The sequence below is a fragment of the Acanthochromis polyacanthus genome, chromosome 6 (genome assembly GCF_021347895.1).
Source record: "Acanthochromis polyacanthus isolate Apoly-LR-REF ecotype Palm Island chromosome 6, KAUST_Apoly_ChrSc, whole genome shotgun sequence".
In the NCBI taxonomy this organism is placed as follows: Eukaryota; Metazoa; Chordata; class Actinopteri; family Pomacentridae; genus Acanthochromis; species Acanthochromis polyacanthus.
Window position 1 is genome coordinate 3096368 of NC_067118.1, and position 72089 is coordinate 3168456.

The window sequence follows — 72089 nt, forward strand, 5'->3', positions numbered from 1 at the left end:
TCAAATTAAATAACTTTGGTCTACAGTATATTGGCTACTTCTGTTCTTTGTCCTTAATTTAGTAGCATGATTTATTTTTAAATATGTTGTTGTGTACAGACTTATTTACTTTTTTGTCAATTGTTCTTACTCCATATAGGTTTCCCAAAGACTTTCGGCTGAGGAGGAAGTGGGAATGAGCTCTGAGGAGGGCGGGGTTTGCTGCAAGTGATGAGTCGGTGCTCTGCAGCAGGAAGACAATGACAGTAAGGATAGAGACACATGGACATCCAGGGAGAGAGAAGCAAAAGAACAAAGCAGCATTAAAAGAGCAACAAAGCAGCAGGAAGACAATGACAGTAAGGATAGAGACACTTTCCCCCACTCCTTCATTCACACACTCTTGTTTTCTCTCTTTGACTCCAACACATTTTCTCTCTCATACACATACATTCATTCACACACTCTCACTCTCTGTGTCGCTGTCTCTTGATGTCTGTCTCTCTCTACACATTGCTGTGATTGATATTATTATTGTATTATTACAATATTGTGTTTTTATTATTTTATTATTATTATTATTTATTGTTCAGTTACAGTTACAGTTATAGATAAAATGGGACTTATTGACTCACTCACACAAATGCTCTGTCACGCTGCTTAACTATTTAAAAAAATAAATATTTCGCATTTTGGCATACAACAGGATGGAATCTGAATCGTATTTCTCACATTTTAAAAGGTCCTTGTTAAAAGTAAGGATTTGAAAGGCCCCCCTAGCTAAATTCACCTTGGGCCCCCAAATTGCTAAATCCGCCACTGGAAATAATAATAATGTTAGAAAGGCTTATGATGAGGAGGAAAAATGTACATCCACAACAAGACATTAAACCTTCAGAAAATGATACGAAAAGACACAAAAACTTCAACAAAGGGATATAAATTCTTTACAAAAAGAAAACAACATCAAGAAAATACACAAATCCTCCAGGAACAGGCACAAAACCTCCACAAGAAGACACAAAACTTCAACAAAAAGACACAGAATTTTAACAAAAAAGACATAAAATCTCAACAAAAAGACATGAAACTTCCACAGAAATACACAAAATTTGTTTTTCAAGTTTAGCTGAATTAGTTTAGTTTAGTTACTCTAAACTTGTCTTTCTGACTCAGACTTGTTTCTTCATCAGTCCACAGGTTCTTGATGGGTTTAAGTCAGGACTTTGGGGAGACCAGTCTAGAACCTTCATTCCAGCCTGATGGAACCATTTCTTTACTATGTCTGATGTGTGTTTGGGCTCATTGTCTTGTTGAAACATCCAACTGTGTCCAAGATCAACCTTCTGCTGATGGTTTTAGGTTCTCCTGAAGAATGTGGAGGTGATCCTCCTTCTTCATTATTCCATTTACTTTGTGTAAAGCTCCAGTTCCACTGAGCATGATGCTGCCACCTCCATGCTTGATGGTAGGTTTGGTGTTCTTGGGGTTTAATAAAGACCCGCCCAAGACAGTCAGAAATCAGTCCTTAAAAGTCTTTGTAGACACTCCGTCTTCTAGGTCATGGTAATCGTAGGAGCTTCAGTAGAACTAAACTGGTTTTCTCTTGCAGGTTCTTGAAGATGTTTCACCTTCATCCAGGAGGCTTCTTCAGTTCATCTTCTTCAACTGAAGAAGCCTCTTGGATGAATCAGTTTACATCTGATTGAAGAACGAACTGAAAGAAAAATTCTGATCATGATTCTCTGTTCGTCTTTTCAACAGCTCAACACATCGAGCTCATCGCAGCTAAAATCAACGTGTTTCCCTACGCTGAAGGAACAAATGTTTCCATCATATGTTCCTTTGGTTCCTCTGGAGGTCGGAAATTCTTCTGTAGGAGAGAATGTAAAGGTGAAGACATCCTGGTTAAAACTGACGAGGACACATCTCAGAACGGCAGATACAGCGTCCAGTACGAACACAAATCAGCCCAGAGGGGGTTTCTGATCAAGGACGGTACCGATGTGGTTTGGGTGGATCCCTGGTTCCTGAAACATGCGTGGACTTTGACATCAAGGTTACTGATGGTGAGTTTCTCCTGATTTATTTTGTGTAAAATCCACAGTTAGTGACACATTTGAGGCCACCTTCCACCACAGGAACACTTTGGGGGTTCTGAACCTTTTGGCAGGTTCTAGCCACAAGAACCACCTCTGTAGAACCACTTTCAGGGCTGTTTTATCTGTCATTTTTTGATGAGTTGTCTAGTTTTGAATCGTTCTGAAAAAGTTTCTCGGTGTTTTGTGCCGGTGCTTGAGGAAATATGGTCGATGTTTCATTCTGGTCACATTTCGGAAACAAATCTCAACACTTAGGATCAGTTTGAGGTAATCTGAGCATTTTCTGAGTAATTTTGTCAAAATCAGGTTCAGTGTCGAGACTGTGACACCTGGATGAATGTAGAACTGATCTGGTGTCAGTTGTTTGTTTTTTTAATCAGAACTCAGATGTGTTTTTCCTCCTAAATGTCATGGTTCTATCTGCTGGACTGATGAAGTGAACAGTTCATTTGCAAAAACAGGTCACTCCCTTTTCAGAAAACTCATTTTTTTTATTGTTTACTTGAGATAATAATTATAATAACACTAATAATTTATTTTTTCTCTGTTTTGTCATGTATTTTTGTACTGAGTCAAATCCACTCAACTTCAGTTTGATTGATATTATCTCAAGTAAACAATTCAAAAAAGTTTTCTGAAAATTTATCAAAATGGAGTTATCTGTTTTTGCAAATGAACTCTTCAAGTTCTGAGGCTCAGAAATGATGGAAAAGTCCATTAAAAAGTGATAAATCTGGACCCACCTCTATGGACTTCAAGGACCTGGAATATTCTGAGACTAAACTTAAAGATTGGAAGCAGGAAAGGATCACTGATTAATATCTTGGAAGCACCTTGAACCAATCTTTATAAGGTAAAGAATAAAATACACTTCTAAATCGCTGTCATGTTTTCACCAGTGAATTAAAGTAATGGATTCATCTGAAGGGCTGCACAGTGAAATAGTGGTTAGCACTGTCACCTTGCAGCAAGAAGATCCCCGGTTCAAATCCTGGGGTGGGCCTGGGATCTTTCTGCATGGAGTTTGCATGTTCTCCCTGTGCATGCGTGGGTTTTCTCCGGGTACTCCGGCTTCCTCCCACAGTCCAAAAACATGCTGAGGTTAATTGGTTACTCTAAATTGTCCGTAGGTGTGAATGTGAGTGTGATTGTGTGTCTGTATATGTAGCCCTGTGACAGACTGGTGACCTGTCCAGGGTGTCCCCTGTCTTCAGTCAGCTAGGATAGACTCCAGCACCCCCCATGACCCTAGTGAGGATAAAGCGGTGTATAGACAATGGATGGATTCATCTGAAAGCACCAAAACGCCAAAGAAAGAAAAAAAATACTTAATCGTTCTGCTTTCACTTCAATTTAATTTTAATTGTTTTGCACTTTCACGTCTTTGACTACTAAAAATGTCTGAACAAGGCTTTTTGTACATGACAAGAACTCTATCCAATATAAATTCGATGCTGAAGTCATGCATTTAGGATCTCGTTGTACGTCGGTCCAGAATCCTTGACCTCACCGTGAACCATCCTGCAGGAAAAACTCACAACAAAACGTACAAAATGTATAAAATTCTAGGAACAGTTTGATGCTAAATGTCGACAATTTAACACACAATAATGTTAAAAAATAACATTTTCAAAGGCATTTGTGATTTGACAAATGATTGAAAGGCAAGAGATGAAACTCTTTAAGACAACTTACAAAAAATCAAAAACAGACAAATATAAAAGTGGAATATTTCACCCTCAGATCACATCATTGGTCCGTCTTCACCGTGTCTTTATAAAACTTTGAATAATTTGTCTAATTTCTCAGCATCGTAGCGATAAATTTCTGTACATTAATCCCACATTCCACTGCTGGTAATGAGGAGTTTTAGCCGCAGGAGGCAGCAATGAGCAGGTACTTATGATGTAGTCCTGATAATAGTCTGCAGGCTGGTTCACCACTGTTTAAATTACTGCAGTAAAAATTGCCTGAAACGGACATTTTTCTGAACAAGGGATGATGTATGTGGTACCACTTATCAGTTACTTATAATACAATCTTATATTATTCTCCAGGCAGTTTCACTGCTATTCAAACCAAGTTCCTGCAGTGAAAAATGACCAGGATCTGCAATCTTTAATCGGTGGGATGGGGTCTACTATACCACTTATCAGGTACTTATGATGCAGTCTTGATGTTCATCCCTGGGCAGTTTCAACACTATTCCCGCCTTGCTCCTGTTGTAGGAAATTATGACAAGGTGCCATCTGTAAACATGGAAGGTAATCCAGTATACCACTTATCAAGTACGTTTGATGAAGTCTTGATGTTCCTCTCCAGGGAGGTTCACCATTTACACCAAGTACCTGAAGAGGAAAATTACTTGGAATTTCCGCTTTTCTAAGCAAGGGATGAGGTATGCGGCACCATTTATCAGGTACTTATGATGTAGTCTTGATATTCCTCTCCAGGCAGTTTCACCACTGTTTACACCAAGTTCCTGTGGTAAAAAATGACCAGGAACTGCCATCTTTAATCAGTGGGATGGGGTCCAGTATACCATTTATCAGGTACTTATGATGCAGTCTAGATGTTCGTCTCTGGGCAGTTTTAATACCATTCCCGTCTTGTTCCTTTTGTAGGAAATTATGACGAGCTGCCACCTGTAATCATGGAAGGGAATCTAATGTGCCACTTATCAGGTACTTATGAAGCAGTCTTAATAGTCCTTTCCAGGTGGTTTCACCACTGTTTACACCAAGTTCCTTCAATGGAAAATGACCTGGAATTGCCATATTTTTAAACAAGGGATGATGTGTGTGGTACCACTTATCAGGTACTTATGATGCAGTCTTGATTTTCCTCTCCAGGCAGGTTCACCATTTACACCAAGTTCCTGCATTGGAACAGCCATCTGTAAACATGGAAGGGGATCTACAGCAACACTTATCAGGTACTTGTAATGCTGTGAACCATCTCTGACCAATTCCAGAGGGTCTTTCTGTTTCTAACCCTTCAGCCTCTCTTGGGAAAGACTTGGAATAAGGAGAAATGCTTTTTTGATTCACACAGATGCGACTTCACCTCAGTTTGAACTGATGTATAGATTGCAACACCAGTAAACACTGTATCTGGATAACAAGAAGAGGCAGCTTTCCACAGAAGGAACTCTGCTGCGAAGGATCTAACAGTTTGAAGTGTGCAGAAAATCAACAATTAGCAGTTCCTGGACCTCATGCCAGTTCTAAGTAGGAAATAGAACAACAGAGGAGAATGTTAGGACATCACAAGCAGAAACAAGTGGTAGTAGTGACCAGTTTAAAGTAGAAGAAGTACGTACAGCAGTGTGGGCACTTCTCTGCCACCGAAAGAGGTTCTAGAGGTACATTTCTTGTGGTCAGAAGAAGTAAATTCTGATTTACTGCGTACTGCTGAGGACATTTCTGAGTTCTTCTTCATGTTCTGGTTTCACAGAGCTGCAGGACTTTAGATTGAAACATGAACCAGGAATTCCTCAGATGGTTGAAGGAAGGACATCAGTTCCTCTCCGGTGTTTCCTTCAGGATCTAACATGAATATCTGTAAAACTCATTTTCACGTCTATTCACAGGGTTTGAACTTTCCAGGTCTTTAATCATCCTCTTCGTAGTTTCAGCTCAGTTTCTGTCTCATATTTGAGGTCTATCCACCGTTTCCCCTCCTTCCTGTAAATCCTGAGTCTTCCTACAATCACACGGTGGTGACGGACAGCAGAGGGTTGTAGATCTTCTTCCCGTCCGGAGACCTGGATCCGTGGGCCAGCAGCTCCTGGATGGTGATCCAGTTGTCCATGATTCGGCGGTTCCTCCTCCTCGTCAGCTTCTTGTGGCTCAGCAGCAGGACGTTGTTGTTGTTCTGAAGCTGATCAGTGACTCCAGACGACGAAGACGAAGGATCCCTGGAGGTAGAAGAAACACGAGGAACATTTCAGCACAAAACCTGCAGGAAGCTGGTATTTTTAAGTCTTCTGGGATGCCTAATGTCAAGTAATAGATATTTTTAAACTAATCAGGACAGATTTCCAAACATCCTGGACAGCGGTTTGTCTTGTAGTCGAGTTTTGAGTCATTTCTCAGTCATTTTTACACAAATTATGAGTCTATTTGGACATTTCTTGAGGCAGTTTCAATACGTCTGGGACATTTTGGATGATTTTTGGCTCATTTTGAACAACTTTAGGACATTTTTTTAGTTATGTTATACAAACTAAAACAGAAGACACATCCAGAATACCAATGATTGTAATGCCGATGTCCAAAGTTGTTTTTTATTACATTGATTTTGGATTTTTTTGTTCATTTCTCTTACTATCTAAAGACAGGTTGTCATTCATTTTGGAAAGATTTGTATAAATTTGGTCGAGTTAAGAGGAATTTATGCAAAGTTTTGAAGCGTTTTTGGTTCATTTCAGCTGTTTGGTCCAGTTTTCTGGTCACTTTGGACAAATTGTGAATGATTTTGCTCGAAGGTTTAAATAACTTTTGAACAGTTTTTGAGAGATTTTGGATTAATCTGAGTTCTCACTAAAAATATTTTTCTTGGAAGTTAAATGTCCTTCAGATCTTATGTAACTCACAAATTGTATTAAATATCATAAAAATAACTTCATGATGAGAATCTCTCTCTCTCTCTCTCTCTCTCTATATATATATATATATATATATTTATCACGATTAATCGCACTTTTGTGAAATATCAATATTTGACACAATAAGTAAAGTTTAGCAATTCAAATAAATTTTGGTCGACGACTGAATGGGACAATAAAATGGGACATTTGGGGGAAAAAAGTGATTATGATGATTTAAAGCCTGCATTTGGTTGGTTTTCTGTCTGTACGGCTCAGAACATCAGCATCAGTAGTTCAAGGAGCTTCAAAAAGTTGAAATTCCACAGATTAATTCTGTTTTCATGGTTTCTGGGTCCGATAAATGGTGTCATTTTGATGGTTCTTTTTTAGGAATATAAGTTTTTATTTCTAAACTAAACGTACACTTTATTGCCAAAAGTATCTGCTCACCCATCCAAATAATCAGAATCAGGTGTTCCAATCACTTCCGTGGCCACAGGTGTATAAAATCAAGCACCTGGGCATTGACTGTCATAGCTAACGTTAGCTCTGGTGCTAACAGCAGCATGTTTTACATTGAGGTGATCAGAAAACTCTTTGTTGCACAATTTGAACACAACCAGGCTTTTATCCAATCTGACATCAGGAAGTTTTTTAAAAAAAACTTTCAGGTCAGGTTTTTACGGTGTTTATCAGGTGTTTACATGTGTTTTCAGGTTTCTACAGGAGATTTTTAAGGTGTATTTCAAGTGTTTTTTAGCTGTTTCCAGGTGTTTTCCATGTGTTGTCAAGTGTTTTTCAGGTGTTTTAAGGTGGTGACCAGTGTTTTTAGGTGTTTTCAGATGTATTGTAGGTATTTCTAGGTGTTTGTCGTGTGTTTTACAATGTTTTCTAAGTGTCTTTTAGATGTTTTTCAAGTGTTTCCAGATGTTTTGCAGGTGTTATCAGGTGTTTTCAGGAGTGTTCAGATGTATTTCAGATCTTTTTGGTCCAGTTTTGTGTCTACCTGTCTCCTCTGAGGTAATCCAGGCGACTCTGCATCATGAACTCTCTTCTTCTTCGGTTCTCTCGGGCTCTGAGCAGCTGCTGCTTCCTCTCTTCTTTGCTCCAGTATCGACCCTGTTTGGACCAGAGGTTGAAAGTTGTTTCAAATCAGACACGACACAAGAACAATCAGCTGAATATGAAGATGGAAATGGGTTAGAAATCAGCTGCAAACCAATGTTTCCCCGCTGGATGTTGGTTTGTTCAGTCATAACAAACATTAACACCTTAGTTTGGACAAGATTTAGTCATTTTGGACTCATTTTACTGTATTTTCCGCACTATAAGGCGCACTTAAAAGCCTTTAATTTTCTCAAAAATCGACGGTGCGCCTTTTAACCCGGTGCGTCATATGTGTGCACTGAGTTCCGAAATCTAACTGTCGGACCATTTCCCGCCAACATAGGGACGTAATACGTACACGAGACACGCTGACAGCGATACACCTGTTAGAGAACATTACATAAAGCTACGTACAGTACTGACTGTTGTCCGAGCTTTCGGCTTAGTTGCTGAACAGCCACCCGGCAACGAGACTGACTCCGACAATGACGAGAGTGAACCCGGCATGTTTGATGTCGAAACTGCCCAGCTGCTCAATTCAGATACAGAAGACGAGGACTTTGATGGATGTGTGACAAAAGATTGATCAGAAAATAATGTGAGTGTATTTTTAAATACATAGTAGAATAAAGTTCAACCAAACTCACTGTTTTGCTTGCGTTTCCTTGTTTTAGCATGCGACCAATAATACGGGGTGCCTTATATATGACTTAAGTACAGAAATAAAGCCCGTAATCGAGACTGGGCCTTACAATCCGATGCGCCTTATGGTGCGGAAAATACGGAAAGTGTTTTTGACAAGTTTTGTGTTATGTTGGTCACATTTTTAATTTTGAGTCACTGTAGAGCAATTTTAAGTACTTTTGAGCCAATTATGAGTAACTTTTGACTACCTTTGAGTAATTTTGTGCAAAGTTTACATTATTTAGTGTATTTTAGACTGATCTTTCAGTATTTTGGACACGTACTAGACATTTTTGACTAATTTAGAATATTTTGATCTAATTTTGAGTCAATTCAGACTAATTCTGAGTGATTTTTGACTAGATTTGTGTCATTTTGGGAAAGTTTTTGACATTTTGGACAAAGTTTGAGTTATTTTTTTTTACTCATTTTGGAGGTTTTGATACAGTCCAATATCCTTTCATTAATCCCACAGTCAGGGAGTTTTCTACACTACAGCAGCAAAGATTGAAGTACAAATATTTAAGTCGCATAAGTAAAAAAAAATAGATAAATAAAAAATAATCAAAAAATACACATCAGCACAAGTTAAGATTGTCCAAATTCCTTTGGGTGGAAACAATACTGAACACCATTTTAGAAAAAAGTTTAAGTCTTCTTGCAAGAATATTGAGTAATTTTGGACAAATTTAAAGTATTTTGGACAAATGTTTGTCAATTTGGACATGTTTTTGTTGATTTTTTTACAAGATTTGTGTGATATTAGTCACATTTTTAATATTTTTGGACAAATGTGAACTACTTTAGACACATTTTGAGTCCTATTTGAAATATTTTAAGTAATTTTGGACTGAATGGGAGTCATTTTGTACATAGTTTACGTTATTTTGGAAACACTGGGTCATTTCGGACTCAGCTTCAAGTGTTTTGGTCTAATTTTATTTTCAGTTTGGACTAATTTGGAGTAATTTTTGACAAGATTTGTGTTGGTCAGATTTTGGATCATTTTGGACAAATTTGAACAATTTCAGACAATTTTTGAGTAATTTTGGACTAATTTGGAGTCATTTTGCATTTTTTTGAAACACTGGATCATTTTAGATTCATCTTTAAGTATTTTGGGCTTGTTTTTGTCATTTTGAACTAATTTTGATTCGTAGTTATTTTCAGCCTACTCAGGACAGATTTCCAAACATTTTGGACATGGGTTTGTCAAGTTTTGAGTTCCTTCAGACACATTCTTGTCATTTTGAACCATTTCTGACTCATTGATACATAAATTAGGAATCATTTTGGTCAGTCTTTGTCATTTCTGCTTGGTCTTGAAACATTTTCAATAAGTCTGAAGCATTTTGGACGATTTCTGGCTCTTTCTGAACAAACTGCACGACATTTTGAACAACATTAGGACAAACTGAAACAGAAACACATCCAAGGAAGCAGTTTTACTGTTCAAACGGCATACATCCCACTTTTGGACAAAGTAGGAGTGATTTTGGTCAAAGGTTTCAACAACCTTTGAATAGTTTTGAGGTATTCTGGAAAAATCTGAGGTTTTCTGGACAATTCTTGAGTCATTGTGGAAAAACTTGGAGTCATTTCAGGCATGTTGTTGTCATTTGGAAAACTTGGATCAGCTGGACGTATTTGCTGGTTGATGCTGCCAAAAATCAGATGGTTCTGAGGAGGTTCTGGTTGTTTTTTTATGGAATATTCTCATTTTAAGAGATTAAATATGAACAAAAGTACCTCAAACAAAATAAGTTTTAATAATTTTAAAATTCATTTTAGACACGTTTCAGATGGTTTTCGAACAATATTTGAGTCATACTGACAAATTGAGTCTTAATGGACCATTTTATGAGTATTTTTGACAACCTTGAGTCATGGAAAAATTTCTAGATGTTTAGTGTCTGTGTTTGAGGTCATTTGGTCAATGCTTCTGTCATTCTGGTCACATTTTCAGTTGTTCTGGGAACAAATCCAGATAATTTGGATCAGTTTGAGGTTTTAGATATTTTGTACGACTTTTTTTTCGCATTTTTGGACAATATTTGAGTCATTTAAAGCAAAATGTGTGGTTTCAGAAAGGTTTGGAGGCAGTTTGAATATTTTTTTGTTATTTTTTTCATTTTAGTTCATTTTAGTTTAGTTTTCAGTCATAATTTGAAATCGAGTCTTTATGGGCCACAGTTCCCTCCTTCAAGGACCTGGAGGTCTCTAGTTCTGAATGTTCTAAGTGAGACTAAACTTGAAGACTGGAAGCAAGAAAGGGGAACGTCCCCTATAGAAAGTTCTAGAGTAGACCTACCGACAACTGGAGAAAGTTCTAGAGTAGACCAACCGACAACTGTAGAAAGTTCTAGAGTAGACCTACTGACAAATGGAGAAAGTTCTAGAGTAGACCTACCGACAACTGGAGAAAGTTCTAGAGTAGATCTACCGACAACTGGAGAAAGTTCTAGTGTAGATCTACTGACAACTGGAGAAAGTTCTAGAGTAGACCAACCGACAACTGGAGAAAGTTCTAGAGTAGATCTACCTACAACTGGAGAAAGTTCTAGAGTAGATCTACTGACAACTGGAGAAAGTTCTAGAGTAGACCAACCGACAACTGTAGAAAGTTCTACTGTAGATCTACTGACAACTGGAGAAAGTTCTAGAGTAGACCAACCGACAACTGTAGAAAGTTCTAGAGTAGAACTACCGACAAGAAGAACTTTCTACAGAGGACGTTCTGCTCTATGGACTTCAAGGACCTGGAACTTTGGAAATATTCCCAATTTGAAGGTAGAACTCTGATCATTAATAATGTTCCTGGAGATGATTCTAAATACTCTAACTTCACCTGCTTCATCTCACTGGCAGCGTCGTCGTCCGTCGTCATCCCACTTCGTTCTTCTCGAATCTTCAAGGCTCGAGCCTTCAGTAGTCGATCTCTGACCGGACGCTTCGCCACATATCGAGTTCCGTCGCTGCGGATCTTCACCTGGACAGAAAACAGACAAAACATCATCTCCTGGTGTAAACCTTTAAATCCTGATTTCCTTTCAGCTGTCTGAGGTTTAATTTGAGCTGCAGCAGCTGCTTGACCTCAGATTATTCAAACACTGGAGGTTTCAAATAACCTTGACCAGATAAATCCATAAATCCTCACATTCAGCCAAACGGCATCTTTTAGAAGATTACACCACGAGTTATACTCATTTAAAATCACGTATTTGATATTAAAACTGCTTCATATCTCTGAAATTACCGTCTTGTGGATGAATTTTTTTAATCATATCAATAAACGTCACCATACGGCAAGAAAAATACGTTAAAAACTTTGAAACTATTTCCAAAAACTGCAAAAATAACAGAAAATATCTCTACAGTTGTGATTTAAATCCATTAAAAATAGTGAAGCCATTTTGTTTGATTTTACTAATTATGTTTAACAAAACAAAATCTGTAAAATAGCTGTATTTTATTTGTTATTTTTATTTTTTTCCTAACCTAAATATACATAAATTTTCCTGCAAATAATTTCTAAACAATTTTACGATTAAATGTTGTAAAATAATAGTCATAGGTACATTTACAAAGACACAGATTTTTATTAGTATAATTTAGCTGTTATGTATAATTTAATAAAACAGGAAAAATCTGTAAAATAACAGTAAATTGTATTTTATTGTTACTTTTTTCCATCCTAAATGTACATATATTTTCTTTCAAATAACACTAAATATTTGTAAAATAATAATTTTTGCTGGGTTGAATACAGGATAAACTAATATGCTATGTTTAAACACTGTTACATAAACAAAATGAGTGCATTACCGTCCAGTTTTGGTCACTTTTTTGAGGGTCAACATGTAAATCATTACCTTTTTTTTGCGATTTTACTGGATAATATCTGGAATCTAACAAAACGTGAAACAACAGTTGAAAAAAATGTACGCTTAAAAGTTTAAAAAAAACACACAGAAACAACTAATTACCATCTACGAAGACACAGGTTTAATGTGAATTTATATTTATATTTTTTATTACAGGAAAAATCTGTAAAATAACAGTAAATTATTGAACAGTGAACTAATAAATGGATCATATTTTATTGCGTCTTTGATTCTAATAAATATCGAGTTGTTCCAGGGCTATTTGGACATGATTTATTCTTTTACCTTCCACTCCATGCGCTGTGGTGAGGCGGTCGGTGATGACTGGGTCAGTCCCAGTGGTAAGGCCAGCCCCAGCCTGGACGCCCCGCCATGTTGGTCCTCCAGAGGACAGGGGGCGCTGTTGACACTGCGAGGGCTGGCCGGGCAGCTGCTGCCGGTTCCCATCCCTCTGTCCTCGCCCTCTGGTCGGACTCGGTCCCCCACCCGGTCCCTGACCCGGTCCAGAGGCTCCACCAGACCCTCGGACGGCAGCGTCATGCAGCTCTGATAGCGGTCCAGAGGTTTACTGTGGCGTCTTCTGGAGAAGTATGGACTCGACTCTGCACTTCCACCATCAGACCTCCTGGGGGCACCACCTGCAGTCATAAACCATAGAAAATAGTCAAAAAGAACTGCAATCAACTTCAGTAATTTTATTTAATGATCAAAGTTCTAATTTCAAGCTATGAAAATGAGTTCCAGGTCCTTCAGGTGTGTACAGGAGGTCTAAGATATCAATCAATGAATCCTAACAGTTGTTGGTAGGTCTACTCTAGAACTTTCTATAGTTGAAACAGGTGAAGTCAGAGTATTTAGAATCATCTCCAGGAACATTATTAATGATCAGAATTCTATCCTCAAACTGTGAATATTTCCAGAGTTCCAGGGCCTTGAAGTCCATAGAGGTGGGTGCAGATTTATCACTTTTTAATGGACTTTCTCCATCATTTCAACATTTTTAATGATTCTAAGCCATTTTGTACAACTCTTTAGTAACTTTTTGTGTTTTGTGATGTGGAAATATTCCCAGTATGAAGGTAGAACTCTGATCATTGATAAAGTTACTGGAGATGAAGAATCGACTGATTTTGATGAGGATTCTGATTGGTTAGAATAGAGAATCACCTGCTCTGGAGCTCCGCCCTCCATCAGCTCTTCTTGATGATGATGCCACCTCCCTGCTCAGCGATCTGAAAATGACAACAAACATCCAGCATTATTCATGAACAAAGAACACATATAGTAAGAACTAGCGGTTAAAACTACCACCTGAACTTTGAAGGTGTAGAGGGGGTGGAGCTTGAGCCGGTCGCCGTGCTGCCATTGGCTGCTTCGTACTTCCTGTATGAGCTTGGGGAGAAGGAGCAGCTGAGGTTGGAGTGACGGCGCTCTCGGTCTCGGTGACGTCGGGGGGTGAGGGGGGAGTTCAGAGGGGGGAGGCGGCTTAAGGGAAGGAGGGGAGGTGGAGACATCAGGCCCCGCCCCCCTCTCGCCTCACTGTCCTCGTCTTCCTGGAGGGGCGGGATCTGCTCTGTGCTGACCAATGGCGTGCTGCGGCAGCTCTCGCCGCCAGTGTTGTAGGCGCTGCTGCTGTCGCGTTCTGGCAGCTCGTTGATGGCCGACAGCTCGTGGTGGTGAGAGTCATTATCGTCATTGTCGTCCTCCAGATCTGCAGCGAGACATTTGGTTTTTATGGTATGAAAGAAAAATAATAAAACTCTAAACCAGGAGTGTCAAACATGCAAGTCGCGGGCCAAAAGTGGTCCTCCAGTGGGTCCAACCCGGCCTTCAAAGTGTAAAAATTCCAGAGAAAACATTAACTACAGATTGTAAATTAGCAAAACTACAAAGTTAAAATAATTTCTAGACCATGATAAGTTGTTTAGATCATAAAAGTAAAATCCTAGAGTGTTCTTTTGTTGTTTTGTGTCTCGTTTTTGTAATATTTTGTCTCGTTTTTGTGCTTTTATTGTCTATATTTGTCTGACCTTTGTCATCTGTCTCGTGTTTTTATTGTTTTGTTTCTCATTTTGGTTGTTTTGTGTCTCATTTTTGTAATCTTTTTGCTGCTTTGTAACTTTTTTGTAAAATTTTTTGTCTTTAGTTTTGTTTCATGTCATTTGTCTCGTTTTTTCGTCATTTTGTTTCTCATTTTTGCGTCTCATTTTTGTAATATTGTGTTGTTTTTGTCGTTTGTATAATTTTTTGTTGCTTCCAAACTTTCTTGTCTAATTTTTGGTCTCTTTTGTATTGTTTCATGTCGTTTGTCTCATTGTCATTTTGTGTCTCAGTTTTTGTCTGACTTTCGTCTCATGTTTTGTTGCTTTGTTTCCTGTTGGTTGTTGTCATGGTTACCTGGTTCTGGAGGTCTCGGCGCCGTCTCCTCCTCCATCATCCAGGCCTTCAGACATCTTTCTCGGAGCTGCTGCATCTTTTGCGCCCGCAGGATGTTGCGACACTTGAACTCCAGGTGGCGCAGCTCCTCCTCGATCAGCGCCATCTCGTGTTCGCTCGGCGTCTCGTTGCATTTCACGTCCACCACCACCGAAGAAGAAGCCTCGACCTCCTCTCCGGGCTCCGCTCTCCCCTCCTGGAACTCCAGGTCTCCTTCGGCGTCTCCTCGTTCGGTTGTCGTCGATCCTCTCTGATTGCGCCTCTCGTACTGACACTTGATCTCCAGCAGCTCCTGGTATCGCCGACACTCTTCCTCCGTCAGACCCGGCATCATCATCATCATCGTCAGCGGGGGCTGGTGGTGGACGTGGAGGTAGTGCTGAAGGTCAGAGGTCAGGAGTTAGCCAATAAAAAGCTTGCATCAGGCTACAAGATGGCTTCCAGATTACAGTTCATGTTGAAGCACAGAGCATTGTGGGAGTTTAGCTAGCAAATTTCTACACATTTTGGACCAGTTTCAAGTTGTTTTTGACAATTTTTCCAGTCATTTAGGAAAATTTTTAAGTAATTAATTAGACTAATTCTGATCAGTCTTGGACATTTTTTTAGTGATTTTGGTCTCATTCTGAGTCATTTTGGACAAGCTATTGGTAATTCCAGACAGGTTTTGAGTTATTTTGGACACATTATAAGTAAACTTGGGCAAATTTTGGATCATTTTGACAATATATTCTTTAGCTGTTGTTCCTGATTGTTCCACCAGGTGGAGCCTCTTCCTGTTTAATCCTGTAGAGAGCAGAGGAAGCGTCACTCAGACTACAGTTCATGTTAAAGCAGAGAGCACCATGGGAGTTTAGCTAGCAACGGACACCATGATAAAGACTAATGTGGAGGTTGATGACCTCCAACCAGAGTTTAGGACTTTCAGACAAACTGGTATTGACAAAGTCGGTGTTTTTGTGTCTTAGTTGTGTACTGATAGAATCATCTCTTAAGCCTGAATTTTGTAATTTTATCCTTTTTAAAACAGTTTTCAAATATATTTTGACTTTCAACAAGTTTGAACAACATGTAGTTGTGCTAACAGAAGCTATTTTAAAGTGTATTTGTGCAGATTCCCCCTGCTGATATCTTTCTTTGTCATCTCTCAGCTCTGAACAGTGTTCACATCTCCTGTTGCTATGAGACGGCTGAAGTGCATCAGTTAGATAATGGACTGAAGGGTTTTCTGAGCTGAGAAACACTTTAGACATCCCACTGAGAGTTATTATCAGAGCATGAGTCCTGCTGTAGCCTCTGTTATTGTCACTATTTGATTTTAAAACACCTGAAACCAACGTATCTGTCCTTCCAGTGGAGATCTGTAGTACAAACATTATCAGGATTTGAACTCTATTCTTGTTTTTTGTCATGTCCTGTTGATCGCAGTTTGTCTTGGCTTCAGAGTTACACCAAGAACTGTAGAATTTTTTTATTTTTTTTTTGCAGAATTAGGTTAGAACCAACAGTTTTCATGGTACCATCAAGGTTTGACAACTTTGTAGATCATTAGCATCGAATTCAGGTTATTTACCATCTTTTTGTGTTCATTTTGTGTCACATTTTGGTTGTTTTGTCTTTTTTTGTCATGTGACTGCTGGCTACGGTTTAGTCAGTCTAGGCTTCTTAGCTACACCAAAAAGTGGAGAATTTTTAGGGTTTTACGGAATCTGGTTCCTGTAAACAATTTATTTTTGGCAAATTTTTAAAGGAATCGTTCAGAATAAAGTGATTTCAATGAAATATCCTGATTTTAAACTTTAATTTGGGTCATCAAGCATCGCCTGGCTTTGATAAATGCTGTCATTTGAATAAAAGATACAGTGGTGAGTTCTGGTGCTGGTTCTGGTTCTTGTGGTTCTCAGACCTTGCCGTGGTGGTGGTGGGGGCTGAACGCCGCTGGTCCTCCCCCGGGGGTCCAATCCAGACCGGGCAGCGAGTCGGAGCTGAGCTGGAGCTCCCGGAGGTGGAGGAATGGAGGGGTGGTGTCTCCGCGACCTTGCCCAGGACTGGGGCTCGGTCTGGGGCTGGGACCGAGGCCGGGGCTGGGCCGAGGACTGGGTCTGTGGGGAGTATTGCACAGAGTATTATCAGATTTTACAGTGAAATTCTTCACAAAACTTTTTTCTTTGTGCCGTATTTACAACCAAAAATAAAATTTAAATGTAAGACTTTAGTGCTTTTATTCCGTGTGTAAAACTTTAGAGTCATGTGAAGGAAATTCTGAGTTCCTGAGGCTGCTGGATCAGAACCTCCCACCTGGGACAAGTCTGAATCCAGTATATTACCTGGGATTGAATCAGATCCTGTACATTACCTGGGACTGGGTTAGATCCAGTTAATTACCAGGGACTGGATCAGATTCAGCATATTACCTGGGGCTGAGTTAGACCTTTTTTATTACCTAGGTTAGGATCAGGTCCAGTATATTACCTGAGCTAGGGTTAGGTCTGGTATATTACCTGGGTTATGGTTAGGTCCAGTGTATTATGTGAACTCGCTTTAGACTCATGGTCCTAACTGGGTCTGGGTTAGACCCAGACTATTACCTGGGTTATGGTTAGGTCCAGTGTATTACCTGGACTAGCTTTAGAGCCATGGTCCTACCTGGGGCTGGGTCCAGGCCTGAACTTCCTGGTGCTGCCCGGTGTGTTGGTGGTGTTGGTGTTGCAGGTGCTTGTCTGGTCTCCCAGCAGGTCGGGCTCGGTGCTGTAATCGGTCCGACCCACTCCACTGTCCAGGTCCTGGCTGGTTGACAGCAGCGGAGCCAGACCCAGCAGAGGGGGCAGCGGCACTGGAGGGTCCCGGTCCTCCTTCTCCCCCTGGCCCTCGTCATCCTCCTCATCATCATCCTCACTCCCGACCCCCTCCCTGCCTCCCCCAGGATCAGCTGGACCTCCTCCTAGTCCTCCTGGTCCTCCTGGCCCTCCTGGTCCTGGTCCGTGGAGCCGATAGTATCCAGACAGGTGGGAGGAGGTGAAGGAGGCCCGATGATCTGGAGGTAAATCTGCTCCGTCCATCAGCTCCATGTCGTCCTCAACGTTTTCATTCTGAAAGACAGAAGATTAATGTAAAAACGAAATTAAAGAGTTCAGGAGGTAGAAATTCCTTTTGTTGTGACGTTTAGCATCTTCAGAGTTAGCACAATGATAAATCTGTTTGTTCCTTCCCCCCAAACCTCCTCTGAACCATCTGGTTCTTCATCTCCAGTGATCAAAGTTCTACCTTCATACTGGGAATATTTGCAGAGTTCCAGGTCCTTTTAGTTCATAGAGGAGAACGTCTCCTGTAGAAAGTTCTCCAGTTGTCTGTAGGTCTACTCTAGAACTTTCTCCAGGGGACGTTCTCCTTTCCTGCTTCCAGTCTTTAAGTTTAGTCTCACTTAGAACAATCCAGGTCCTTGAAGTCCATAGAGGTGGATCCAGATTTATCACTTTTTAATGGACTTTTTTCATCATTTCTGAGCCTCAGAACTTCATCAATCCAGCAGATAGAACCAGGACATTTAGGAGGAGAAACACATCTGAGTTCTGGTAAAAACTGACACCAGATCAGGATGGATTCAGGGATTTATTTATTCTTGCCAACGAATCAGCAGAAAGTCCAAGAACTCACAGCTTTTGTTCACCAGGAAATAGAATTCCTGCAAAAAAAGTCCCCATGAACCTGAACATAGTTGTATCTGCATTTCTGTTTAAGTTCAGACTTAAAAACAAGATATCAAATATTAATCAGTGATCTTCCAGTTGTCAGTAGGTCTCCTCTAGAACTTTCTACAGCAGATATTAGGACAGTTTTTGTGGTACTTTTGACTCTTTGTGGTAATTCCTCATCTCTGCAGGGCTGATTTTGTATATTTTGGGGGTGATTTTGTGTCTTTTGTAGGGTTTTTGACTCGTAGTGATTCTGCAACTAGTTTTTGGTTATTTTTTTTTATCTTTTTGTGATAATTTTGCGTCTTTCTGTAGGAAGTTCACAACTCTTCATGCCTATTTTGACTCAATGTGGCGATTTAACATATTGTTTATGGTGATGTTGCGTGTTAGTGTATTATTTTGCATTATTTGTATTGTTGTGTTTGTATTTAAAGTTCAGGCTTAAAAGACATTAATCAGAGGTCTTTACAGTTGTCAGTAGATCTACTCTAGAACTTTCTACTTGGTCAAGTTCTGATTAATTAAAACTGAATCTTTTTTAAAAGTCATTTCTCAGATTTCCTTAATGTTGTGAAAAATACAGATAATATCCATTAAAATCACATGTTAACAGTGTTCATTTACATTAACTTTAAAAAAAAACCCTAAAAAATAATATTATTCTATTTTTTGGTATTTGTATGAATATGAATGTGATTTTTATCTATATATCAATGTGTATACAATATTTGACCATAGAATTACAGATTTTCATCCATCTTTTTGCCTTTAACCATGTAGGAAATAAAAGTCTTTGATGAATCCAGATCATATGAGAAGTAACACGTATGTGAATCTCATATGATCATGTGTTCTTGTTGCAGGTCTGAATGTGTGACGGATGTTTGTGTCAGAACCTTGACAGAATAAATCAGATCATGTGGGCTCGATATCTTCTCCTCCATCCAGCTTCCTTTCATCTTTTCTGACATCTTCTGTCTCTGTTCAGTCTATAAATCTTTTACCATTGACTCAAATCCACAATGTCATTTAAATTCAGCTTCAGTCCATATTAATGGTGTTGATGTAGTTTGACTTTAAAGTACATAAACAGACAATTTTCTGTAATTTTTAAATTGATATCTTCAAACATATATTCAAAAAAGTCAGTTTTGTTGTTGTTTATTCTACAAACTCAAATGGAAGAGCTGATGACAGGGAGCGTGAGGCCAAAATTGACGAGACTTATTTTAAAATTAAACATTTTATATTCTCTCAAAATGTGGTTGTTTGACATGAAGCTAGACTGAATAACAACAACCAGCCAACAGCAACAAACAATACAGACAGCAGACAAAAACCAACAACAAACAACAACAATCATCAACAGCAACAAACAACCTACAACATAAACAGCCACCAATGAACAAACAACAAACAACAGCAACACAAACAACCACCAATAAAAATAACCAATAACAAAAACAGCTAGCAACACAAACAACCAACAACATATACAATTAACAACACAGACAACAGACAAAAAATAGCAAACAACAACAAACAACAATCAGCAACGCAAACAAGCAACAACATACAACTAACAACAACACAGACAACAGAAAAAAACAACAATAACAAACAATAACAATCAGCAACAGCAACTAACAACAACCAACAGCAGCCACCAACGAACAACACAACCACCAACAAAAAACAACACAATGAACCAACAACATACTACAACGAACAACACAACCACCAACAAAAAACAACACAATGAACCAACAACATACTACAACCAACAACACAACCACCAACAAAAAACAACACAATGAACAAACAACATACTTCAACCAACAACACAACCACCAACAAAAAACAACACAATGAACCCACAACAAACTACAACCAACAACACAACCACCAACAAAAAACAACACAATGAACCAACAACATACTACAACCAACAACACAACCACCAACAAAAAAACAACACAATGAACCAACAACAAACTACAACAAACAACACAACCACCAACAAAAAAACAACACAACGAACCAACAACAAACTACAACGAACAACACAACCACCAACAAAAAACAACACAATGAACCAACAACATACTACAACCAACAACACAACCACCAACAAAAAAACAACACAATGAACAAACAACATACTTCAACCAACAACACAACCACCAACAAAAAACAACACAATGAACCCACAACAAACTACAACGAACAACACAACCACCAACAAAAAATAACACAAACACCAACAATCAACAACCAGCAAAAACACAAACAACAAACAACCATACAACAAACAAACAACAACACAAATAACCAACAACAACACAGACAACAAACAATAAAAACAACAACGCTTGCAGAACAGCCTGACTTTCTGTCTTTAATGTAAAATAGCGCTGAAATTTGCGGCTCTAAATAACCTTAAAAAAAATGACATTAAAAAAACAGAAATGAGCAAATGCATCAAAATTTTACTTTTTTCTCCTCAAGAAGCGGCATGACTAAACTCAGGTTCAGTAATGTAAATGCATTTTCTAAAAATATTTGCCCATATGTTTCTGATGAGTCTAAGGAAGCATAAAGAAGCTGAAGATGTTTTCAGTAGATTTACAGTGAGGAGCATCGGACTGTTCTACGCCAAAGAACAGGCCGGTTTAACTGGTGCTCCAGCGGCTTGTTTGATCAGCTTTGTTTTGTTGAAGCTTCGGATGATTTATCGTTCTAATAGTTTTCCTCTCTGTTTTTATCGCTGCTCCTCCTAATTGGTCGTTTGCTCCGTGGATAAAACATCCATCACTTCCTGTTTTCTCGTTAGAACCGTCTGAGTCGGTTAGACGCTGACTGACGGCTCATTCGTCTGGTTCGAGCTGTGAATATTCATCAGTCTGCGGCGTGTCCGTGAATATCTATCAGGGTTTGGTCCTGTCAGCAGAAAACACTGTGGGGTCAAACATCCATCATGGCTCCCAGTCGCTGCGTTTCCATAGCAACACAGTAAGAACATTCAGTCACGTTCTGTAGCTTTAAAGGAACCTCGTTAGGATGGACGTCTGCTGATCCACATCCTGCTAAATGTTTTAAAGTGTGTTTAGAAACTGCTTCCAAGTCAGTTTTACGTCCACTCAAGGTGTCACAATCTGAAGACTAAATATCTGGAATAAGGACAGTTTTCATTTTCCACCAGTTTTGGCTCATTTGTCTCGTATCAAGTCTTGTTTTCGTTTTGTTTTCGAGTCTTGTTGTTTCGTGTTGTCTCGTGTCGAGTTGAGACATGTTGTTTCATCTTGAGCCTAGTCAAGTCGCCGCATCTCCTGTTCTCATTTCGTGTCACGTCTCATTGTGTTAAGCAGAGAGGTGTTGTCTCGTCTTTTTCTTTTGTCGCCTTGTGTTGAGTCAAGTCGCGACATGTCGTCTCGTATCGTGTTGCTTCATGTTGGGTCTAGTCAAGTCATCTCCTGTCGTCTCATGTTGTGTCACGTCTCATTGTGTCGAGTTCATCGGTGTTGTCCTGTATTTTTCTTGTGTCGCCTTGTGTTGAGTCAAGTCGCGAAGTAATCTCGTGTTATGTCATGTTACTTCGAGTCGTCTCACCTCGGTGTCGGGTCTGGCCAGCAGCAGGGAGAAGTTGATGCTGTCCTCTCGGGTCAGGATGGCGACGGCTTCCTGTTTGTTCTGGATGTCGACTCCGTTAATCTGAAGGAGACCAAGTTCTATTAGTCAGCGGTTCTAAATAGAATAAAGCAGAACCTCATCACCATGGAGACAATGTTTTATAGTCACCAGTTCTAAATAAAAGACGGTTTGATCAGTAGAATAAAGTAGAACCTCCTCACTGCTCCTCTAATTACAGATAGTTCGCTGTCTATTAACTGTTTTAAGGTTTTTGTCCCAAACAGACGATTATTTGTTTTTCTTCTCATCAGAGGCGTCTATTCTAGCTGTGAGACGCCACATCTGTCCAAACAGGCCTTCATCTCCATGGCGACGGATGCTGACATCTTTCGCCCACTGCCTGGTTACCATGGCGATGCCAGGTGATGCTGGTCTATTCTGATCACATCCCAACTTCTCCCTTTTTTCTGGAGGTCAGAAGTTAATGAGAGCTAAAATGTCAGCAGGATAAATTTATTCAGGTTTCTTTCTAAACGCCGACACATGAAGGAGCTTCAGAGATGAAACTAAAAGGGTTTAATCCAGAAACAAAAAGGTTAAACAGATCAATAAATCCCAGAAATACAAACTCAGTAAATCAATTTAATTCACGAAGGTCCTTCTGGGTAAACTTTAAGGTTCCTGTGGTCGGTCCAAATGATGATTCAAGCATTTCTGATCAATTTTAGGTATTTTGGACTAATATCGGTTCATTTTGGACAATTTTTCACATTTTGCATAATTTTACATACCTTGTTGGCATTTTGGACACATTTTGGTCATTTTGTACACGTTTACGTCATTTTGGTCGTGAGTCATGTTGGAAATAAGTCAAGGCAATTTGGAAAATTATTGTCTCTTTTTGGACAATTTCTGACATGCATTGTGTAATTTTGGACATATTTTCATTTCGGACCATTTTTGAGTCATTTTGAACAATTTTTTAGTGATTTTGATAAAGTTTTGAATGATGCTGAGAAAGTTTGAGGCTTTTTGGACAATTTCTGACATGTTTTGTGTAAATTTGGACACCTTGTTGACATTTTGGACCATTTTTGGTCACTTTGGACAATTATTGGTTCTTTTTTGACATTGTTTTTGTCATTTTGGACAACTTTTGAGCAAGCCTGAAAAGGGTTACATTATTTTGGACACTTATTGGCTGTTTTTGGACAATTTCTGGGTCATTTTGTAGATATTTATGTCATTTTAAGAGATGTTTGAAGTATTTTAAGGCATTTTGGAGCATTTTTGGTCAATTTGGACAATTATTGGCTCATTTTGGACAAATTTTTGGTCATTTTGGTCGGATTATGAGAAATGCTGAAAAGGTTTAGGGCATTTCGGACAATTATTGGCTCATTTTGGACAATTTCTGACACGTTTTTTTTGTCATTTTGGAGACATTTTGGTCGAGTTATGGCTCATACTGAAAAGGTTCAAGGCATTTTGATGTTTGGGGTCTATGAGTCCTTTTTTCCATTTGTTTTCATCAAGTTTTGAATATTTTGGAATTTTTTTCTAAATTAGACAGACTATGAGTGACTTCGGTCATGTTTCTGTCATTTTGAAAAGGTTTTGAACAATTTTGGACATGTTTGAAGTATTATGAGACATTTTAGACATTTTTTAAAGTACTTTTGGATAAATGGAAGCAGATTACACCTCCAGAGTATCAATTCTTCCAGCCAGCTTTGAGCATATACACACCCTGTCAAAAGTTTTGAGACACTTTCTCATTCAAATAAATTAGAACCTGTCTCAAAACTTTTGACAGGGTGTGTATATATTTTGAGAAAAGTCTTATTTTCGACATTTTGATACCAGGCTCATCTTATTCAAGTCATACTACTACAGACTGCTGAAATGATGGAAAAAGTCCATTAAAAATGATAAATCTAGTCTCTCCAGTTGTCGGTAGGTCTACTCTAGAACTTTCTACAGAGGACATTCTCCTCTACGGGCTTCAAGGACCTGGAACTCTGGAAATATGAAGGTCGAACTCTGATCATGAATGAAGTTACTGGAGATGAAGAACCAGATGGTTCTGAGGAGGTAATTTTCCTTCTTTTGGTGGGAATTTTGCATCTTATTGTGGTGTATTCATCTATTTTTGTAGTGATTTGGGGTCATTTTGTGGTAGTTTTATCTGTTTTTGTTCTAATTTTGCACCTTTTGCGCCTGTCTTTTTGTGGCAGTTTGGACCCTGTTTCTGTTGATTTTTGTCACTTTATGTGGTTATTTTGTCTTTCTGTGGAAATTTAGCATTTTTGTACTGGTTTTGCATCTTTTTGTGGTAGGTTTGGCCTTTTTGTGGTTACACTGCATCTTTTTGGGGGAAATTTTGTGTCTTTTTGTGGTGATGTTAGTTGCAGTTTTCATCAGAACTCAGATGTGTTTCTCCTCCTAAATGTCATGGTTCTCTCTGCTGAACTGATGAAGTTCTGAGGCTCAGAAATGATGGAAAAAGTCCATTAAAAAGTGATAAATCTGGACCCACCTAAATGGACTTCAAGGACCTGGAAGCCTGTAAATATTCCCAGTCTGAAGGTAGAACTCTGATGATTATTAAAGTTACTGTGGATACAGACTGAGCTGATTGATTTCTATTCATTTCCTCTGCTGTCTGACTGCTGCTCATTCTCTGCGTCCCTCTCTGTCTATTTTTAGTGAGGTAGTAACTGGGCTGCTGGCGGCGGCTCTGATTGGTGGACGCTGTCCCACAGGTCCCAGGTGTAAATTTGCTTCGTTTGATTTGGATCTATGTCAGCCTCACCCAGTCAGAGGACCAGTTTGTGGTTTCACGCTGCAGGAAATAACTGTTTAACTTCCCTGAAGGTCACAATTAAAGCTTCACGAACAGAGTGAACAGATTTAGTGTCATTTCATTATTCAGTGGCCGATTTAAATCACATAAAAAGGATTTAATGCGATTATTAATGGAATATTTCTCTATTGTGGCAGAGATGTTGTTGAAAAATGGGCTAAACCGCTGTAGAAATTTGGTTTGAATTGGAAAAAATCTGAAACGGGAGGAAAAAGGGAAAGACAAAAGACGCCACAAGGAGGAATTTAATGCTAAGCAGTGATATTAAAACAATCTCAGCAGGATAAACTCTGATTCAAAGAATTGGGAGCTTATTACTGGACTACAGATCTTGATTTGACTGATTTTAACATCATTTTATTGAAATAAATCAAAATGTAATTAAACAGCATAGCTGGTGGGATGTACCTTCATTCACTGTCTTGGTGTTTAAAACAGCACTTGAATGAATGAATTTTTTTTTGTTTTTGTGACATATTTGACATGTTGCTGCTACTTCATCTATAAAACAAGTTTTCTGCATATTACTGTATGAAAAAAACAACAAATATAAAGTGCACTTTGACGTTTAAAGATTAAATTTAAAGTCTTTACTTCATTCATGAGGTTCTTTTAAAAGTTTCAGCTGACAGTTTACTTGGTTGCCATGGAAATATCATGAGATATCACATAGACTGGATATAAAAGACGACTGAAACCACCATGAAGTCATCGCTGGTTTAATGGTTTAATGTGACTGAACTTTGTGGAGGATTTAGGGTTTAGTCTGTGTTTCATTCACCTGCAGTATTCGGTCTCCTTCTCTGATTCGTCCGTTCTTCGCTGCGATGCTGTTCGGGTTCACCTGAAATAATCGACAGAAACAGATCAGCAAGGAGCCTAAAGAGAAGACCCATAAATAAATGGCATCATGAATTAAGAGAGCGATGAATAAATAAAACCTGCATGAATACATGAATGAGTAAACCACCAGACAGCATCTGGATGAAGGATTGAGACGGTGAAGTGATGAATGAGTAACTGAAGCTATAATTGACTCGGTTTAGTTCTTCATCACCTCTCCAACATAGATCCCCAGATCCTCCTCATCGTCAGTCCGGTAGCAGACGGTCAGACCGAGCTTCTCCTGCTGGCTGGACTTGTAGAGCTCCACCTCCTGGAGAAACAGGAGATCTTAGAACATCTGGTTTATGGTGGACGGTAGTGGTTTAAACACCAGAAACTGGATCATTCAAGTTCTACTCATGAAACAAGCAAAGCTGGACATTTGGACGAGCAGGACCAGCTGTTAGCTAACGGCTAACATATTACCAAACTGGTAACATGCATAAAAGTCTTTCTCATGTTTCGTTTCCTCAAATATGTTTCTGTAAATGTCTTATATCTGTTGTATTTCGATCACTGGTGGCACAACCACTGCAGCTATTTGACGTTGGCTATGCTAACCTTAACCAAGTAGTTTTGGTTTCTAAAATTAACCAACTAGCTTAGGTGACTAGCGCCTTAAACTAACAAAGATGATTTTAGAACACTGGTTTCCACACCAGAAGCTGGATTATTAAAGTTCCACTCATGAAACAGGCAAAGCTGGAGGTTTTAATTACCACCAGCAGGAGCAATTATTAGCTAAAGGCTAGCATGTTAGCAAACCAGAAACATGAATATAAGTCTTTCTAATGTTTTCTTCTAAATCTCTGATATCTTCAGTATTTCCCCTCAATCTTGGCACAACCACTGCAGCTATCTAATGTCAGCTATGATACCCTCAACCAAGTAGTTTTGAAATCAAGACGTAACCAAGTAGTTTTAGTGACTAAACCTTATCAAGCAATTTTAGCGCCTTACGATAAGACAGTAGATATTAGAACATCTGGTTTATGATGGACAGAACTGGTTTAAACACCAGAAGCTGGATCATTGAAGTTCCATTCATGAAACAGACAAAGCTGGAGGTTTTAATTACTACCAGCAGAAGCAACTATTAGCTAAAGGCTAGCATGTTAGCAAACCAGAAACATGAATAAAAGACTTTCTCATATTCCTATAAAATTCTTATATCTTCAATAATTCTCTTCACAGAAGTTTGTGTTTAAATTACACATAATGTTAAGCTGATGCAGCACTGTTCTGTCAGTCAAACCCATCAAAGTGATGTTTGCTACTTTAGATGATTAAATGAATCTTTATCTTGCAACTGTGAATTTAAATCAGTCATGGAAACTGGTTCCTTTAAAATACACTTCTCTTGTTTTTACCTTGGTGGTTGTTTTGTGTCTCTTTAGTTATTTTTTGTCTCTTTGTGGGGTTTTTTTTTTGTCTCTTTGTGGTCGTTTTGTGTCTTTGCGCTTGTTTTTGTCTCTGGTTGTTTTGCATCTCTGTGGTTGTTTTGTGTCTCTGTCGGGTTGTTTTTTGTCTGTTTGTGGTCATTTTGTGTCTCTTTGTGTTTTTTTTGCATCTATTTGTGGTTGTTTTTTGTCTCTGCCTTGTTGGTTTTTGTCTGTGGTTGTTTTTGTCTCTTTGTGGTCATTTTGTGTCTCTTTGTGTTTGTTTCATGTATTTTTGTGGTTGTCTTGCGTCTCTTTGTGGTTGTTTTGCGTCTCTGTGGTTGTCTTGTTCTCTTTGTGTTTGCTTTGCGTCTCTGTGGTTGTTTTGTTTCTTTTTGTGGTTGTCTAGTATGTCTTTGCAGTTGTTTTGTATCTCTTTGAGGTCATTTTGTGCCTCTTTGTAGTTGTTTTGTGTCTCTCTGTGGTTGTCTTGTGTCTCTTTGTAGTTGTTTTGTGTCTCTGTGGTTGCTTCGTTTCTTTTTGTGGTCGTTTTGTGTCTCTGTGGTTGTCTTGTGTCTGTAGTTGTTTTGTGTCTCGGTGGTTGTTTTGTTTCTTTTTGTGGTCGTTTTGTGTCTCTTTGTGGTTGCTTTGTTTCTTTTTGTGGTCGTTTTGTGTCTCTTTGTGGTCGTTTTGCATTTCTTTATGGTAGTTTTTAGACTATTTTAAGTACAGCAGGCAGTATTTGCACAAAGCAGAGAGGAGGCGAGTCCAGAAACTAAATTTAAATAGTGAAATATCTGTAGTGTGTGGAGCCTGAATGTTTTCCAGTGTTGGTAACATCCTATTTGTTTTCTCCTATTTTTTGGTTTCCACTGACAGGAAACATTTCTGAGTTCTCTCTCCTTCTTCATGTTGTTCTGTTTCCAAAGAGCTGCAGGACTTTAGATTGCAGTAAAATCACAAACAACAGTGAAGAAAAACGCCCAGAAACTGCTGCTTGGAGTGCAGAGTTAAACCCAACCTAAAGTATCGTCGTCTGTGAAGCTAAACAGATCTGAAGACATCTGCTGTGTGAAATATTCTCAGACTTCCACTTTCATTGTCTCTCTTTTTCTACGTCTTTTAAACATCCTGAATCACTGAACTGCGTCTTTTTCTGTCTTCTTTTCTTTTTCTACAAGTGAAAATCCCTGAAAGTCCCTCATGAATACAGAATAAAGGAATATTTCCTGTCAGAGTGAACTGAAGAGCCACAGCTGGCAGCTCTCATTTATATTCATCACACTGAAGGTTTCATGAGTCGCAAACATTCAGTAGTTTCCCTCAGTAGAAGGGTTCGAAGAGTTTGGAGGGAAGGTTTTCATTTCTTGTTAAACTTTCAGTTAAAGGGATGTTCTGACCTCGTACTCCAGGTCGTCCTGTCGATCGACTTCATGATTCGAGACGTCGAAGTAGTCGTTGGGGTCGTTGTAGTCAAACACACAACTGAAGAAAAGATACAGAAAATATCATGAAAACCAACTAGAACCTCCTCAGAACATCTGGTTCTTCATTTCCAGTAACTTTATTAACGGTCAGAGTTCTTCCTTCATACTGGAAATATTCCAAGACTTCCAGGTCCTTAAAGTCCATAGAGGAGAATATCCCTTGGAGAAAGTTCGAGAGTGGACCTACTCTAGAACTTTCTCCAGCGTATGTTCTCCTCTATGAACTTTAAGGACCTGGAAGTCTGGAAATATGAAGGTAGAACTCTGCTCTTTAAAGCTACTGGAGATGAAGAACCAGATGAATCCACCATCACTACATCAGATGTTTTTGTCATAAACCAATCATCTGAAGCCTCCAGGTGAGAACGTACAACTCATTGAAGGGTCCCAGCAGGTGAGGGAGTGGGGGAGATGGGGGAGGCGGTGGGGGGAGGAGCCTTGGCTGTGATGATGATGATGATGACCTCTGGTTCTGCTCAGAGTAACAAAGTTCTGGAAGCTGATGTCGGTCTGCGTGGCCTCGTCCACACAGTCGGGGATCGCTACCATGGCGATGGACGAGAAGGAGGAACTTCCTGTTGCGCTGCAGACGAGCGTACCTGAGGGGGAGGAGTTTAAACATAGGACAGGTGTGTAACCTTGTTGAATAAATACGTTTGGAGCCTTTATAAAGAAAGACAGAAAAATAATTCAGTAAAAATGTGGAAGTAATTGCACCAAAAAACATTTATATAAAATGGTAGAAACATTTAAACTGTCAAAAAAAATAGATTTTTGAAAAACAACTAATTTCTGTGAAATAATTACATTTTGTAACTAATTTAAATAGATCAACACACCGTGTAAGTTTGTGGTCAAATGTTGTAAAAGAAGAAATAACTAAATAATCCTTAATGTCCACCATTTTTCTTCTTAAATATCCATATATACCTGTAAAAGAACTGAACTTGAGTCAAATACAGTAAATTAATAGACTTATTTTACAGTCAAACACTGTAAAAGAACAAATCACCATTTGTAAAAATTAAAAAGACTGAATATTGACAGTTGAAAATATCCATCCATCCATGATCTATACACCTTAATCCTCATTGGAGTCATGGGGGTGGAGTCTATCCCAGCTGACTGAGGCTGAAGCCAGGGGACACCTGGACAGGTAACAGTCTGTCACAGGGCTACATATTGAGACAATCACACTCACATTCACACCTACGGGCAATTTAGAGTAACTAATTAACCTCAGCATGTTTTTGGACTGTGGGAGGAAGCCGGAGAAAACCCATACATGTACAGGAGAACATGGAGACTCCATGCAGAAAGATCCCAGGAAGACTGGGACACAAACCGGGGATCTTCTACCTGCAAGGTGACAGTGTGAACCACTACTCCACTATGCTGCCTTAGTTGAAAATATAATTTACCATTTTTCAAACCTTAATATACATGTTTTTTCCTTTTAACTGGAAAACTAGAAAGTTGTCAGTAGATCTACTCGTGAACTTTCTACAGGAGACGTTCTCCTTTATGGACTTAAAGGACCTGGAACTCTGGAAATATGTAGATAGAACTCTTTAAGTCATTTCAGGAGGAATTTGACACAATTTTTGTGTAATTTTGGACTAAAACCAAAAGTCCTTCAGGTACCAGTGATTGTTTTGATGATTCTGGACCCACCTCTATGGACTTCAAGGACCTGGAATGTTCTAAGTGAGACTAAACTTAAAGACTGGAAGCAGGAAAGGAGAACGTCCCCTGGAGAAAGTTCTAGTGTAGACCTACCAACAACTGTAGAAAGTTCTAGAGTAGACCTACCGACAACTGTAGAAAGTTCTACAGTGGACCTACCGACAACAGTAGAAAGTTCTAGAGTGGACCTACCGACAACAGTAGAAAGTTCTAGAGTAGACCTACCGACAACAGTAGAAAGTTCTAGAGTGGACCTACCGACAACAGTAGAAAGTTCTAGAGTGGACCTACCAACAACTGGAGAAAGTTCTAGAGTAGACCTACCGACAACAGTAGAAAGTTCTAGAGTGGACCTACCGACAACAGTAGAAAGTTCTAGAGTAGACCTACCAACAACTGGAGAAAGTTCTAGAGTAGACCTACCAACACCTGTAAAGATCACTGATTAATATTTGATATCTAGTTTTTTAAGCCTGAACTTCATCAGAAATCTAAACACCAATCCACATTGAGGTCCAACATCTTCACATTCTTTAGAGAGAATTAAAGGAAATCCAATCAAAGCAGCTGATGGAGGCTGTGAAAGTGGAAAACTCCACATTCAGTTAGAAAACCAGGAGAAGAGACGAGAGGATGAAGCGCTGCCATTGCATCAGAAAAGAAGGTAAAAGTCAAGAAAGAACAGATGTTTGATGTTTAAAGGCAGCAGGAGAAGAAACAGACATGAAATCAGATGAAAGATCAGATCAGCTGTTAGAGATGAAAACCTGAAGATATTAAAGGATCTTCAGACTGAATCCAGGTAAAAATGCTGCCGGTTAAACTCACCTTTCCTCTTGTGACTCTTACGGACTGAGCTCGGCTGCTGCAAAGGCTCCTGGGAGTTCTGGCTTCTGTCCAATGGGAGCTGAGAAGGTCGTCGTCCTCTGGCCTGCAGAATAGATCACATTTATTACTGTTCAAACAGAATATTTAGCATTAATTCAGAAGCCAGTAGACGACAGGAAGTCCCCAGGTTTTAGTTGCATCAGTTTTTCATCCTGAATTTCATCTCCTCTCGTGTTGAATCTTTTATGGCTTCATAAACCTTTATTCAGGTTTGTTATTCCGTTCTCTGCAGCACTTTGGCTCATTTCCTGATTTTTTAAATGAGTTTTGTGAATAAATTTGACCAATTCTCTGAGGTTAGTTAATGTTTTATATGTTTTCTGGCTGCTGCTGTGTGAGTTTAAATATCTTTAAGGTTTAAACATCTCCGACCGTTGGCGCAGCAGTGATCTTTACGGCTGTCTGTCGGTCTACTCTAGAACTTTCTAGAGGACGGTTTATGTGCTGCTTTTGACTCTTTGTGGTGATTATTCATTTCTGTAGGGCTGATTCTGCATCTTTCTGGGCATGATTTTATGTCTTTTCTAGGGATTTTAACTCTGTTGTTGATTGTGCAACTAGTTTTTGGTTGATTGGCATCTTTTGGTAGTGATTTTACAACTTTTTATGCCATTTTTTTACTCATTCTAGTGATTAAACATGTTGTTTGTGGTGATGTTGCGTCTTTTTGTATTATTTGGCATAATTCATATTGTTCTTGTATTTCTGTTTAAGTTTGGGCTTATAAAACAAGACACCAGATATTAATCAGTGATCTTTACAGTTGCTGGTAGGTCTACTCTAGAACTCTGGAGACTTCCAGGTCCTTGACGTCCATAGAGATGGGTCCAGATTTATCATTTTTTAGTGGAATTTTTTCCATCACTTCCGAGCCTCAGAATTAGGAAGTAAAACATAACTGAGTTCTGGTAAAAACTTACACCAGATGAGTCCTACATCCACACTGGGCATTTTTTTTCTCTCATTTTGATCAATTTTTACCTTATTCAGGATCACTTCAGAATAATCTCAGATAACTTTTTGTCATTTGGGTCAAATTTTGCACAGGTTCGTTCCTTTGGTCGAGTTTTATGTAATTTGTGTAAAATGTCAAGCATTTTGAAAATTATTTAGGTATTTTGGACAATATAAGTCATTTTAGTTATTTTTTACTTTGATTAATGAAGAAATTCCAGGTGATGCAATCTTGGCTATACCTTGTTTTTGTTAATTTTTCCCAGAACCATCTTTGACTCTTTGACAGCTTTGTGAGTGTTTAACCATGACAGAGACTTCTGTGGCATTTAATGACCTCCGGACAGAACTTTGACAGAGAGTGGGTTGAAATTCACTAAACAAGCAATTTGAATGTTGAACTCATTTTTCAACAAAACCGTCAGAAAGAGTAATGGTTTCTGGAACGTTACAGATGCGGGCTATTTGCAGACACCACAACTTCCCAACGCAACCGAAACGCCTCACATATGGAAGTCAGTAGAAGCTACAATTACATAAACACCTCACTTCCACCACTATAATTTACCGATGTTTCCTGAACGTCTCACACGTAGGCTATTGGTAGATGCACCCTTTAATCACCTGCTGATAGTAAATACCATCAGCTTTAGCCCCACCTTCACCTCTAGTGGTTAAATACCTGGAACTATCCAAACTAGTTTTAGAACTGAAGAAGCCACTCGGATGAGAGGTGAAACGTCTTCAAGATCACAAGAATAAGTCCAGTTGCCTGAACTAAACCCTTCACCTTTAGATGCTATAATATACCGAGATTCAAAGCAAACTCAGGTGGTTTCTACCCACAATCCTTCCTGGTTTATTTCTGCCAGCCGTCACAGCAGCGCTCAGACTCTCTGGACATATTCCAGGTTTTCTGGCATCATTAGCTCAGAATGTCGGTGAAAAGAAGCCAAGAGAAAAGAGTCTGGGTCGGTTGTGGAGGAGTTAAAACCCTCCGGCTGCCAGAAGGAGAAACGGTGGTTGTCATAGAGATAGCATGGATGCTTTAAAGACGCCTGGAAGGAGGAAATCCTGTCACTTATTCTGTGAACATGGAGATTCAGCTTTTGGTGTTCGGGCCAAGATTCAACAAACGAGCTGCAGAAATCCAAATACTGACAGAAAAATTGATAAAATATTAAATCTGTATTAATATTAACCCATAAAATGTGTGTTTAATGTCTTTAACATGACCATGTCCAATGAACATCCAAACCTTTATGAGGAACTTTCACCCATTTAGATGAAATTAAACTGAAAAAAGAACAATGATGAAAATGAAATATTATTTGAGAGGAAACATCTTCTGGTTTCTGCAAATCTTCATCTATAACATGTCATATTTGAATATCCATAATTAGAACATGCTTTATGTTCAATATATGAAACAACTTCTTGTATTTACATCATGTCACCACCTCCAGGCTGAACCTTATGGGAGCCTCTTATTGGTGTCCCTGAACTCACCATAACGCCTCTAAAAGACCACACTGTGCTGCTTTCACTGCCTTTTGAGAGGCTGGAAACAAACTGAAACACTTTTATCATAAAACTCTGACCATCATTATGGAGTTTAGCAGCAACGGGCACCATGACAGAGACTTCTGAGGAGGTTAATGACTTCTGACCTGATCTCTACGTGTGTTCAGCTTGTGTTTTTATATTGGACCCAGACTCGTTATGACGCTACAGCTTCACAGATGTCACTTAAACACCTTATATAGGGCTATCAGTAGACGCAGCTATTTACCACGGTTACCTAAACGCCTCATATGGATCTCTGGACACTACAACTTACCAAGGTTTTTATACAGCCCACATATATTGGTAGACGCATCAGTTTACCAAGGTTTCCTGAACACCTCAGATGCACTTGTCGATACTACAGTTTCCCAAAGTTACATAAACGCCTCACTTCCACCACGTAGCAACCTAAACACCTCACTTAATTTGCCTAAGGTAATTTACTAAGATTACCTGAACATATCACAGGAAAGTAGACACTAGAATTTATCAGTTACCTAAATGTCTCACATACATACATGCTATTAGTGCAAGCTACAATTTACCAAGGTTCATAAACGCCTCATACGGATGGCTAGACGCTACAACATCCAAGGTTTCTTGAATGCCTCAGATGCAGGCTATCTGTCAATTCTATAACTTCCCAAAGTTACATGATATGTTTTTATTTACCAACGTTTCCTGAACGTCTCACAGGAAAGTTACCAGTAGACACTAGAATTTAACAAAGTTCCCTAAATGCCTCAGATACATACTATCGGTAGAGACTTTAATTCACTAAGGTTTCTACAGCACCTCATATACAGGCTTTCAGTAGACGTTATACCAGTGTTTTTAAATGACCCACATGTATTGGTAGACGCAACAATTTACCAAGGTTCCCTGAATGACTCATATGGCTCACTGGACGCCAAACTTACCTAAATGTCTCACATACACAGATGCTAAAATTTACCAAGGTTCATAAATACCTCAAATGGATGACTAGACGCTACAACATCCAAGGTTTCTTGAACATCTTGGAAGCAGGATGGATATTTGTAGATGCTACAATTTCCAACAGCAACCTAAACGCCTCACTTCCATCACGATATGCTATAATTTACCAAATTTTCCTGAACACCTCACAGAAAACTTACCAGTAGACACTAGAATTTGCTGAAGTTCCATAAATGCCTCAAATACATGCTATTGATAGAGTCTTTAATTTACTAAGGTTTCATGAATGTTTCAAACATCGGCTATTGGTAGACGGTAAAATTTACCAAAGTTACATAAATGCATCATATGGATCACTGAACACCACAACATCCAATGTTTCTAGAATGTCCTGGATGCAGAATACTTGCAGACGCTACAATTTCCCAAAGCAACCTGAATGCCTCACATGTGGCAATTGGTAGATGCCATAATTTACCAAGGTTTCCTGAACGCCTCACCATTTCCCACAGTTACTTAAAGGCCTCATAAGGATCACTAGACACAACAATATACGAAGGTTACCTAAACGCCTCACAGACACACTGTCTCTAGACGCTGCAATTTACCACCGTTACATAAAAGCATCATATACCGGATGTCCCCTGAACGCCTCACGGTGCAGAGAGAAGCTTCTAGTCTCCATCAGAGACCAAACATTAGTTAAAATAAGCTCTGATGTCATGTTTACCTGCAACCAGGTGAGTTTCTCCACCTGGACAGACCTTCTACATGTCACAACACTTTCCATCTAATGTGGCTTCTTTTTGCAATTAAAAATGTTTTTTAAACTGTTATTTCCACAGTTATGTAAGAATTTAAAGCTCAACATTTAAGTCAACATGAGAAGTGTCTTTAAAACTCTGAAGAAAAAAAGAAACTGAATGTTCTGGTGTTTGTTTGTGTTGATCTTCTGCTCATCGGTGAGAACAAACAGCAGTGAGATGTTCAGACGTGATGAAGGCGTAGGAGGATGGAGATAAATCAGACAGGAGGAGCAGAGGAACCTTATTAAAGATGACTGATGGTCTTTACCTTCAGGGTTCCATGTCGGTCCATCGGCCGCAGAGAGCTGCTCCATCCTTTCTGCTGCAAACACAACAGAGACCAGAATCACTGAGAGTCTGAGCAGAAAAACGCAGAAAAACAGGAAAATTCAACGTTTCTTTAGTCCTCGAACAGTCTGAGCTTTTAGAAACACCTTCTCTCACCTGTTTTAATGTTTTGTAGTATAAATTCTGCTTTCTAAAGTCACGTTTCACTCAGATTAGATTAGATGCAACAGCACAGAGAACCAAGATTTAAACAGAATGCAAAAGAAGCAGAAAAATGTTTCAGAAAAAAATCTTTCAAGGATAAAAAATAAATGTGCAAAAACATATTAACAGTATAAACAGTGCATGAAGGTAGAAGAATATCAAAGATGCATAACCCTTATTACACAGTTTAAGAAAGAAAATGTCAACAACAATAATAAAATAATACATAAATAAATACTAAAAATAAAATAAATAAAAATCTAAAATAAAATAAATATTTAACCAAAAATAAATAGATAATAAAGTCAATAATAATAATAAAAATAAAATAAATAAAACGTAAAATTAAATAAATATTTGAAGAAAAATAAAGAAATAATAAAGTCAATAATAATAATATAAAATAAATAAAAATATATAATGAAAGACATATTTAACCAAAAATAAATACATAATAAAATCAATAATAATAACATAAAATAAATAAAACTATATAATAAATAAATATTTAACCAAAAATAAATAAATAATGAAGTCAATAATAATAAAGAAATAATAAATAAAAAAAGATATCATAAAATGAATATTTTCTAAAAATAAATAAATAATAAAGGCAATAACAATAAATAATAAAATACATAATAAAATAATAAATAGTTAACATTTAAAAATGTAATATATATTTTAATAGATATATAATAAATATCTAAACAGTAGAAATCTGACATAAATGATGAATTATTGTAATGTTGTAAATTTGTGAAAATAACAGCAAATATCTGCAAAATAATATTTTTTCTGATTTAAATACAATAAAATTGTGTAATTTTACAGTCACACATTGTATAAAAAACACTGTATTTTTGATGTGGACTTTAACTACAGCGTTTTCATACAAACAGTCAGAATTCATCCCTTCACTGAGTCTCCTTCAGACTGCTTTTTTCCTCCTCCCTCTATCTTCCTCCTCCTCCTCCTCTTCCTCCTCCTCCTCCTCCTCCTCCTCCTCTTCCTCCTCCTCTGGGATGACTACAGCGTCTGTCTGCCCCTCGGCATGCTGGGAGTGAAAAATGTCCTCCTCTGGGAGGCTGATGGAGATGAATGATGGAGGTGTTTGTGTTGATTGAATCAGTAAATAGTTAATGAGGAGGAGGAGGAGCTGATGAAGACTGAACATCATCAGAGGACAATCAGATCCACATGTTGATGAAATCTGCAGCTGCCTTTAAGCTGAAAACATTTTATTTCAGGTTTAAACGTCCGTTTGAACGATTTCATTTTCAGTATGTTGGGTTAAGTTTCCTCACAGGATGAATTCTACTTCCTGTTTACTTTTGTCGTTTTGATTTCTTGTAAAAGTTCAGCCGTCTTCCACAGCAAACCTCTGAGATTCAACGTGTTCGTTTTTATCCACTGTTCAGACAAACAAAGCTTCTATTGATCAGAAGTGAATCTGTTAAACATCGTTAGTGACTGATTGGTTTCTGCTGATAACGGATCAATAACCCATCAGGAGCCCAGCAGGGTTCTGGTTCAGGTTCACATCTACTCTGAGCTGCAGCAACAAAAGCCGCCGTCGGCTCTTTGGTTTTTAATTTCACACCTCAGCTGGCTGTGATTTCTGTTTCAGGCTGAGGACTGAACTGAAACGAAGAGAAAAACGCTGTAATTAGAGAAAAAGCAGCAGAACATCCAGAAAATGATCCGATAACTGGAGCTAAACGTCACGGAGCGAGCTCACCGCTGAACACCACAGCGGAACCAGAAAGCCTCAGATTTAACTGATTATTAACATCTACACTGGCACAGTGTAGAGTATTTTAGTCGTTTTAGCACAATAAGCAGGTTATGATTTCTTTGTGTGTCTGTGATCATTTTTCAGCTTTTTTCACTCGGTGATCCTTTAGTAAGCCTCTCTTTCATTCTGACCTGAGGCCCTGCTGTGGTTCTGAATCTGTACGACTCGTGTTCTCTGATTACTGATTAATTAAATCAGCTGCATCCTCAGAGCAGCAGAGCATCATGGGATATGTAGGAACATGTTAAAATGTTTTACTGAAGGAAACACGTGTGTGTGTGTGTGTGTGTGTGTGTGTGTGTGTGTGTGTGTGTCTCTGTGTGTGTGTGTGTGTGTGTGTGTGTGTGTGTGTGTGTGTGTGTGTGTGTGTGTGTACTTGTTTCTGCTATACCGGTGGGGACTTTGACCTGACTATTTGCTATAAAGGTGGGGACTTGTCTTACGGTGGGGACCTAAAATGAGGTCCCCACGGGTGGCAACACCGTTTTCTTGGCCATATTGTTGTTAATAAAAAATGTAAAAGTGCAGAAACGTTTGTTTAGGGTTAGGCATTGATTTGGTGATGGTTAGGGTTAGGGTAAGGGTTAGGAGTTAGATATGAATGGGAGTCAATGGTAAGTCCCCACCGGTATAGAAAAACAAACATGTGTGTGTGTGTGTGTGTGTGTGTGTGTGTGTGTGTGTGTGTGTGTGTGTGTGTGTGTGTGTGTGTGCGTGTGTGTGTGTGTGTGTGTGTGTGTGTGTGTGTGTGCGTGTGTGTTCATTACAGCAGCTGTCTGCTCCGGCGTTAGAAAGCATAAATACGGTTTTCCTAATGATGCCGGTTGCCGCGGCAACAGCATCCCATCGAGACGAGTCTGACAGCAGAGTGGAGGAGGAAGAGATGATGGGGTGGAGGGGTTACCGCGGCGACGGGAGGAGGAGATGGAGGGAAAGAAATGTTGAAGGAGGAAAGATGTGAATAGAAGCAAAGAAAAGACGTTGGATTTATTTTTCCTCATTTTAGTTTCATTTTAATTCACTGTAGTTTCATTTTTCCTCTCTGTAGTTTCATTTTTCTTCACTGTAGTTTCATTTTAATTCACTGTAGTTTCATTTTTCCTCTCTGTAGTTTCATTTTTCTTCACTGTAGTTTCATTTTTCTTCACTGTAGTTTCATTTTAATTCACTGTAATTTCATTTTTTCTCTCTGTAATTTCATTTTTCTTCACTGTAGTTTCATTTTTCCTCACTGTAGTTTCATTTTTCTTCACTGTAATTTCATTTTAATTCACTGTAGTTTCATTTTAATTCACTGTAATTTCATTTTTCTTCACTGTAATTTCATTTTTCTTCACTGTAGTTTCATTTTTCTTCACTGTAATTTCATTTTTTCTCACTGTAGTTTGTTTTGTTCATTGTGCTTTCATTTTTCTTCACTAGTTTCATTTTTCCGCCCTCTGGTTTTATTTTTTTCTCACTGTAATTTCATTTTTAACTTAAACTTAACTTAAAGACTTGAAGCAAGAAAAGAGGACATCCCTGTAGAAAGTGTTTTAGTGCAGAAAGTGTTCGCAGCTTCAGATTTGGTTTCTATAGACGCAATAGTAAAGAAAATCTCATTATGCAGGGATGGGGGAGTCAGAAAGAGACAATAGAGGTGGAGGAAGATTGAAAACAGATGGGGGAAGGAAACGGCATTAATAAGAGTCAGAGATAGTGAAGATCAGCTGGAAGAGAAAGAAATAAAGAAGGAAGGGGGAGGGGAAGCAAGAAGGAAGGAAATGGAAAGTAGAAATACAGGTGAAGAGAAAACAGATGGACACAAAACCAGAAGCTAGAGGATTAAAACAGAGGGAGAGATGATTCAGAAATACCTGAGAAAAGGCAAAACTAAGGGGAAAAGCAGGAATTCAAAGAGAAGAAGAAGAAAGTGTGAGTTTAAATGTTTTAATCCATCTGGTTGTGCTTCAGAAGAAGCTTTGTGGCGTCCAGAGAGGCCTGGACGGCAGGAAATCCAATAAAATCCAATAAAATGTGATGAAATAAGCGGCTGTCACACCTGTGCAGCTCCATAAAAAGCCCTGAGGGACTCGCATCGCGTCAAACTGCTCTTTGATTCGCTCCGTTTGATTTTCACTTCAGACGTTCGGCTTTTCGTCGCCTCCCGGCAGCCGTTCAGCTTCAACACGAAACGTTCAAACGCTTGGAGGCAGCGTGGGACAAAACGGCGCTGCTGGAAGGACGGCTCATCTGTTTACATTCAGCCGTTTAGTGTCAAACTGGATTTGATTTAGCAGAGAGCACGGGGAGACATTTTTAAAAAGCTGACGCAGTGGAAAAGGAGTTTCAGGCTTTGAAATCAAAACAAGACGCTGGAAACTGTTTGGTTAAACTTCATGATCCAAACTGTTAGGAGCCGTGTTGTTATTTAGAGAAATACTGCAGCTAAATGCAGGTACAGTGGAAAATATTTCTGCACATGTAGAGTCAGGAGCTGCTGCCAGAAACAGGATTTGTTCTGTAAAAGTCAGTTTTCTTCGTGTTTTCTTGAATTAACGGTAGTTTTTTTTTTTTAGAAAATCTGTAACTCTTTTCCCAAAGAGAGATTAATTTGCAAACACTGTGTCATTTTTTTTATAATTAAAGAATATTTTGGGTGAAATTGGAGACATTTTTTTTGCAAATTTGGGACAATTTTTTCAAACATGAGACTGTTTTTAGAGTGAGGTAGGGTTTGAAGGAAATAAAGGTAGTTTGTTGAGAAAACGGGGACATTTTTGGAGAAAGTATAGAAAGTTTGGGGAAAATTGGAGACATTTAGAGAAAGTGGAGACATTTTTTGGCAAAGATTTTTTTGAGAAATGAGGAAGGTTTGGAGAAAATCTGAGGCTTTTTTTGCAAAAGTGTGTATATTTTTGTAAACATCTTATACAAACATGAGGCATTTTGTGGAAACATTAAGAATATTTTCTGAGAAAATAATCAAAGTTTTGGGAAAATTGGAGTCATTTTTTTAGGGAACTGAAGGTAGCTTTCTGAGAAAATTGAGGCATTTTTGGAGAAAGTGTAGAAAGTTTGGGGAAAGTTGCAGAAATCTGGAGAAAGTGGAGACATTTTTTGGCAAAGTGGGAAGATTTTTTTTTGAGAAAATGGAAAGGTTTGGACAAGATCTGAGATATTTTTGCAAACTGGGAACATTTTTGGAAAAGTGAGTATTTGTTTGCAAACATCGGGACGTCTTCTGAGGAAGAGAAGACATTTTACATGAACATTTCTGGTTTTGTTTTGCCAAGGTTTGAACACTTTTTTGAGAAAATAAGGAAAGTTTTGGGCAAACTTGTTCAAAAAAGTTTTGAACATTATTGGACAAAGTGAGCGTATTTTTTGGAAACATTTTTGATCACATGAGGGAAGTTCTGTCTGAAATCGGAGGCCATTTCTTTGTAAACTGAGCATTTAGAGGAAGTTACAACATTTTTTACAAATATAAGGCCACTTTTTCAACAAAGGGGAACATTTTTTTAGAAAATAAAGAAAGTTTTGGGAAAACTATAGAGGCATGTTTTTTGTAAAATGGGGATAATTTTAGCAAACTTGGGAGAGTTTGTTGGCAAATAATACTTTTTTTGTCCATGTCTGACACTACAGAGGAAAGTAAAGAAAATATCTCCTTTAGAGTCAAATGGCTTCAGGATTAGTGTCAGTAACTACGCCTGATGTGTACGTCAGTGGGGTTACTGCATTCACTTCGGTATCTGGCTGGCTGGGTAATTATGTATGTGTGTGTATGTGTGTGTATGTCCGGTCAGATATCTCTGCAAGTGCTGAAGTCAGGATGATCAAACTTGGCACTGAGGATCAGTCTTAGGTCCCCTGCTCAGATGTGGAGTTAGAGGTCTGGGCGTGGTTCTGCCATCTACTGAGGGCTGGTCTAGTTTTTCTCTCTCTGATTAAACTCAGTTTTACTACGTGGATGATCCTTCATCATCAGGGACAAAAATACTTCTGTTTGGATCCAAATTCATCTTTCTATGTAGAAAATCTAAATATAGCCCCAGAGTGTGTTACTGTGTGTGTTACTGTGTGTGTTAGTGTGTGTGTTTCATATCATCTCCTGTTCAGATCTCATGAGGTCATCAAAATCCATTACAGACCTCATTAATCAAACTCCGATAGCGATGCTCTCTGATCTGTAACCATGGTGACGGAGGACGGCTGTAATTCAGCCTCAGCCGTAGGAGGGATGTTTGTAGCAGGAAGCAGAGACCCGGTGATGTGTAATGTCTCCATGCTGCTGTTTCCGTTCCACTGATCGTCGTAGAGTTCAGCTCATCAGGAACTTTTGGATGAAGTGAGAAAGTTGGGGGAAAACTGGGCGTATTGTTGCCAGTGTGGGGACATTTTTCAGAAAGTTGGGCCACTTTTTTTCAAAAGTAAGAACAATTTTGACATGTTTTTAATCATTAAACAAAGCTTTGGAGAAGGTTTTTTTTTTTAATCAAAGTGGGGTCATTTTTAAGAAACGGAAGATGTTTTCTCAGAAAAAGAGGAAATGTTTTCAGATATTGGATGAATTTCTTTTTAAACTGGGGAGATTTACAGAAAGTGGAAACAGTTTTTTCAGCCATAAGAACATTTCTCTGCAAAGTAAAGACATTTTTTTGCAAAGTGTGATTTTTTCTGGTAAAATGAGGAAAGTGAGAAAAAAATGAGGGATTTTTTTTAGACAAAATGGGGAAAAATTGTTTTGCAGTAGTAAATTTATGGTAAAATTAGAGGTAAAGATGTGATTTACAAAGTCGGTACATCTGCAAAAACAAGCACATTTTTAAAAATTAGTAAGCAAAGTTTGGGGGAAATTAAGGAAATTTTCAAGCAAATGTGGAGTTGTTTATTTTTAAAGAAACTTCTGACATATCTGTGGTGTTGGAGGGGTTTCTCAGCAAAGTGCCAACATTTAGAGTAAGTGGAAAGTAAATCCATTTTTTGATAAAATAAGGAAGGTTTGGGGACAATGCAGGTATTTTTTTACCAATGTGGGGAAATGTTTTGAGAAACTTGAGCTATTTTGAGCAAAAGTAAAAACTGGAGGCATTTCTTTGGGGGAGATTTTAAGAAAATGGGGAAGTTTTTGTCAAAGTATAAACTTAATTTGTAGAGTAAGAACATTTTGCAAACATAAGGTTTTTTAAATGAATAAGCAAAGTTGGTGTATTTTTTGGCAAAGTGGTGAAATGGTTCAGGAAATGGGGAACTCTGGAGACAGTTTTTGCAAAGTGGGGACATTTTTTAGAAAGTAAAGGAAATGTTCTGGAAATGGGAAACATTTCTTGGAAAATTGAAGAGATTTTGAAAAAGTGGAAACAGTTTTTTCAGCCACGACGACGTTTCTTGGCAAAGTCAAAGCAATTTTTTTTTTTTTTTCAAAAATGGGGACATTTTTGGATAAAATAATGAATGTTTGGGAAAAACTGAGACTTTCTTTTTGCCAAAGTGAGGGCTTTTTTTAGAAACTTGGGCCACTTTTGTTTTTTACAAAAGCGATGGGAAAATTGATTCAGTTCTTTGTTAAAGACACGCTGTGCAAACGGAATACATGTGGCCATATTTTTAAATTAGGACAGAAGGTTTTTGGGGAAATTAGGGGCATTTTTTCTGCAAAGTGGGACATTTTTAAGAATTTTTTTTTTTTCAACCTAAGGACATTTTGTGGTAACTGGAAGCGTTTCTTGACAAATTTAGGAGATTTAGAGAAAACAGAAACAGTTTTTACAACCACGAGGACGTGTCTTTGGCATAGTAAAGATTTTTTATTAAAAAACATGAAGCAGGATTTTGTGATTGTGGAGCACAGAAGTCTGAAATAAAGAAGGTGTGAATGACGGCCAGAGAGTCGGGGGAGGCGTGAAGTCGGCCTGTTTCTGGATGTGTGTGTTGTGTGTATTACTTTGTGTGTTGTGTGTATTACTGTGTGTGTTTTATTGTGCATCAGGAGTCCTGTATCCCTCAGAGCTGCGATCAATCAGCTCTCCTCAGTAATGCAGTGAATCCCAGGTGAGTGTTTGTGAAGGTGACCTTAACGACCACGCTGAAACCTGACGCTTGTTCTGAACACCAGTGTTTGTCCAGACTCTCTGTCAGGCTGCAAACACAGTAAAATGTAAAACAGAAGCTGTTCGACTGGAAAATGAAACCGTTTTTCATCTGAAATTCAGAGAGTTTTCAGGTTGAAACGCAGAACCACAGAGAGGAGAGAATATGGAAAATAAAATGTAGATAGTTAAATATCTGCAGAGTGAGGAGACAAAACGATCACAAAGAGGCATGAAATGGCGAAAACAAGAGCAAAAAAAAAGACACAAAAGGGCAAAAAACAAGAAAAGGTGATAGAAGCAAACACAAATTAGATGGAAAATGAGAAAAATGAGACAGAACGGTAAAAAAAACAAGACAAAACTACACAAATGGGACACAAAGCAACAACAAACAAGACAAAATGACACAAAATGACAAAGGAGACATAAAACAAGAAAGAAAACCACAAAAAACGGACATAAAACAACCCAAATGACACTCAAGATGACAAAAATGAGACCAAAAAAGACACAAAATGGTAAAAAATAAAAACGCAACACAAAGAAATGACCAAATGACAAAAACTAGACAGAACGACAAAAACGTGACAGAAACCAACACAAAATAGACCCAAAACACACAGAAAATGACCAAATTTGACCAATAAAATAACACAAAACGGCAAAAAACACAAGACACAGGATGCCAGAAAACAAGGCAATGTTACACAAATGGGACACAAAACAACAACAAAAACCAAGACAATATGACACAAAGTGACAAATGAGGCACAAAACAAGAAAGAAAACAACAAAACAAAAGAAACAAATGGATCCAAATGAGATTCAAAATGAAAAAAACTAGACACAAAACATTAAAACCCAAAAAGTAACGACCACAAAGAGACACAAAATGACAGGAAAGAAGCAAAAAGTCAGTATTTATTTAAAATTTCCATTTCTGCAGTGTTGGTTCCTCGTGTGTGGAAAATGTTGGACGTGTTGCTGCAAAAAAGATGCAGATTTGTGCGTATCTGGATCATTTTATGACTTTTTGTGGTTGATTTTTGTTTAATTTTTGGTCATTTTGCATCTTTTTTGCATCAGCACGTCCAAGTTTATTCTAGTTTTAATAGTTATTACTAACTAAAGGTTTAGTCGTCAGACCAAATGTTTTATCTGCAGCATTCTCTGCACAAACTGTTCAAGATAAAGATAAGCTAAAGAGACAAAGACACTTTGTTGTCATTGTGTGGAAGTGCAACGAAATTTGTCTGGAAGAACACGACAGTTAGCAGCAGTGCAAATAAGAATAAAAAGAGGTTAAAAAATACTCTTAAAACATAAAAGAAGAATCAAAGTGCGATATGCAAACAAAAAAAGATAAATGCTTAATCTTTAATCTTGAAATGTTGGATTTAATCTCCCTAATTGAAGCTCAGATTGAAGGTTTTCTCGACTGTTTCTGGAGCTCAGCGGTGCGAGTCGGACCTCATTAATATTCATGAGGTCGTGTTTGAGTGAAGCTTCGATTCCCGCTGAGTCTTTTATGGAACACAAACTGCACGACAACAGAGAGAAATACTCCTGGTAGTTCACACTGCGGTTCAGATTCTCTACCAGAGGGGGATTTCTTTGTGATTTATTCGTCTGAATGTGGCTGTTTTGAATGAGAAGTCGTCTTTGCGGTGCTTTGGGTTTGACACCTCGTCTTTCTTGTGGCAAATGTTTGAGTTTTATGTATGAGGGCAGCTCCTCCATAAACATGTGGAGGTTTTATACCTCACAGCTGATCGCTTTCAGCCTGTTTGAAACCCAAACGCAGCACACATTCACTTCATTACAACACTCTGCTGGTTTTCACCCGTTAGCTGTTAATTCTCTGTGGTTCAACGACCCCTGCTGCTGCTTTCAGACCAAACAAAGCTCCTCATCAGCAGCCAGCCACGGTTGGTATAACAGATTCCACATGTTCACAGCTTTAAACCCTTAAAACAACCAAACGGCAAACCGCTAAGCTAACACGGAAAACTGCAGTTCATCAAATGTCCACTTGAGGCGCCACAAAGAGAGACCCCCAAAGAACCCCCATGTTAAAATGTCCAATGATGAAACAGAAATACATACTATAAAAAGCAGAATCATGATGCTGCCACCACCGTGCTTCACATCACGATGCTGCCACCACCATGCTTCATCATCATGATGCTGCCTCCACCGTGCTTCATCATCATGATGCTGCCTCCACCATGCTTCATCATGATGCTGCCTCCACCATGCTTCATCATGATGCTGCCACCACCGTGCTTCATCATCATGATGCTGCCACCACCATGCTTCATCATGATGCTGCCACCACCATGCTTCATCATGATGCTGCCACCACCGTGCTTCATCATCATGATGCTGCCTCCACCATGCTTCATCATGATGCTGCCACCACTGTGCTTCACATCATGATGCTGCCTCCACCATGCTTCATCATGATGCTGCCTCCACCATGCTTCATCATGATGCTGCCACCACCATGCTTCATCATCATGATGCTGCCACCACCGTGCTTCATCATGATGCTGCCTCCACCATGCTTCATCATCATGATGCTGCCACCACCATGCTTCATCATCATGATGCTGCCTCCACCATGCTTCATCATGATGCTGCCTCCACCGTGCTTCATATCATGATGCTACCTCCACCGTGCTTCACATCATGATGCTGCCTCCACCATGCTTCATCATGATGCTGCCTCCACCATGCTTCATATCATGATGCTGCCTCCACCATGCTTCATCATCATGATGCTGCCACCACCATGCTTCTCAGTGGGGATGGTGTGTTTGTGATGATGTTCAGTGTTTGGTGTCCATCAAACATATCATCTAGTCTGATGGACATAAAGCTCCATCCTGGTCTCCTCAGACCAAAGAACCTTCTTTCAGGTGTCTTCAGAATCTCCACGTCTTCTGGTGAACTCTAGTCCAGATTTAATATCTTTAATATCTGTATATCCTATATCTTCCTTCAGAGGAGTCATAGAGTCTTGGTGGCCTCCTTCTCCAGTCTCTCAGGTCTTGAGGACGTCCTGCTCTACTCAGATTCATTCATGTTCTATCTTCCTTCCATTTCTTAATGATGGATTTAACTGGACTCCAGGAGATCTTCAGGAACTTGGACATTAGCGCTAGTATGCTAGTTCGCTAATAAGTATCTGTGGCTTTGTGTCACACTGATCTGAGTCTGTATCACACTCTATGATAAAACAAACTGAAATATACAAAACACTGAACACTAATGATAATGAAGCTGATAATGATGTTTTATTTCATGTATTAAAGCAGTAAATCCTTTGAACAGAACCCCACAGCTTCATGTTTCTGTGAACCAACTGTGTGACTTTCAGCTTCCACCCGACAAAAAAACAGAAAAACCTCCTCAGACTGACACTGTGACCTTTCCAGAGTAACTGGAGCAGCTGCAGTGATGAACGATATCCCAGTTTCCACACAAACACCCACACAGTCTTTCCTCAACATTCATTTTCCTCTGCGCTCAGACAAAAGCAGCTCGATTAACATTCACTTTTATCTCCCAAAATGGTAAATGAGGCACGAAACAAGAATGAAAGCAACAAAAAATGGACACAAAACGGCCCAAATGACACTTAAAATGACAAAACAAGACCAAAAAATCAACACAAAATGGTAAAAAACAAACAAGATTTCAAAAAACACAAGCAAAAGCACAAATGAAATACCAGATGACACAAACACGGCACAAAACGTTAAAAAAAGAGACAGAAAACAACTAAAACGGACACAAAATGACTTGAAGGAAAAGAAAAGGACAAAAACTAGGCCAAAAAAATGACCCAAAATGGTAAAAAAAAAAAAAAACAACGCAACCTAAATAACAAATAACACAAATTAGACTCAAAACGTAAAGACAGAGACACATAACGACCCAAAAGACACACAAAATGACAAGAACAAGACCAAAAAAATGACACAAAATGTTGAAAGAAACGTTACAAACAAAATAAAAAAATGACACAAACCAGACACAAAACGACCCAAATGACACACAAAATGACAAAAACAAGACAAAACACCATAAAACAAGACAAAGTTACACCAAGGACACACAAACTAAAACTAAAAAAACCCCACAAAAATAGACACAAAACGGACTAACGGGACTCAAAATGACAAAAACGAGACCAAAAATACAACACAAAACTGTAAAGAGGAAAAAAACGCAAATTCAAAGGCAAATATTCTCCTTAATCTGAGATTTTAAACTTCAGATTACAAATTACTGACACTTTAAGAAGAAAAATTAGCCCCACCTTTGTTAGCAGCAGCAGTAAAGTGATGTTTACTTTCAATAAAATCCAACAATCCTTCATATAATGTACAAAGTCCCAGCCTGCACAATGACAACTATTACTTATGCAAGATTGTAAGCATAAATATATCATTAATATGGCAACAAACAATTATTACTGCTGCTTTTGTGAGCTTCAATTCTCTGTTTTGTCTTTCTGCATCTGACTGGTGCATGTGAGCTCCTCCCATTGAAACCATAAAACTAAAACACGGACGTAAAGATCCTGGATTTTGCATTCCAGCTTAAAGGCTTTTAAAATCAACATTTATTTTTGTAATTTCAACAAAATGACTGAGGATGCTGTCTTTAAAGTTTTCTAAACTCATAGTCGGCAACGATTTCAGTCAAACATAGTTTAATCGTTACAAAGATGGCGATGATCTGCTCATACTGGATCCATAAGGAGGTCATTAATCGCCACAGAAGTCTTTGTCATGGTGCCCGTCACTAGCTAAACCTGCACCATGCTATCGGCAGGACTTTAATTTAGATCATTTATGTTTGAATTAGTGGTGGGATGCAATGAAAAAAATAATCTAATTAATTAGAGGCTTTGTAGCTGATTAATCGCAATTAATCACATTTTCATCAAATATCAATGTTTGACACAAAAAGCAAAGTTTTTCACTTCAGATAAATGTTGTATGAATAAACATACACACGAACTTAAACAACTAAAATATTTGTTTCATTTCTGTTTTCCTGCTTTTTTCCTCAGATTACTGCAAACTCAAAGTGACATTATAGCGATTATGTTCAACATTTGAAGACTTTTTATAAACTCAAACACTTCTGATGTCTTTTAAATTGGTCTATTATGGGCTGGCTACACCGTTAGCCGTTAGCAGGACTGTCGTAGAAAACGTGTTCAGCACGTCGCATGCTGGTTGTGTCGCCCTGGAGCTCATTTGCATAAAGTAGACTTGATTAAATTCAGTGCAGGCAGCAGATGTTACATTTTCTCCTAATTTGTGCTTTAAACTGTAATTTTATAATCATCTAATGTAATAAAACTGTTTATTAAGATAAAAACTGTTAGATTTTGACTGATCTGAGGATATTTTAGCACCAAAATACCAGTTTAATGTGATTTTTACATTAATATCTACTTTAAAATGTGAATTTGTAATTTTTATTTAAGATTTTAAAAACAAGTTGTCTAATTTAGTGAAAATTTACAATTCTCTTTAAATGTGTCTTTTAAAATGTGATTCAGACTTTACATCTGAAATAAAAACCTTTGTATTGTGTGTTTTGTTTAAATTTCTAAATGTCTCAAATTTGTATTTTTTATTGTTATTTTAAAACCGTGCATCAAATTACTTCAAAATCTGAGTTTTAATTTGAGAATGAAACCATTTGTGCTTCAGTTTTGGGCTGATTCTGTGACATTTCAGCTGCAGTTTGAATAAATGTGAGCCTGATCCGACCTTCAGCTGGTTCTTACCTGGAACGTGATCCGGTGCTGCTCCTCCGGTCGCTTCACCACACACATGTTGCAGCCCATGGTCGCTCTGAGCTTTGTTCAGCTTTTATTTCTGCAGCTCCGTCATAGAAACCTGAACATCCGGAGACGTCCTCAGGTCGAGCTTTTATTCCAAACTAATGTAAAGTTTCATTCAGATTTTAGGCCACATGCTTCAGAACATCAGAGCAGCTTTTTAAACTTCTTCTGCTGCATTTATCAGCGTTTAATCCTCAAAATCCAGCACGGTGTCCTCAAAAAAATGTGAGAAAACTCCACAAACTTCTTCTAAAAACCCTCCAGATGTGCTTTAAAGCATACAGATGTGCTGCTTTTATCGCCTCAGTTTGTGTTTGAAAAGTGATGAAAAACCTCCAGCTGAGAGTCCAGACGAGTTCTTCTTCTGTTCCAGAGACGAAAGAATAAAAACCTTCTGTGTTTCTGAGGGTTTAAAACAAAGACGAGCACAAAAAGATGCAGCAGAGACAAAGACAACGGAGTCCTGCAGCTTTTAGAACAAATTTAGTTCAACAAATTCAGGCGCCGCTAGCCGTCACGCTAGCTTTAGCCGTGCTAGCTTTAGCCGTGCTAGCTTTAGCCGCGCTAGCTTTAGCAACAGCTCAGTTCTGCAGCAAAACTTTGTCAGATTTAGCAGGTTTTTCACTTCATTTACATCCCTGCAGCTCAAACGTGTCTTGATGTTGAGAAATGAGTCAAATATAAACAAGATTAAGCAGTTTTAAACTCAGATAAATCAGTTTGTTGGAGGTTTGCAGTTCAAACGACCAAAGAATAGCAGGAAAAAGGCGATTTTTCAGCCATAAATGTGCAACATTTTCTAGTTTCTCTCAGCGTGACGGATCAAACTTCATAAATTTAAAGTTTAGATTAAAAAGGAATGCAACAAGCAGCTAAAAAGAGCAACAAAAGGAAAGAAGAGAACACTTTTCAGCTAAAATTATAAAGTATTTAGGACCAAATGGTTTGGTTCTCATGTGTTAAATCTCATAAATTCTCTCAGAATGGTGGAAAAAATATCAGAAATACCTTTAAAAGTGAGGAAATGTGCAGATTAAAAGGCAGAAGAAAGATTTTTCAGCCAAAAACACAAAATATTTCTCTCAACTCAACTTTTTTGAGGCTAAAATGTTGATATTTAGTGTATTTCCCTGAATAAGACGGATTATTTTCAGCTATAATCTTCAACAATCACTAATAAATGCAAACATTTAGTATTTAAAATCCAGATAAATGCTTTAGTTTATTTTAAATGTTAAAGATCAGCTGCTGCTGTTTGCTTTGTGCTTTAAAGTCACAGAAATGTACCTGAAAACTGAAGTTTAACTTAAAAATTAACCAGAAAAATACCTGATTTTAAAGAAACTTTCCTCTAATTTGTGCTTTAAACTGTAATTTTATAATAATTTCATCAGAAAAAAATGTTTTATCTGAGAATAAAACTGTTTGTGCTTCAATTTTTTTGACTAATCTGAGGACATTTTAGCACCAAAATACCAGGTAAAAGGGATTTTAAGTTTATTTCTACTTTAGAATTTCTATTGTTTTATTTAAGATAATAAAAGTTGTGCTTCAGTATTTGACTAATTTCATTAAACTTTACAACAATTTTCTTTAAATTTCGGCTTTAAAATGTGATTTACATTTTATATTATAAATAAAAACAGTCTCTTTTTTATGTTTTGGGTAAATTTGCAGAAAGTTTCTCCTATTTTGTGCTTTAAACCGTAATTTTATAATAATTTAATGTGAAAAAATGTTGTATTTGAGATAGAAAACAGTTTGTGCTTCAGGTTTTGACCAATCTGAGGATATTTTAGGATCAAAATAAAAAATTAAATTGATTTTTTGTCAATTTTTTCTCTTAAAATGTGAATTTCTAATCATATATCAAATTAATTTACAAAACAGTTCCTTAAAAAGCTGAAAAGCGACTTTTTCACAAATTTGAGAATATTTTACACCAATTTTTCTTAAATTAGACTTTATATTATAAATCCAAACCTGCCTTTAGTTCATGTTTTGGGTAAATTTTGTATTTTTTAGTCTGTATAAAAAAAGTTTCTCCTAATTTGTGCTTTAAATGGTGATTTTATAATCAGCTAATTTAAAAAATGCTTTATTTGAGATAAAAACTGTTAGATTTTGACTCATATGACAATATTTTATCACCAAAATATCAGTTTAATGAGATTCTTTCCAATAATTTCTATTTCAAAATGTGAATTTGTCATTTTTATTTGAGATTTAAAAAAAAAGTTGTAGAATTTTCCAGCAACTTTCCTTTAATTTGTGTTTTAAAATGTGGTTCAGACTTTCTATTCTACATAAAAAACCATGTACTTTGTGTTTTGGGTAAATTTTAGAAGCTAAATGCCTCAAATTTGTTCTTTTAAAAAGTTTTTTTTTCAACCATGCAGCAAATTCCTTCAAAAATGAGTTTTTATTTTAGAATTAAGCAATCTGAGTTTCAGTTCTGAAACGATTTGATGATATTTTAGCTGCTGTTGGAATAAATTTTTACCTTAAATCGAACTTTGAAATGTGATTTTAAGATCTACTAACAAACTACATTAAATGTTCAGTTTTTATTTGAGATAAAAACAGTTTGTGCTTCATTTATTGGACACATTTTAGCTCATTTATTATCACTTTTATAATCGTTTAATAATTTATCTGACGGCAGAGTTTTTATTCGACGGCTTGTTTTGTGCTTTTGACTAATTTTAATAAATTCTAGCAGCTGTTTGAAGGATTTTTGCTCCTAATTTGTGCTTTGACGGGTTTTTTTTTAAAGCGTTTAATGTTTTACCGCAAAGAAATTGAGAAAAACACTGTTTGTGCTTCGTGTTTTTGAACAAGTTTTAGCAAATTTTAGCTCCTATTTGAACTAATTTCCCCAAAATGTATCTTTTATTATAACTTTTATAACCGTTTAATAATTTATCTAACAGAAGAGTTTTTATTTGACAGTTTGTTTTGTGCTTTTGACTTATTTTAATAAATTCTAGCAGCTGTTTGAAGGATTTTTGCTCCTAATTTGTGCTTTGACGGGGTTTTTTTAAAGCGTTTAATGTTTTACAGCAAAGAAACTGTCATAAAAAGTTTGTGCTTCGTGTTTTAATCGACTTTTAGCAGCTAAATGTGACGATAAAGGGATAAAACTTTGAGCAGAATCGACTAAAACGTGTTTTTGAGCCTGAAAGTGTTTTAAAGTTTATCACAGCGTTTTCTGTGAAATGGTCAGTTTTAGGTTTTTGAATCTTGTCTGTCCTTGTTTTTCTTTCTATTTCACCATAAACTTCTGTTTTACACTTTCATTCCCTTTTTCTTCAGGATTATTTTAAATCTTATTTTAAATTTCTGCTCTCCGGTTCGGTTTCGCTTCAGTTTGTTGGAGTTTTTCAGAACAGAATCTCTGCAGCTAACATCAGATTTTACGCCTCAGATTTGTCCGGTTTTCCACTAAATCTGCGACTCTGAAGCTCAAACCAGTTTAAGAAATGAAGAATTATTAAAATATCAACCAGTTTAAGTTTTAAAACACAAATAAATCAGTTTGTTGGAGGTTTGCAGCTGACAGGACCAAAGATAAGCAAGAAAAAGGCGATTTTTCAGCCAAAAACATCAAAGTATTTCCTCGGTTTTCAGTGAATTTAACAACTTCTCTCAGTGTGATGGATAAAACTTCATAAATTCAAAATGTGGGTTAAAAATGATGCAGTTTGCAGCTAAAATGGTGATTTAATATTTACAAGCAAATTGTTCTTTTCTCTATTTTTTTGTGATTTTGAGGTCAAATCTAGTTTTTCTCTCTCGGCTTTCAAGTTTAATAAATTCTCTCAGAGTGATGAATAAAACTTCATAAATTCAAACTGTGGATTAAAAAATTCTGCATCAAGTCACTAAAATGAGCAACGACGATATTCAGCCAAAATGACCAAAAACTGTTCTTTTCTCCTTTGATTTTTAGCTAAATTTGATGAATTCTCTCATAACTGTGGACAAAATGTAGTTTTTCTCTTTTGGTTTTCAGTAAATTTTGTATTTTCTCTGAGAGAAATGAGGATAAGATTTACAAACAGCAGCTGAAAGGATCAGTGTGAGTGAATTCTGAGCTGAACTGAGGCAACATTTAAGACCAAACTCTTCTTTTCTCTTTTGTTCTTTTGAATAAATTTGATAAATTTCCTCAGAATAGTGAAAAAACATGAGAAATACTTTTAAAAATGAGTAAACTTGAAGATTAAATGACTGAAGAAAGCAGGAAATGTGATTTTTCAGCCCTAAATATGTGAGATTTTGGACTAAATGTAGTTTTCTCTCTTGGTTTACAATAATTTTGTTAATTTCTTTTAAAGTGTTGAAGAAAACTTTAATAATCCAAAGTGTAGATTAAAAACGATGCAGCTAAAATATTCAGAGTAAGAGACTGCTGAGTGTAAACAATGAAACATTTCAGGCCAAATTGTCCTTTTTTCTTTTTGTTTCTGAATAAAATGGATAAATTCTCTTTTAGTGGTGGATTCAATATTAAAATATGGCGACATGCAGCTTAAACGGCCACAGAAAGGCTGATTTTTCAGTGATATTTCAGTAAATTTCGCCTTTTTGAAGCTTCTATGCAGCTTTTTTCTGCTGATTTAAACCAGAAACTAGAAGATAAAACTACAAAGCGGGAGGAAAACGAGGGTCAGGGCTGAGATTTGGAGGAAACTTCAGGATCCCAGAAAAGAAAGAAAACCTTAAAAACCACTAAATCCTCAAAGAATCGTGTGTGAAGCTGCATCCACAGGTCTGATAATCCAAACAGGTGAAGGTTTCTAACGTTTGTTCTCTGAAGAAACCCTCAGAAATCCTCCTGCTGCCGTTTCCATCCGATCAGTTTCACTGCTGGACTCTGAAAAGAACAGAAGAGATTCTTACTGCTCGTTTGGACAGTTTCTGCTCATTTATTACAAGTTCTGAGGACTTTTTTCCAGTTTTTCTGCTCTGAGCCGCGAACCGGACTCAAGTTCTGCAGTTTAGCAAGAAAAAAAGATGGTTTTATATTAAATCTGGCTTTAAACTCTGATTTTCTTCCTGAAAACCGCAAAAAAAATTATGCAGAACAAGAAAAAACACCCAATAAAGTTCAGTTCAAGTCTTTAATTTGCAGGTTTTTAGTGTTAAACTTTTACATTTTATGCAAATATATCAGAAGTTTTGGGTGTCTGAAGCCTTTTGTTAATAATTTCAACACATTTTTGGTCATTTCTTCTTGTTTGTAAGGATTTTATTCAGTTTTTCTTCTCTGAGCCGCGAACCGAACTCAAGTTCTGCAGTTCAGCGAGAAAAAAAAGATGATTCTATATTAAATCAGACTTTAAACTCTGATTTTCTTCCTGAAAACCACAAAAAAATGATCCAGAACAAGAAAAAACACCCAATAAAGTTCAGTTCAAGTCTTTAATTTGCAGGTGTTTAATGTTAAAACATTGAAATTTTATGCAAATACACCAGTAGTTTTGGGTGTCTGAAGCCTTTTGTAAATATTTCAACACATTTTTGGTCATTTCTTTTCATTTCTTTTTAGTTTTTCTGCTCAGAACTGGAAATTAAATCACAGTTCTGCAGTTTAACGAGCAGAAAGAGGATTTTAGCTGAAATCAGGCTTTAAATTTCTGAGAATTTATTCAGATTTTACAGGTTTTCTGCCTGAAAACTTCAGAAAATTAGATCAGAACAACAAGAAAACATCAGTCTGCATTAAATAAAGCTCAGTTCAAACCACTCACTCATCAAATCGCAGGTTTTTAATATCAGAACATTTAAATTTCAGTGAACTTCCATGCAGACAGCTGCTAAATGTCAGCTCTGAAGCCTTTTATCCATAATTTAGACAGGGTTTTGGTCATTTCTGCTCATTTTTAAGGATATTCATATCATATTCCAGGTTTGCAGTTTAAAATGCAGAAAGGTGAATTAAGTCAACATCTGGTGGATTTTAGTGAAACATCAGACTTTCTTCCTGAAAACCAGAAAAATTCCACCAGAACAACAAAAACATCCAATAAAGTTCAATTCAAGTCAAAAAATGTTTCATATTTCTTCCAGATATGAAGTAATTTTAGGTGTTTGAAGCCTTTTATTTATGATTTGGAGAAGTTTTTGGTCATTTCTAAGGATTTTTTAAACTAATTTGAGGTGTTTGAAGATGAAATTCGGGACCAAATTCAGATTTTTGCTCCTAGACATTTCTTTCAGTTTTCAGAGTCGTGTTCGTTTATTCTACCGATGCTGCTCTCTGCCTCCCTGTCATTCCATTTTCTTTTAAAGAGCTCACAGTTTCACCTTTTCCAGATGTGTGAAGCTTCCAGATGTTTCCCTGCAGGGTCCAGCTGCTGCTCGTCCCCCAGAAGGTGAAGCTCCGCTGGGCTCAGATCCCCGGCAGCCTCCCTCTAGTCCTCCAGTCCTCCAAATCTCCAGTTCTACAGTCCTCCTCCTCTTTCTCTTCCTGCTGCTTTTATTCCCTGTGACAGAGTGGATGCAGTGTTTCCGTGGCGACGTGCCGTATGATGGGATGTGAGAGGAGGATGCAGCTTTCTGCTCGCTGCTCTTCTTCTGCAGCTTCGTTCAGCCAATAACCTGCAGCGTCCAATTAATCCTCCTCCAACAGCCGACGCTCCTCCCACTCATCCTCCTCCTCCTCCTCTTCATCCTCCTCCTCTTCATCCTCCTCTTCATCCTCCTCCTCTTCATCCTCCTCTTCATCCTCCTCCTCTTCCTCCTCCTCTTCATCTTCCTCCTCCTCCTCTCTTTCTGTTCTCCACCTGTTTCTTCGTTGATCTGAACTAATTTCTGCTAAACATCAACATTTAGCAGCAGGAAGCTCACAGTTTTCACTCTTTGATGATTCCTGCTGCAGAAGGAGAATATATTATTATATATAATATATTATTACACTAAAACTAATTATATAATAATACTAATAAACTAATTTATTATTATTAATAATAATAATACAGGAACAATAACATAATTGCAATAATATATTGTGTTTTTTGTTATATATATGTCATCATCATATAATACATATAACATATATAATTATACATTAGAAATATATAATTATATATCAATACTGAATAATAATAAAGAATTACATATATAATTATACACCATTTTTCCTAAATAATTATATATATATATATATATATATATATATATATAAAATGTACAATAATTCTACATAGTAATGATGCTAATAATGATGATGACAAAATAATTATCATAATAATAGTAGCTATATAATAATAATACAGCAACAATAACCACAGTTCTAATAGTATATTATGTATTTTTTTATTATAATGTCATATTTTTTATTTATAATGATGATGATGATAAAAATATTAATCATAATTATAATAACAATAATAGCAACAATAATAATAGTTGTCATTATTAGAATTGTTCAAAAAACTGAGAAATTACTGCCATGTTGAAAAACTGTATAAAAAAACAAAGAGGTGCAAAAAGAGCAAATTAATATTCGTATAAACACAGATGTAATGCAAACATTGTTTATGTTTGTTTGCTTTTACAGTCGGTAGTGTCTACAGATACGGACCCGTACCCATAGCCTGTGGGCTACGGATACGGCACTTTCCATTTGCCAGACAGATAAGGACCCGTACGCGAGTCTCGCGAGTCAAGAAGCTGCTAACCACTGCAAACTGTTGAAAGGTAAGCAAAGGTTAAGGTTAGGGTTAGTGTTAGGGTCAGGTTTAGGGTCCGTACCTGTAGTACCGATGCTGCGGTCCGTACTAGAGACTGACATTTTTTCGGGATTCCCGCGGGTCACGGGATTCCCGTGGGATTCCCGCGGGATGGGAGTCAGCTTTACTATTGATCACGTGACTGGGACGGTACAGGATAAAAAGTTAACGGGAGCAGACGGGAGCGAGAACCAATCAATAAGACAAAATATAATTTATGACATGCGCTGCCATTTTGTAGTTTTTTTGCCAATAAGCCTACACTGTAATGGAAGTGGAAAGAACTACACGGCCCAGAAGCCAACAGTGCTTCCGGCCGCTGCTCTCCGCCGTAATTCAAAGAAGAAGAACAGCAATGGAGGGAGTTAACACTGGCGTACAGTGGCGGTTTTTTGCACAAGCCAACTAGGCGGCCGCCTAGGGCGACAAACTCAAGGGGGCGGCATGATGAAGGGGGAAAAAAATCATTAAATACAATTCCCTTCATAAGCACGCAGCTGAGTAAGCATCCATTGACACTGTGATGGTGGTACGTTACATAACAAATGGTGCCCTCTTCAGGTCAAGACTCAGAGGTGCGCCCTCTGCTCTCTGACCGACGAGACTGCGGGGGTGGGCGGCTGCGGCGGAGACGGCCCGATAGTGCTAAAAACTGATTTGCAACGCAAAGTAAGAAGTAAGGACCTATCTATTAAGCTGACAGAAATGGCAGGGAAGTCGGAAATATTGCTCAGCTTCACGAGAGTCGAGCGTGACGGCGTTAACACGCCGTATGCCGCTTGCAAAACGTGTTTAACCATAGTTAAGTACAGCAGCGAGTCAGGGACGAGTGGTCTCAAGAGACACACTTGCAAGGCAAAGTCTGTAAAGAATCAGCAACAGATCTCTTTATTCGTCAAACGCAAATTACCTTCGGGTCTCAAGTGTCGTCTGACCAACAAAATTGCTCGCATGTGTACGGGAGTGGGATGGGAGTGGGAGCCATTTTACCGGGAGTGGGATGGGACAGGAGTGAAAATCCACTTCCGTGTCACTCTCTAGTCCGTACCGCTAGCGTCTACCGGGAGTCACGTGACCAGATCTCGCGTATCTGATTGGCAAATGGCAAGTGCCGTATCCGTAGTCCACAGGCTACGGGTATGGGTCCGTACCTCTAGCAACAACCTTTACACTCAGCACATAAATTATCAACATGGAACACTTTACTTTGCATATAGTACTTTGATTCTTTTTGTCACGCAACAGACAGGGAACCTAAGCAGCAGGCAAACAGGCTGATGGATGATAAAATGAGGATTTAATAAATGTTTATGAACAGAAAGGCACTCAATGAGAGAGGCACAGGAAATTAACAGAACGGAGAAAACTAAGCAGAACTAAGGGCGGACCTGATGGCCGAGGTGTTAACTAAATTAAAACTAAACCAACAGGGGAGAGGGAAATCACAACTGTCCGGGGTTTAGGAGACGAGGTGGAGAGCTGAGCTGAGGGGGCCGAAGGTGGGGGCTATGGCAATGGTCGAAGAGCAGGCAAGGTAGTCCATAATCCAGACAGCAGTGAACTTGCAGTGGAGAGCGGAAGGTGCAGAAGGTACGGCATGTGGGATGTGGGATGTGGGATGTGGCGTGTGGCGTGAGGCGTGTGGCGTGTGGCGTGAGGCGTGTGGCGTGTGGCGTGAGGCGTGAGGCATGAGGTAATGATCCCATAGAGAGCCATGATGAGAGCCAGGCTTTTATATTGCGCTGATTGGGACTCGTCTCAGCTGTGGAGCTGCCCAGCTGCTCGTAGTTGGCTTGATGAGCCACTTCAGGAGTGGGAGGCGTGACACTTTTTGTTTGTAAGAGTACTTTTATCTGTTTCTATTCTTATTTACATTGTGGCTAATTGTTGTGTTCTTCCAGACAAACTTCATTGTACTTCTGCACAATGACAATAAAGCCTCTTTATCTTTAAATTAATTCTTTTTCCAGTAATTTCACCTGATATTATCTGTAATTTTACAAAATACGATAAACAGCCATTTAAAGTAGTGTTTACCATTTTTCAGTTTGTCATACACATATACTTTTTAGTAAATATCTGTAAAATAACGATGTAATAATAATGATATTTAGTGCTGATTTAAAACAGTAAAAATAACAACAAAAATGTTTAAAATGATCATTTTCTGCTGATTTCAAAAACACAACAACTGTGTAGTTTTAGGGTAAAACCTGTAAAAGAACAAATCAAAAGATAATTTTTTATGTGGATGTTTTACTTTTCAGTTTTTACCATTAATATGTAATTTTACAGTCAAACATTCTGAACATTTTTTATGTGTAAATTAAAATGTTTTTTCTGTGATGTGACCAAATATTATTTACATTTCAGTAGAAGTCATGAAATGTGGTGTCAAAACAACTTACTTTGATGTTTTTCTAGGTTCGGGATTGAAAAAATACAGAAATTTGCTGCTATTTGATATGAAAAAGTGTAGCCCAGTGGTGAACTCGAGTAATGAATACATAAGTATTAATGTAAGAAATGCCTTAACCTTTGTGTCGTCCTGCGGGTCAAAATTGACCTGTTTTAAAGTTTGAAAATGTGGGAAAAACATATATTTTCACAGTGAAACTTCTGATGTCCACATTTTCTGCATTGTTGGGAAATCTTTGAACATTTTTTGGTGGAAAAAGTAGAAATGTTAAAAATGTTTCTTTAAGAACATTCACATAAAAATGTGAATGTTCTTAAAGAAAATATTAGAAGCTTTATTGATATACATATGTATATCTATCTATCTATCTATCTATCTATCTATATATATATATATATATATATATATATATATGGAATCACTTTAGATATTTTTAGGGTTTTTTTGGGAAGATTTTTAATTCATTTTTTGAAAATATTTTTTAAAAAATTCTTGTCAAATTTGAATGATTTTTAAAAAACAAAACTATTAAGGAATTATTGGAATTTTCTTCCTGAAAGTTTTGCAATTTCTATTTTTAGAAATTTGGTGAACTATTTGGATTTTTTCAGACAAGGAAATCATAGTTTTTGGTGCTCGTAAATGAAAACAACAGGAGGGTTAAGTTCTTTTGAGATTACTGTACCAGTCCTGCATTATTTTACTCCTGCTGTGTTACGTTGCTCCTATTGGTCATTGCCGCCCGTATTAAACAGGATTGGCTGTTAGTGTGTCTGGGGGTGGGTGCTCCTGACCCGATGGAGTGACCCGGTGGAGAAGGCGGGAACGGGCTCTCTCTTGGCTGGTCTCCTGGCAGAGTAGGAAGCAGAGCCTGGTGGCGCCGATATTTTTTGGCTGGAGCAAAGCTGAAGTAAGCGGGCACAGACTCAACAACCCCGGGCAGGAAACTCGGAGAATGGAGCTGAAGACCCGTAGGTTCAGCCGCCGGATAAGCGGTGAGTCTGAGGCCAGAGGACCGAGGACAGGAGCAGTGGAGGGAAGCGGGTAGGGATGGGCCGGATATCCGGTTAAAACGGATACTCGTTATGGATAATGCCTGTTTTCCGATTACGAGTATAGTCCGGATAAAGGACGCCACTATCCGTGATCGTAATGAATGAAGTGTTACTCCATATTTGGAAAACTCGCTGCTTCACCTTACTTTCTAAGCTCTGTGATTGGTCAGTCACATGCAGCGCCACTCCCTCACCGGGGCTCACATCACCCATGGGCTCATTCTGCTCACAGCACTGTCGGGAGAGGAGCTGCTGTGTGACTCACCGTCTCCGCGCTTCCTTCACTCCACTTTTGCTCGCGTACGCTTTATTTGGTGCTCAGTTTTCTTCAGTTTGCCTCTGTTTTCGCTTTGTATGGTGTCTGTTGGATGTTGGAATGCATACAAGGTGCATTATTTGACAAGGCAGAGTAGCAAATGGCTCGCGTCGGTCACTTTATTGCACCTTTTTCTCCCCTCTCTGCTTTTTCCCCTATCGCGCTGCCATTTCGGTTAGTCAGGGCTATTATTTAAAGATACCCGGTGAAGTTATTTTCTAACGTAAGTGGTGCATTTAACCAGAGCAGTGTCACGAGTGGAGGCTTTCTCTCCGGTGTGTGTGTTGTGTGTGTGTTGTGCGTGTCCCGGGGCGCGCTCGAGTTGGAAAACTTTGACGCGGTGCTTTTGTGAGGACGACAGTATTATACAACATACACAACTGAACTGACATTTCCCCGTTTGCAATGAGGTGTGCATAAATCACCAAATTCACCCAGATCATTGACAAAATAAGCCATCTTCAAACCCTTTACACATATTGGAGAACAGATAAAAAGCCAGTGTCGAGCCCTCTTGTACTATACAATGAGTGACACAGAGGGTACTTCAGCTTGTTGTGAACAGGGCAATAGCACTGTCACTCGCAGTAGAAGCAGTGGGAGCACCCATACTGCCCCAACTGGAACTGCCAATGCATCTGGTGATGGATCTCCTCCACCAAAAGTTAGAAAGACCTCAGCAGTATGGGGTTATTTCACTGTTTTTGAAAATGATAATTCCAAAGTCATTTGCAAGCTTTGCAAGAACAAAATAAGCAGAGGGCCAGACCCAAAACATTACAATACAACATCCATGCATAATCATCTGTTTCATGCTCATCACATAAAAAAGCCAGGGGAAGCAGCCACGTCCTCCACTTCTCAAGGCTCTGGTGTTCAGATAGGAGCTGCTAAAGGCTCTGCTCCGTCATCCTCACCAATACTCGCTGCATTTTCAGCAAAGCAGCCTTTCGCTGCAAATCATCCCCGATCAAAACAAATTACAGAGTTGATTGGTAAAATGATCTGCCTTGATCTTGAGCCTTACTCTGCAGTGGAGAGGAGAGGTTTCAAATCCCTTGTTGCATATTTAGAGCCCAGGTATAAAATCCCATCAAGACACCATTTCAGTAGAACTGTTGTGCCTGAGTTGTATCAGTCAATGAGAGGGGAACTTGCCCAGTCACTCAAGGCTGCTGATGGAGGTGTTATCAGCCTCACAACCGATCTCTGGACGAGCAACCACAATGCCCATGTATACCTCTGTATAACTGGGCACTGGTGTGAACATGTGGAGGATTCATCAGTGCAGAGGAAAGCAGGGCTGCTAAATGTTGGTGTGCTGGACATTGAGCACACAGCAAACAACATTCTTTGCTGCCTCAAAGACAAAATTAATGAGTGGGCAGAGTTTCTTGGACAGCCTATAAATGTGAAGTTTGTTGTATCGGACAATGCAGCCAACATGGTGAAGGCTTTGAGTGAATTTGGGCATATTCGTTGTGTGTCTCATACACTTCACTTGGTGGTGTGCAAGGCGTTAGAGCAGGACAGGACAGTGACATCCCTTCTGTCCAAAGCCAGAAGCATTTCTGGCTATATTCATCGCTCAAGCAAAGCCAACAACAGACTTCATGAGCTGCAAACACAGTTTAACCTCCCCCAGCACACTCTCATAACTGATGTAAAAACCAGGTGGAACTATACATTTTATATGCTCCAGCGGCTGGTAGAGCAGCGCAATGCTATTCAGATTATGACACAGGAGTCTAACATGGGTAGAGCTCCAACAGTCATCTACCCAAATGAGTGGAGGTTGGCATCAGATATGCTCACTGTTCTGAGTCCTTTTGAGGAGGTAACACAAGCACTCTCAAAGCACAGTGCATCCATCTCTGAGGTTATTCCTCTGCTGCATGGCTTGTGCTCCATCATGAAGTCACATCATTTGAGTGAGCCATGTGCAGCTGGTGAGGAATCCGAGAGTGCCTCTGCCCGTGTCATGGCTGATGATGAAGATCTGGTTGCCCCAGGGCAGCATGACCAGGATGGTGCAGCTGAGTCTGTGGAGAAGTTAGGAGCAGCAGCAAGGAAACTTGCAGCCAATTTGAGCAAAGAACTGCAATGGCGTTTCGAACCCATTTTTGCAAACTCTACATTTCTGCTCGCGACTCTCCTTGACCCTCGATACAAAGCCAGCTGTTTTCCAAGCAGTGTTGATGTGAATGCACTCAAGAGAACATTATGCCAGAGGATGGAGCTCTGTGATCCTGTAGCTGCACCTGCAAGAAATGAAGAGGAGAGAGAGAGACCTACAACTAGCAGCAGCACTTCAGTCCTGTCCTTCCTTCAGAGAAAGAAGTCAGCTACTCCGATGAGGACACAACATTTGCCATCAGGTGATGTGGATGCCTACCTGGCAGATGGAGAGATCACCCTTACTGATGACCCAGTAAAATACTGGTCAGGCAAGCTCCAATGTTGGCCAAGTCTGACAAGGTTTGCACTGCACCTTCTCAGTTGTCCACCTACTAGTGTCCAGTCAGAGCGTGTTTTTAGCACAGCTGGAAATGTGGTTAGTCCACAGCGAGCAAACCTCGACCCTGTCCACGTGGAACAACTGGTCTTCATTAAAGTAAATGAAGATCTAAAAAGCAGCATAGGACTATTTGGTCAGTAGAGAGAACACTTTCCCTCTCACACATTCACTGTCACACAGGAAAACACAAAAACTGTTTTTTTTTTTCTTTAAAGAAAGTTGTGTTGAATATGGCAGCTCTTGTATACAAAAATAACCACTTACTGTTTGCATTGTAATATTTGTTCATTCATTAAAAATATTTAATAAATAATGTCATGGTATGACAACAACAACAAAAAAAATCAAAAATTAAAAACAAGGGGGGAAAAGTTGTTCAGTAAATAATACCTATTTTTTACCTATTTTGCAAATATTCACTAAGCACTTGAAAAATGTTCTGTTCAAGTATATGTAAACTTGTTCTGTAAATATTTATTATTATTACTTTACTATTGTGATCTGAAACATTTAGTTTGACTTCTGATTCTGAAGGTGTTGTGTAAATGTCCATTCATACTACGACTTAACATTTAAAAAAGATTTATGGTTGGAATTAGATGTATATATATATATATATATATATATATATATACATATAAAAGAAAAAAAGGAAAAAAAATCAGTTCTAAATATGTTATGTAAACATTATTTCAAACACTTAAGAATGTTCATATTGTGAGTTTTACCATAAACTTGTTCTGTAAATAGTTCCTTTACATTTGTGATAAAAATTTATGAATCTTAATTCTGAGGATGTTGTAAACATTGATACACTTATAGTTATTTATGTTGTGTTTAAACAAATTATGTTCTGTAAATTGTTCTTTTACTTTTGTGATTTAAACATTGATTTGAATCTAAATTTGGAGTTTGTTCTGAAGTTTTGAAATAAACAATAAACGCAGCAACTTATGAGCAATCCACACAAATGTTTGACTAAAAATAATGTACCAATAAAATCCATATATTTCTGGTTAAAATAGACAAACTTCCGGTTTAAACCACGCCCACTTCCGGGTTTGGCCCCGCCCCCTCCGGATACGGATACGGATACAGATAATGTAGGTGAGTGAACAGATACAGATACAGATACAGATAATGGTGTATTCGCTCATCCCTAGAAGCGGGCGAATGGAAGCTCGCGCGGCTAAAGCTAGCGCGGCTAATGCTAGCGCGACGGCTAGCGGCATCACACTCCTGCCCTTGGACCGTGGATATTTCAGCGCACTCAGTGTTTTGTTGGACCAAACAGGCCTGTGGTTTCAGACTGAGCTCCAGACTGTGAGTAAACTTGGCGTGTGTGTGTGTTTGTACAGCTATCATTGTGAGGACCAGTGTGAATTTTTAACCCTTGGAGTGAGGTCCAACCTACCTTTCACTACAATGAGGTCATCCATATGCTTCTGACAAAATTTCAGACTGGACCTCACAAAGACAGTAAACCCTAAAAAAATTATATTTTCTGAGTGTACACACGTTTTACTCTCTATCACCACCTAATGTACTGTACCCAAGTGAGAAAAATGATCCCTTTTTTTGTTTTTTTTTGCCTCTAAAGGCTTGAGCCAGAAAAACATGTTTTGCTCTCCGTCTCCCTCTTTGGTCGTTGCAGTTACTGCACCCAAGCGGCCATTGCAATAGGAGGAGACAGAGGAGTAAGTTGATGCATGTTGTATGGAATGTCATGGTAGTTTAACATTTCTCTAGGGATGTAACGATTCATCGAAAATCGATTTAAAATCGATGTAAACTGCGTAAAATGCGCATCGATGTAAAAAATAAAAGCATCGAAACTTTGTTTACGCATGCGCTGAACGTCACTACGCATTACGTATAACCACGGCGGCGGCACCAAACAAACAAGACGCAAAGATGGCAGCGGTAGAAGACGACTTCGAGATAGAAAGCCCTCCAGTGAATTTAAAGTCTGCAGTGTGGCAGCATTTTGGTTTCCCAGTATTTACAAAAGAAAATGGAGAGAAAACTACTGACAGGACAAAGACTGCATGTAAGCATTGTAAGAGACTGCTGTCGTACACAAATTGCACGACTAACATGTCACAGCATCTTAGCCGACACCACGGTGAGCTGAGTTTGCCGCTGACTCCCCCACAGGAGCGACGCTTAGCAAAGGGACAAACTACACTGGGGAATGTATTTGCACGTCCGCTAGCCGACTCCAGTGCAAGGGCCAAAGCGATCACGCGGTCCATCGCTGTGTATATGGCTAAAAACATGAGCCCATTTTCAACCGTGGAAAACGAAGGCTTCCAGGACATGATAAAAACTTTAGAGCCGAAATACACGCTGCCGTCCCGCCCCCACTTCAGTCAGAAGGTGATGCCCGAACTGTACAGGCAAGTCAAAGCTGATGTTGTTCCAGTGCTTGAAAATGCGGATAGTGTGGCGATTACAACAGACGGATGGACATCTAGAGCAACGCAAAGTTACCTCACTATTACTGCTCATGTGATCACCCCAGAGTGGAAAATGGCCAGTTTTGTGCTTCAAACGCGTCCCCTTTTTGAAACCCACACCGGGACAAACATTGCCCAAGTACTGAGAGAGGCTGTAGCAGAGTGGAAACTAGATCGACCAAAACATAGCATCGCCGTTGTTACTGATAACGCAAGAAACATGGACGTTGCCGTGAGAGAGGCTGGACTCGGGCCCCATATTAAATGCTTTGCTCACACCCTGAACCTGGCGACGCAGGCTGGTCTGGCTGTCCCCCGGGTCTCTCGTCTCTTAGGTCGCATCAGGCGCATTGTGGCTTTTTTTCACCGCAGCCCTTCTGCAACCGCTGTGTTAACTTCAAAACAAAAGGCGCTTGACCAAGGCAACCAGCACAAGCTTATTATGGATGTTACGACCCGCTGGAACAGCAGTCTGGACATGGTTGAACGCTATCTGGAGCAACAGGTCGCGGTTGCAGCAGCTCTTCTCAGCGCGGACATAAGACGAAATGCACGTGAAATCGACACGCTGGACAACTCAGACATCAGAGATGCCGAGGACATTGTGAAACTTTTGAAACCTTTAAAAACAGCCACCACTGTGCTCAGTGATGAGCACAATCCCACAGTGTCACTCATTGTCCCTCTAAAATACATGATTGAGCAAAGCATGGAAAGTAATGAAGAAGACTCTGTCACAGTGACGGCAATGAAGGCAGCTATACTGAGCAATCTGTCAGACAGGTATACAAGGGAATACAGCTATTTGCTGGAGTGTACTGCAGTTGACCCCAGATTTCGCACCCTACCCAATCTAGAGGAAAACCAGCGCCAGGATGTCTTCCACAGGATCAAGAATAAAGCTGTGCAGCTACTCAATCAGGTATTAATTTCAAGCTTTAATGTTTTAAATATAAAAAATATTATTTATAAGATTATAATATATAACATATAACTTTATAAATATACTTTACTTCTGTAAAATATAAAAGATAATGTTTTAACAGCATTATCATTAAAAAAAAAGAAAGAAAAACAGAAGCTATTTTTGTGTTTTACTGATTTATAGTCCAGCCTACAAGAGGACACCAGCAGTGATGGAGGAGCAGAACCCAGTGCTTCAGAACCTACAGTGGAGGCAGACACTGTGCAGCCACAACCCCCTCCCGCCAAGAAGACAGCCTTAGAAGATCTTCTAGAAGGGACTTTTGATTCAACTGTTCATGCTGCTCCAGACCACATTCAAATGGTGGAAACAGAAATCAACAGGTACAGAAGTGAAGAACCCACACCTCTCAAGAGCTGCCCTCTGGACTGGTGGAATGAGCATGGTAGGAACTACCCAAAACTTTCTCCACTTGCAAAGTCATGCCTCACCACACCAGCAACTTCAGTAGCAAGTGAACGAGTCTTCTCAACAGCAGGGGACATTGTTACTATGCAAAGATCTCAACTTTTGCCCGAGAATGTTGACATATTGGTGTTTCTTAAAAAAAATATGCCTAAGAAGAAGCACTAGTCTATTTTTGATGATCTCAACTTCTGTTTCTCCAGCTGCATTGTGTAATAGCAAGTTGCATGCATGAATGCAGGCGTTCAAATGTTAAAAAGTGTTTCAAAAGAAAAGAAAGATGGACTTGTGTTCACAAATCTTTAGTACATCTACATCCGTTTATTTTCATGTTTAGTTCTGGTACTAAAAAGAAGTTGCAGTCTAATACAATGTCAATATTGCAGAGAAAAAACATTGGCATTGATTATTACACCGTTATGTCCTGTAAGTTTTCTTTCTGAGAAATAGCTGGAGAGTGGAGACTGGAACTAAATGCAGATGTTGAAATAAAAGAAAAACCTTTTGGTATTAAAAAAGTGTCATATTGATTTTGTAAATAGGGTTCTAAAAAAGTAAAAATAAAATCGAAAAAAATCGAAATCGGGAAGTTGAAATCGAAAATCGAATCGAATCGGGGCTTGAGTGAATCGTTACATCCCTACATTTCTCTCTCATTTTACGAACAATGAAAAAATAGTTTGAATTTAATTGACTTACATTTATGATAGTGAGTCTCATAACCTTAAACCTCTTTCTATGTAAACTTCTCGTGACTTGAATTCTGACTTGTGTTTCTTCTCCATGTGTAAGCTGCCTGTGAGTAATGTGTGTGAGCTTATGGCCAATCAGACAGCATATTAAGCAGGTTCATTCTCTGTTTTACGTCTCTTCATTTTCTGTTATTTTTTCTCTGCACAGTCAGTGCACAACAGAAGCATGTACAGTTCAGAATCAGAATCAGTTTTGTTGTTACTGTACACAATATAATGTCATTACTGGTATTTTTTAAAACGAATTATAGAATTTAAGCACACAGTAAATACACAAACAGAGTATGACAGTATGAAAATATAAATAAGGAATTTAAATAATTTGTGGTCACATTACACTACTGTTATCACTAGGGCTGCAACAACGAATCGATAAAATAGATAATAATCGATTATTAAAAGCGTTGGCGATGAATTCCATTATCGACTCGTATCGCACGATTCATGCATCACTCGCCATGTCGTAGAGCCGTCTACTTCACCTGCAGAGCTTTGCCAGTGCTGGCTGACGGAAATGAAGTTTTGTTTTTTTGAAAAAAAAAACTCCACCTGCAGAGCGAGTTGAACAGAGCGAGGTGGAGGCGGTATTTTCAAAGGAAAAGTAAATTCAACGGAACGTGCCTGACACGAAGAAAACTGTTTGTCCTCAAAAATGTGGGAGCATTTCACGCTTCACAAAAAAAAAAAACATGTAACATGCGAGCTTTACAAAAGTGATGAGATGGCACCGGAACACCACGATGACGATAGAGCACCTGAAACGCAACATGTCACGGATGAGGATGAACAGAGCTCAACAGCAGGGTAAGTCACTGCATTGTCCTACGTTTGTTCTGTTTTAAAGTGAGGAAACGTAACTTCAGTCTCTCTGCTAGCTCGCCTGATGCTAGCGTTTGCTTGTTCGCTGATTAATGATAGTGATAGGGTGTGTGTGCGTGTGTGATACTTTTTATTTCACTTAAATCTGCTTAACCCTCCCGTTTAAAAGTTTGAAAATGTGGAAAAATACATACAGTTGAGGTCAAAAGTTTACATACACTTGTAAAGAACATAATGTCATGGCTCTCTTGAGTTTCCAGTTATTTCTACAACTCTGATTTTTCTCTGATAGAGTGACGGGAACAGATACTTCTTTGTCACAAAAAACATTCATGAAGTTGGGTTCTTTTATGACTTTATTATGGATTAACAGAAAAAGTTACCAAATCTGCTGGGTCAAAAATAAGGCTAGCGCGTTCTCCTGCTTCAGTTGTGAGACCTCAGCCTTACTCAGCCTAAGCTGAGCCTGGTCTTCGCTCTGGATGACCGGTTGTTTGGCCCCGGCCTCACTTTGGACCACGTTGGCCCGTGTTGTGGTTGGAGCTGGTGTCTCTGAAGTGGTGAACTGAATTGCACGTTCTGCTTGTTGTCTCTGAGACATTGTGAGACCTGAATCTCCAGAAATGAAGAAAGTTTGTCGTTTGTCGATGCTGGTCGCCTTCCGATCATTCGAAGAAAACAGCTGCACTGACTCTTGAAAGTACGTGAAAGGTTCTGACCTGCCCCAAGTTTAAAGACTTTCAACACAGCCACCATTGATCATTTGCCTTTGACGTTGCCTAGCAAAAGGGAACACACACACACCCATTCAGAACTTCAGGATCAGCAGAAGATTCTAGAACTCTGCTTCTAGAATGTTCCATCTTCTCTGCTAAACCAGGAAATCTGTGCGTGTGTCGTCGTGTGTATTCTTCAATTATGTCAACAACCGTTCATCCGATCCATTCCAAACTTGGTGTGTCAGTCGCCGGGGTCTTGAGGAAGTGCAGTGTCGAGTTTGAAGCAAATCAGAGGAAGGAGGTTCTCATTGTACATGTAAATATCAGCATTTTTACGTTTGCTGTTTGTTGGCACCACAGAGAATCACTGAGTCTGAATAAATCTGCATGTGTGTGTAAATGTGTGTGTTTGTGTGTGAGTTTGCGCTTGTATGTGTGTGGTCTAACGGTCGCAGCGATGAATTTGAGTGTGTTTGTGTGTGTGGGCCCACCATTGCTGCTTCTAACGTTAGAGGCAAAGTTCCCGCCCTTGGTCCTGTTGTTCTGGTGACCTGGTGGTTTTTGTTTTTGTGTCTTGGACATGGGCACTGGGGGGTTAGAGCTGTAGTGGGATTCTGTTTGTAGTTGGTTGTGAGAGGGATACGTTTAGATTAACACTGTAACTGGTCATTAGGACTGTTTGGGGACAAATTGAGGGTGAAACCAACAAGATTTATCTGAATAGACAAAAGAGTATTAATTTGTTTTGAGGAGAAAGTCTTCTTCATGTTTCTGTTTTATTGATTGTGTATGTTTTGTGTTGGAGAAATTACTTGAGCACATCTTGTATTAAACCCAGCCTCTAATCATTTAATTTGTCCAAAACTAAAAAAACACTCTGGGTCTCATTCTTGATTAGAACCTTTATTTGATGTCTATTATCTATTTAGTAGTTATGTTTAGATTCACGAACCCGAGCACCCACCATTCTCAAGAAATCCTTACCATAGAGTGGCTGTACACGGGTTACAACAGCAAATCGATTAAATTGTTAAAACTGATCATTAAAACCGTTGGCAGCAAATTTTATTATTGATTTGTTATTTTGCTTGATTTATGCGTCACTCGCCATGTCGTAGAGTCGTCTACTTCATCGACAGAGCTTTGTCAATGCTGGCTGACTGAAATACAGTTTTTTGTTTTTAAAAACTCCACCTGCAGAGCGACTTGAACAGAATGAGATGGAGGCAGAGCGGAGGCGGTATTTTCAAAGGAAAAGTAAATTTTGCAAATGAAACATGACGAACACGGAGAAAACTGTTTGACCAAAGACCTCAAAAGTGTGGGAGCATTTCACGCTTCACTAAACAAAAACAAACATGCGTAACATGCAAGCTTTGCAAAATGAGATGGCACGGGAACACCACGATAATGATAGAGCACCTGAAACGGTATCATGTTTGAGTCACCGATGAAGGAGCTCATCAGCAGGGTAAGTCACGACATCATCCTCCATTTGTTCCGTTTTAAAGTGAGGAAACGTAATGTTTGTCTCTCTGGTAGCTCGCCTGATGCTACCATTTGTTCGCTGATTAATGACAGTGATAGGGCGTGTGTGTGAGATACTTTTTGCTAAGCAACAGCAACTGTCTGTCAGTTAGCATCCCAGCTAACTGATTCAGATAATAAAGAACATTAACCTCCAACAAACCCAACATTTTAGAAGGATTTTTGTCGTCGTTTTGAGCCACATTTTGGTCATTTTACGTCATTCTCCACCATAGTCTGGTTGTTTGTGATTTTATGGTGTTTTTAGGTATCACTTAGATGTTTTTATTTTTTTCTTTCCAATCAATTTGTGTCACATTTTGGTGGTTTTACATTATTTTGTGGTTGTTTTGGTTTTCACTCAACCATAGCTGCACGTATTGATTTTAATGACAGTAATTACCAGGTGAAGCAGATCAGGACACTGGAGCTGCTTTTTAATTTTGTTTAATGTTTTAGTTGTTTTTAGTAAAATTTTGGCCATTTTCCATCATTTTGTGGTCATTTTGCACCATGCTTTGGTTGTTTTTAGTGACGCTTTGGTAATTGATGGAATTTATTGGCCATTTCGGT

The 72089-nt window shown here is 38.6% G+C and overlaps 3 protein-coding genes across 10 annotated transcripts in view; 2 read left to right on the forward strand and 1 right to left on the reverse strand.

The window, feature by feature from the left end:
- Positions 1-3416: 3416 nt before the first annotated feature.
- Positions 3417-51606, reverse strand: LOC110969287 (PDZ domain-containing protein 4-like). The gene is given in 18 exon segments (XM_022219348.2): positions 3417-6000; positions 7679-7791; positions 11312-11452; positions 12633-12985; positions 13515-13579; positions 13659-14058; positions 14745-15162; positions 16690-16885; positions 17430-17872; positions 22088-22189; positions 25756-25818; positions 26032-26130; positions 28639-28723; positions 29097-29157; positions 29160-29324; positions 31240-31342; positions 35833-35886; positions 49747-51606. Coding segments are annotated over 18 exon segments (3129 nt in total). The 5' UTR covers positions 49807-51606; the 3' UTR covers positions 3417-5792.
- A 13412-nt stretch (positions 51607-65018) lies between these two features.
- LOC127534328 (GTPase IMAP family member 9-like) overlaps positions 65019-72089 on the forward strand; it is a 268581-nt gene continuing 261510 nt past the window's right edge. For 5 of the 8 annotated variants that reach the window (XM_051949233.1, XM_051949230.1, XM_051949226.1 and 2 more), the window contains exon 1: positions 65019-65173. The gene's annotated coding sequence lies outside the window, so the exon portion shown is untranslated. Of the gene's footprint in view, positions 65174-65451; positions 65548-69034; positions 69256-72089 lie in introns of those variants that run through there. The other 3 variants (XM_051949236.1, XM_051949223.1, XM_051949237.1) reach the window with 2 other exon arrangements.
- Positions 66282-68221, forward strand: LOC127534327 (E3 SUMO-protein ligase ZBED1-like). The gene is made up of 2 exons (XM_051949214.1): positions 66282-67231; positions 67418-68221. Exons 1-2 carry the CDS (start codon positions 66383-66385, stop codon positions 67865-67867), a joined length of 1299 nt encoding a protein of 432 aa, XP_051805174.1. The 5' UTR covers positions 66282-66382; the 3' UTR covers positions 67868-68221.

Excerpts from the sequence above, each read along its gene's own strand:
- LOC127534327 (XM_051949214.1), top strand. The coding sequence starts at position 66,383 with ATGGCCAGTTTTGTGCTTCAAACGCGTCCCCTTTTTGAAACCCACACC. Across the intron at positions 67,232-67,417 it reads CTGTGCAGCTACTCAATCAG|TCCAGCCTACAAGAGGACAC; the intron begins GTATTAATTTCA and ends ACTGATTTATAG.